At 36.4% G+C, this 60,948-nt stretch overlaps 3 protein-coding genes and 2 non-coding genes across 9 annotated transcripts in view; 1 reads left to right on the top strand and 4 right to left on the bottom strand.

Annotated features, from left to right (window-relative positions):
* Positions 1-12,573, bottom strand: part of Ttc5 (tetratricopeptide repeat domain 5) — an 18,223-nt gene extending 5,650 nt beyond the window's left edge. For 2 of the 3 annotated variants that reach the window (XM_046461687.2, XM_046461688.2), the window contains exons 1-8: positions 12,428-12,573; positions 9,413-9,545; positions 7,360-7,571; positions 6,820-6,970; positions 5,739-5,830; positions 4,148-4,204; positions 3,498-3,644; positions 3,115-3,329 (exon numbers count right to left, since the gene is read on the bottom strand). In XM_046461687.2, coding sequence (XP_046317643.1) covers positions 3,115-3,329; positions 3,498-3,644; positions 4,148-4,204; positions 5,739-5,830; positions 6,820-6,970; positions 7,360-7,571; positions 9,413-9,545; positions 12,428-12,478 — 1,058 coding nt within the window. In that variant the 5' untranslated portion in view covers positions 12,479-12,573. The remainder of the gene's footprint in view (positions 1-3,114; positions 3,330-3,497; positions 3,645-4,147; positions 4,205-5,738; positions 5,831-6,819; positions 6,971-7,359; positions 7,572-9,412; positions 9,546-12,427) is intronic. The other variant, XM_058584657.1, reaches the window with a different exon arrangement.
* Positions 12,574-14,380: 1,807 nt separating this feature from the next.
* Ccnb1ip1 (cyclin B1 interacting protein 1) lies at positions 14,381-44,786 on the bottom strand. Of its 2 annotated transcripts, none has more exons than XM_046461317.2 (7): positions 44,740-44,786; positions 40,678-40,833; positions 37,859-37,936; positions 36,735-36,835; positions 20,289-20,613; positions 17,414-17,747; positions 14,381-15,287 (listed from the first exon to the last, which is right to left on the bottom strand). In XM_046461317.2, the coding sequence occupies exons 4-7, from the start codon at positions 36,755-36,757 to the stop codon at positions 15,085-15,087; spliced, it is 885 nt and encodes a 294-aa protein (XP_046317273.1). In that variant the 5' UTR covers positions 36,758-36,835; positions 37,859-37,936; positions 40,678-40,833; positions 44,740-44,786; the 3' UTR covers positions 14,381-15,084. The 2 variants fall into 2 exon arrangements, with proteins under 2 accessions (XP_046317273.1, XP_046317274.1); XM_046461318.2 differs by lacking the exon at positions 44,740-44,786 and adding an exon at positions 44,635-44,709.
* LOC124104830 (small nucleolar RNA SNORA79) lies at positions 35,444-35,591 on the bottom strand. The gene has a single exon (XR_006855522.1). It is a non-coding gene; the product is annotated as a small nucleolar RNA SNORA79 (small nucleolar RNA).
* LOC124104834 (small nucleolar RNA SNORD126) lies at positions 37,617-37,693 on the bottom strand. The gene has a single exon (XR_006855525.1). It is a non-coding gene; the product is annotated as a small nucleolar RNA SNORD126 (small nucleolar RNA).
* Positions 44,787-48,908: 4,122 nt separating the features above from the next.
* Parp2 (poly(ADP-ribose) polymerase 2) lies at positions 48,909-58,937 on the top strand. 2 transcript variants are annotated; one of them, XM_046461886.2, is made up of 16 exons: positions 48,909-49,064; positions 50,162-50,311; positions 50,617-50,687; positions 51,285-51,335; positions 52,948-53,044; positions 53,477-53,552; positions 54,190-54,292; positions 55,152-55,314; positions 55,723-55,861; positions 56,784-56,847; positions 56,928-57,062; positions 57,319-57,446; positions 57,601-57,700; positions 58,074-58,172; positions 58,419-58,543; positions 58,659-58,937. In XM_046461886.2, the coding sequence occupies exons 1-16, from the start codon at positions 49,025-49,027 to the stop codon at positions 58,816-58,818; spliced, it is 1,701 nt and encodes a 566-aa protein (XP_046317842.1). In that variant the 5' UTR covers positions 48,909-49,024; the 3' UTR covers positions 58,819-58,937. The 2 variants fall into 2 exon arrangements, with proteins under 2 accessions (XP_046317842.1, XP_046317843.1); XM_046461887.1 differs by having other exon boundaries at positions 48,928-49,040.
* The last annotated feature ends 2,011 nt before the right edge of the window (positions 58,938-60,948 follow it).

A 60,948-nucleotide genomic window follows, 5' to 3' on the forward strand; every position in this document is an offset into this window, starting at 1 on the left:
ATAAATCAAAACTGGAAAGCAAGGAAGACTTTCTTCAGGAAAATGATTACTCTCACAGGATTAAAAAATTAGCTGGGTTAAAACAGGAAAATAGCAGGGTACGGTAGTACCTATAATTCTAGACATTCAGGAGGCTGAAGCAGAAGGATCACAAGTTCTAGACCAGCCTCAGCAACTTAACAAAGTCCTAAGCAACTTATTCAGACCCTGTCTCAAAATTAAAAAATCAAAAGGACTGGGCATGCAGCTCAGTGGTAAAGCACCTCTGGATTCAATCTCCAGTTAGAAAAGACCAAAAAAAAAAACAGGAAAATTAATCTTCAATGGAAATAAAACTTTCTGGGAGATGGGAGTAAGACTGACTTGGAAGGAGAATGAGGGAACTTCCTGGGGTAGTAGTCATGATCTCCATCTTGGGTTATAAAGATGCAAGCATTTGTCAAAACTCAGCAAATGTGCATTTAGATTTGTACATTTCATTGCAGATCTATTTCACATAAACAGAAAATAATGCAAACAAATACTGACCTCAGTTAAAGATTGTATGCTAAAGTATTTAGACAAAAGTATACTGATTCCTGTAATTTACTCTGAAATGCACCAAAAGTAAAATGGATAAATGGATAAATAGACAGATGTCATAAACTAATAGCAAAACATTAATGGTACAACATAGGTAGTTGGATACACAGATGCTTACTGTAAATTTCTTCCAACTTTGTTGTATGTTTGAAAATTTTTAGGAGGAAATTTAGCTATATTAAGAAGAAGCTGTAGGATTATTCAGAAGTATAATTGTGTATAAGGCACAGAGGTATGAAAATAGCTGTTCTTAAACTTACAAAATAGTGCTGCAGTTAGAATGAAAGGTACATGTGGGAAAGTGATAAAGATAATGAAAAAAGAAAGAGCAAATCCTAAACTAAGCTAGAGAGTTCAAATTTTATTCTGAAAGCTACAGAACACCAGTAAAAAAATTTTAATAGAAAGTGGCAATGTTCAGATTTTCATCTGGATTTTCTGGCAACTCTATGGAACACTGGAGGAAAAGTAGAGTCAGGGAAATGTGTTTGGAGAACAGGCTGAATTAAGGTAGTAGAAAGAGAGAAGTAGGAACAAAACCAGCAAATGCATAAGACCTGGTGACTACTTCAAACAGAATGGAAAAATCTAAAAATTACTTTTAGAAGTGTTAATTTTGTGACTGAGTAAAGAGATGGTACCATTCACCAACAGGGAATTCAAGGAAGAGAAGCAAGTTTAGAAATAATGATTAGAAACTGTGATAGGGCAAAGGAAGGGAGGGGAGGAAAGATGGTAGAATGAGATGGACATCATTACCCTAGATACATGTATGACTGCACATGTGGTGTGGTGCTACATCATGTACAACCAGAGAAAAGAAAACTTGTGCCACAGTGTGTACAATGAATCAAAATGCATTCTGCTGTCATACATACCTAATTAGAATAAATAAATAAATAATTTTTTTTAAAAAAAAAAAGAAAGAATAAGAATTTTGGTGGCGGGGTATTGGGGATTGAACTCAGGGCACTTGACCACTGAACCACATCACCAGCCCTATTTTTGTATTTTCTTTAGAGACAGAGTCCCACTAAGTTGCTTAGCACCTCACTTTTGCTGAGGCTGGCTTTGAACTTGCAATCCTCCTGCCTCTGCATCCTGAGCCACTAGGATTATAGGTGTGCGCCACCATGACAAGTCAGATGAGAAATTTTGAACACACTGAGTTAGAAATTTTAAATGAAGCCCAGAAGCAGTCAGATAAAGGGATGCAAAACCCAAAAATTAGGCCTTGCTGAAGATATACCTGTGAGCATGGAGGAAATAGCCATAGGCTTGGGTTCATATGACATCACCAAGCAAGATAAACTATAGATAAGATGCTGACAAATCAGTGCTCATGCCAGTACATAGCATGCTTGAATTCACAGGGAACACTGCAATCAAGCATAGTACTCTCCTGATGAATCCAGTCAAAGCCTCAGAGTCTTTCTATAGACTACGTCAGACAATCACCAATCAATATAGGCAAACATCCCATGGCATGGGAGTCCTGAAGAAGCTAACATTTAGAAGTTGGGCAAAGAGAGAAACCAAAAAGTGGCAAAACATTTATATATTCTCAAAGTTTCCTTAAAACTTACCCTTTGTCTATATCTTTTTCATTCCTCTCAGCTCTAAGGTGTGCTCTCATTAACTAAACTTTCCTCAACAATCTTCTTGCTCTTCAATTCATCAAATACACATACTTCTAGAAAATGCCAATGGAGAATGCTCAGGAATGTAATGGGAACTGTTTTTCAGATTGGATGGAACAGAAAGGATGTGAAAGACGACAGTGAAAGATAAGTCAAATGTTATAAAATCATGTAGTGAAGCCAATGAATCATGTGCTTAGAAAGACTCTGGTGATTCCAGAAAATAAACCATTTCAGTAGAAACAAAAGAGAGACAGTCAACAAAGGATTAGGAAGAGAGTGAAGGACAAAGGAGTGATGGCACTCACTAAACCCTAAGTTTTCAAGATTTAAATTTTTCTAAATGAATATTCTTAATTCATTCCTTTGCTATCATTAGCCTAAGTCCTTTATAAATTTTTTTCTCACTCCTCATAACAAATACAGTATATGCTCAATAAATATTTGTTGAATGACAAATCTGGGAAAATCTCCCTATAATCTGGCCTTAAGTTCCAACTCAAAGTTCACCTTCTGGAACTACCTAAGAAAATCTAAGTCTAAACAGAACAGAATTTGTCCTCCTTCAACTCTATAATCATCAAAACTCAAAGGAGGCAGAATTTTAAGATTTCTGTATCTTATTTTAAAAATGTCCTGTTAAATTTGTTATAAACATAGGAATTCACAAAGCACCAAACTCAGGGGGAGAAACAGGCATACAGAAACTATAAAGGCTTCTGTCAAGGATTGTTAGATGTTACCTAGACAATTTTTGCTTGTAGAACAGAAGGGAATGAGAAGTCAGTAATCTGTGACCATTAACAATGCCCTCAAACTGTCAGGGAAAGGACAAGAAGTGAGAGCAATTAGTTCAAAAGGGAGAAAAAGAGAAAAGGCAAAAGACACTCACAAGGGGACTTTCTCCTCTGTGGTTAGGCTAAACACCACCTTTCCCAGGACCACAGCACCACTATTTACACCAGGCTTCAGCTCACTCAGAGGCTTGAGCTGCAGGGTCACCTTCTGCCCAGAGGCTGATTGATAGCGACCATCACCACAGGGGCCTAGGTGGGCAGGACGCAAGTTTCCCAGCATGCTCTGTAGCTTTTTCACCTTCATCTTTCCCTGCAAAGGAAGGAGAAATAGGAAAAAGTGGAAATTATTCTTGAGTTCAGTCCTTCCCTCTCACCCACCTATTTCAATGGGGTCACTACCACCTTAGTATATTCTTTTCTTATTTTTTGACCCCTAGCAGAAAAAAAGAGTAGGCTTCAGCCCTTTATACATCTTTACCTTGCTTTCCAGGAGGATGGTTAATCTATTAAGGAATTCCAGGAGTTGTTGCTCTCGTTGCTGGGGCTCTGGCCAGGCAGGGTCTAGTGCTGCAGCCCGAGAAAAGCCCTCCAGGGCCTCCCCATAACTCTCTTCATATTTATGTAACTGTACAAAAAGTAGTCCAAAACTTTCCAATTATAAATATGTCCAAACTATGCAGAGAGAATAATGCCACAATGAGTTAGGAGCCTGGAGAAATAAACTGTTTTACTTCCCAGTTATTTTCCTGTCCTACCATGAATATCATCCTTCTTGGCCAAGGTGATAGCAATGACGAAGATGAAATTACTTCAAAGACACTAATTTACAAACTCAAAGTGGCATATATTGGGTCACTCTCCTTTTACATTTATTCTTAATACTTCAAAGTCTTCTAAACCATCTCCCCATTTTCTATGTACTCGCCTACCTCCCAGCCCCTCTCTCCCTTTAGTAATTCCATGGGATACTAAAGTCAAATTGAGCTAACTAGTTCTAGAAATAATTTGGCTTTCCTCTCACAGTTCGTACTGAACTTTGTCTATATGTATACTCAGTTATCCTCACAGGCCAAGACCTATATGTCTTTTTTATTTAACCTTCCTATGACTACTGTCCCATGGTCTTACCGTTGCCCTGTTCAGATGAAGGTCAGGATTGCTAGAAGCTTTCCTGTCAACCTTCTCCTGTAATGGGATAAAAAGATCATCGGTGGATCCTGCCTCAATCTTAAGGATAGCCATACATACCACATCCTAGACCTTTTGTCCCTAGAAAAAATTTAGTTTCTTGCCAAAATATTACCTATACCCACACTACTATACAATTGTTCCTTATATATGTTCTTCAGTCTCTCAATCTCTCAAACCTGAGGGATGTAACAGTGTTTACATACGTAAAACTTTCAAATATGGTTTTAGTTAATCCACACAGTACTATAAAGACAGAATATGAAGAAATATGTGAACACATTCTGATAAAAATAATTTTTAGTAGTAATATGCTGGATAAATGAGGAAAGCCTAGCACAATATGATATGATATTGATTTAATGCATTTCTTCTGCCCATGAGCCTGGCTCCAGACCCACCCAGAATCATGTTCCTACATCCAGAATCATGTTCCTACCCCCTTAAAGCACAAATGGAAAGTCAAATTCTGATTCTCTAAAATACATGGTCAGAAACCAAAGGACAGTGCAAATGTGCTGTGAAGAAACTGATCTGTTCATTTGTTAATTGCATTAATTGCCTGTCATACTACAAAAGCACAAACAACATGAATTAAAATTGTTTAAATGATTAGTTCAGATATGTTTCAAAATGTGGATTTAGGAGAAGAAATTAAAGAGTTAAGAGCAATTGGCAGAAGTCAAATATAAAAATGCCATATTATTCTTTAAAATGTAAACATTCACAAAATTAAGAAATTAGAGTAAAATATAAATCTCTAAGTTTCCTCACTGAAAAATGGACAGTCCTTGAACACAAACATGAATATAAGGGAACTATTTTCTTTGTTTTGCCACAAAGATCAAAACAAGTAATGATAGGTTAAAAAGCAGTTCTCTATACCAAAGAATTCATGAAAGCAAAGAAGAAGGATGAACATGACAGTCAAATAAGAAGTGCTCAGAAGGCCAATGTGAACCTCCTAAAAATGAGTAATCAGGTATCCAAAGCCTGAAGGAAAGACCCATGTAAAAATGGCCTGGAAGACTAGGCAAAGAATGAGCTCCAGTGAATTAATTCTAGGTAATGATGCAGAATAGACTATATACTATTTTCTCTTTTAGCCCACAGGAAATCCAGAGGCACACTGTCTACTAGTTAATGTGGGGGTAGTATTTAAGCGTTAAAGAGTTTTCTTCTTTCTTTAAAATAAATGTGTACAATTAATAAGCATTATTTTAATAGTCTTTTTTCCCATTAAAAAATATAAACAGATTGAGACATCTTCTGTGATTTGGTTATACATGCCTCTACAATATCTAAATAGCTCCAGGAACTATCTAGCACTAAAGCATCACGCTGCAAGTAGCTCCTAACACTCACATTATAAGAAGAAATAAGTTACTTGTGCAAACACAGTTTTACAAACATAAGAAACCAGATAATGCTTCACATGCTGCTTGCCAAAGGACCATAAGAAAGACTGAATGATGCTCTTCCTTCTGTGATTGTCTCTATTTACTTGACCTAAGTAACCACAAGTACTTACTGCTTGGGCATAGGCACTGAGGGCTTGTTGGGATATCTTAGGGTTCTGGCCAGTATTGAAGTATAGAGAAAGGTATGCATTCCCCAGAATATCTGAAAGAAAAACAGCAATGGATCATCTCAGAGCCCAAATACGGGATATGACCTATTCTGTTAACCCCTAAAAGTCTATTTCAGCTAGACACAGTGGCACATGCCTGTAATCCCAGTGGCTCCGGAGGCTGAGGCAAGGGAGTCACAAATCCAAACCCAATCTCAGCAACTTATTAAGGCCCTAAGCAACTTAGAGAGACCCTGTCTCTAAATAAAAACAACTGAGAATTTGGAGGAACTGTGATTGGGCAAAGGGGAGGGAGGAGAAAATGGGGACAGGAAAGACGGTAGAATGAGACGACATCATTACCCTAGGTACATGTATGACTGCACATATGGTGCAACGCTACATTGTGAACAACCAGAGAAATGAAAATTTGTGCTGCAATTGTGTACAATGAATAAAATGCATTCTGCTGTTATATATACCTAATTAGAATTAATTAGTTAATTTTTTTAAAAAAAGAAAAGAATAGAACGAGGATTTGGCTCAGTGGTTAAGCACCCCTGGGTTCAATTCCTAGGACCAAAAAGAAAGTTCAATTCCTAGGACCAAACCAGGATGACACTATATTTAGTATGACCAAAATTCTTGCAGGACAGATAAACATGAACACCCTACCCCGCACCCCCTTGAAGAGAAACTTGAATAAACTTTACAAAAGCCCTACTTGCTTATGTGGAAGCATTTGTCTCCTCCATTGAATCAAAAGATCCAAGAGTACAGGTGAGGGGTTCAGTGGTAGAGCACATGCCTACTATGCACGAGGTCCTGGGTTCAATCCCCAGCACCAGCACCATACAAAAAAAAAGAAAAAGAAGAAATCAAAGAACAGTGGTTCATCAAAATACCTGTTGGGCTTCTTTAAAACAAGATGCCCTAGTTTACCTTACTGTCAAGATTCAAGATAGGTTCCAGGTGATTTAGATATGTAGCCATGATTGAGAACCACTACTCTAGAAACCTAGGAGATCTCGAGAGCACTCACACCAGGAGCGGCCATCGAGGACATCCATCTGCACAGCCAACTTAGCTTGTCGAACACTGTCCATGACATGGTTAGAATGTTCATCTCCTGTGTCAGTCCGCAACTGGCGAAGCACCATTGACAGGTTTTGCAGGGAGACTTTATTCTTGCACTGCAAATAAAAAAAAAACATAACACTCAACCTTCCTAATTCTACCTTCTCTTTCTAGATCTATTCTGACTTCAATCTTCTCCTAAATCTAATTTTTCATCTTAATTCTTGCTGCCATCTGCATCTGGAATGCCAACAACAAGGATTAGCTTGGTTGCTCACTTTTCTTCACTTCTTATCTACCCCTAAATTTGATCCCATCACGTTTTCCCTTTCTCAGTTCCCTGTCCCTGATTTCCTCATCCAGGTGGCTCCTTTACCCTTCTGATTATGGTCTCCTAGTTCAAAATTAGCTCTGATTTATTATTAGAGTCCTAGAGAAATTCATAGAACCAAAGGAATTCCATCCTTCCCATCTGTGTTTTCTGAGGGGATGGTGGGCAGCTCACATGGGTGAGGGCTCCTGAGAAGCAGGTGTGGGCAGCTGCAACATCCCCTTTCTTCCAGTAGACCTCACCCAGCTGGTTCCAGGCTTCCACCAGCTCAGGTTCCAGCTTCACAGCCTTTGACAGAAGCTCCTCAGCCTTAGGGCTATAGTCAGGAGTCACATTCAGTGCCTTTCCTGTTAGCATCAGAGCCTGTGCCTTGCCCTGGACAGAACCTAGGAAGAAAAGAAAAAGATAAAGGAAAGTTGAAAAACCTGAGAAGTGGGAAGACCAGGGTACTGTCTCTCAAGAAATAACAGCATGCTAGCTCTAGGAATGGAAGGAGTTGAGGAAAATTTTTAACAGTGATCTACTTACTGAAAGCCTATTATATGGAGAATACTATGTTAGGTATTGGGTAACAAAGCAAGCAGTATTTCTACCCTAGAAGGCTTTCACAATCTGGTGAAAGAAACAAAACTGAACACATGGAAAATTAAAATAACAATGAAAAGCAGCACAGGGTACTCACTCAATGAATGGGCTTTAAAAAGTAAAGAGAAAAGAAGATAAAATGAAGGGAAGGGAGGGGGGATGTGAAAAGAATAGCGTCAAATAAATCTGATATAACTTGCCTATGTACATATTTGAATATACTACAGTGAATCTCACCATCATGTACATCCACAAGAAATTAATTTTAAAAATTAATATAGGTAAATGGCAGAAAGATCAGTAAAGGGAAGTGTTAGGTCTGCAGGCTTCCCTTCCTCCTCCCCTTTCATAGTGGCTAGGGGTAGGGACTTTCTACCTGGCTGAGGAGACCTGAAATGGCCAATCAGAAGCTGACATGGCAACGGACCCCAACCACCATGGTTCCCCAGCTGAAGAAATTGCCCTGTCATCTCACATCAGCCCTGACCAGCCTGTGATAGACATAACCCCCCTAAACTCAGCTCGGCCAATCTGCTGTCACTAGATGGCCTAGGCCCTCCTACCTCCAGATTCCCTTATTAACATTGTTCTTGTCTTTCCCACTGGTGACTTCCCCGGCCCTCACCCTTTCGCTGACCAGTGAACCTCCCGAGGAGCCCCCCACCCTATAAACCTTCTTTTGGTGCCTGATTCTTGTTCTGTGGTTCCTGATCTCGCACACACCCCTTTCTGCTTTACAGGAAGGGAACTGGATGGCGAGGGAGGTATTGGAGACTGAATTTGAACAAGATATATTCCATGCTTTTATAATTATGTCAAAATGGATTCTACTGTCATATATAAAAGAACCAATAAATTTAAAAAAAAAAAAAAAGATTCTTCCTGTTAGAAAATCATATAAACAAAAATACATGTGGTATGTTCATGCAAGCATGAGTATTCCAACCTGGATGAAACAAAAAGTTCCTTGATAAACAAGTAGTCAGAATTAAAGTTAGAAAAAAGAGTGAGATGATGGACACTTAAATATGAGGTTAAGGGGGTTAGACTTCAGACAGTCAATAGCAGGAATCTTTAGATACTTGAGCAAAAAGACAGATAAGAGGGGGCCAATATGGTGGTGCACACCTATAATCCCAACTACTTAAGAGGCTAAAGCAGGAGCATCACAAGTTCAAGGCCTGGGCAACTTAGCATCTCAAAATTTAAAGAAACAAAAAGAGTCAGGAGTCATAGCTCAGTGGTACAATGCACCTGGCTCAATTCCTAGTACTAGTGGGGGGAAAAAGCCAGCCAAAAGAATAAGATTAAATGCCATTAAATAAATGAAGTAATGAGTTAGAAAGATAACTATGGCCAAGGTCAGTATATAAGTTGATCTGGAAGTAAAATGAATTAAAGACAGAAAGATCAATTAAGGAGATTACCACAATACTTCAAGCAACAAGTTTGCTATAATCAAACCTTAGGAAAACAGCTTAGGGACTGAAAGCTTAATATCCTGCACAAGGGTCCTTAGAAGAAACAATCTGTTCTACCAACCCATAAATGCCACCAACAAGAGACCAGGCTAAATAAAGAGACAAAACTCTATCACATTTCAATGACAAGCAAGGGGCTGCAAGTTCTTTACAGCTCATACCCAATACTTCCTCCATCTGCTGCAGGGTCTTCTCCATCTCCTCCCGCACATCCTGTTGCTTCCGCCCAGCATCCTCAACACTATGTGTCTCAAAATAGCTATCTCGAAATGAATAGAGCTGATCCACCAGTTCCTAGAAGGCAGAAGAATAGTACCATTAAGTGGGGAGACAGCATCTTACAAGGAAATTTGAAAAGGACTAATCATACTAGCTCTTGGCCTAGAAATACTGATTCTCTTCTCTCACCTAGGAATGGCACAATAGGCAGATGGACAGGTCTACTGAAACGCCACAAATCATGAGGAAAGCAGCCAGTATCCAGGGCCCACTTTCAAGGTCCCAACTTGTCCCATGTCAGTCTCTATACTGTAAAGACAATTCTTTCTCCCAGCTCTAATAGGGCTTCCAATATCTAAGCACTTCCCATACCATAGTCAGGAGGAGGCAAACACTTTGCAACTTGAGAAAAACCAAAGTTAACAAGATTATTCTGTCTGGTTCTGGCCCCCAAAGACTAAAACTTTCAAATATACCCTTAAAGCTGGACTTCCTAAGCTTAGTGACAGAGTACTTACCTAGCAAGGAGAAGGCCCTACATCCGATCCCCAGCAAAGTCAAAAAAAAAAAAATTTTAAACTAGACTTCCTAACAAAAAACACTTTATCCCCAATTTTTCCTATGCTGGTATGTGAAAACAAATGACCTTTCTGAATATGATAAACATGTGAGAAGGGCATTGTTTTCCAACACAAACAGTCCAATGTGAACTTGGTAACCTTGGTATTTTTGCAGAGTTTTGTTTCTTTTGCAGCACTGGGGATTAAATCAAGGTCTTATTCATTCTAAGCAAGCAGCTCTACCACTGAGCTACATCTGCAGCCCTAAGGTTTTGTTTCTTTAAATGATTATTGTGGTTTGTTTGTTTCCCATTTCTTTATTTTTTGTCAAGTCATCTTCTGGCTGTCTGGCATTATCTGCAAGTAAATGTTCTCTTTCCTCCTTGAAATGTCTCTGAATCTTCCCCATGAAACTTTTTCACTATTTTTTTTTCCTGAAACTGAATAGCAGCAGAAACATACAGACCAACCCAATCGAGTTTTATCAACTCCCGCCACAAGACATCCTAAATTCGTCCACCTGTCTCCATCATGCTATGTCCATCCCGGACTAATTTTCAGCACTTGCCTGTACTACTGTAATAGCTTCTTACTAATCACTATGCTTCTACTCTCTTCCATTCTCTATACTGTAGTCAGAGTGACCTAATAAAAATATATATCATATCACAAACCCTAAGTTTCCAGCTGCAGATAGAATAAAATCCAACTCCTTACCATGGGTCGCAACATTGTATGATCTGACCTCCCACAACCCAACCAGCCAAAAATTCCACTTCCTACCACCCTCCCACCTATAATACTAAAGTCATATTAGCCATCATTCAGTTCTCAAAGCCATCAAGCTTGATCCCACCTTGAGATCTTTATATATGCTTTTCCCTATGCTAGGCATGCTTTCCTCAGAACTCTGCATGAGTCATTCCTCATCATTATTTAGAGTTCACCAGCTTCTTAGAACTTTCCCTAACTATCAAAATCAAACTATTAAATCACTCTTACTTTTCTTTAGAGTACCTATCATTTGAAATTATATGACCTATTCATTGTCCATTTTCTGTCTCTACTACTGGAATATAAGCTCCATAATGCAAAGGACTTTGCTTTGAGTTACACCAGAGCATTAGAACAGGGATTGGATCATGGTAGGCTCTCATTAGGTATGTTGACTAAATTGATATATCATACCTGTTTCTAACAAATACATGTGTTATATTTAATTTAAAATCCTACCCAGAATAAAAAGCATGGATCAGCTGCAAATTGGGAGTTTAAAACAAGGTCTTTCTATTTATTTTCAGTTGCTAAAGCAAACATGCAAGAACTGGTTTGGTTTGGTTTTGCTGGACTGAACGTTTTTCTCTCATGGCAATATCAATACCTATAATTTGTTAAAATTCAAATAGGTGTATGCAAAAACAGAAGGTAAAAAACTTATAATCGCTCCAAATAGCCTCAGATAGCCTCAGGGATAACCTGTGTTTAGTATACTTTTTCAGAAATACATATATATGATGTTTCTAATATGGAGCCAGGATTGGGAATTTCTGACTTCAGGAATCACAGGAGGGAATAAAATGAAGTTAATCCGAATCAGCTGGAAGTGACTTAAATCCACACTCTAAAAGTGCTATTATGTTACCTGCCCAGAAAACAAATCTCATCAATGCTTAAAACTTTTGGGTTTGACGCCTTGAAGCAAGTTACAAGCCTATCATAAACTCTTAATGTTCACATTTCAGTCTGTTTCTGAGGTTTAAAGAAATTCCTAGGCCATTAAATGAAAGGTAGAATCAAGAAACTACATAACTCCTACCTACCAAGTACAATAGTCAAAAGAACAAGTACCTGTGGACTAGGTAAAGCCTGAACCCGTCTGCAATGAATTCCAAACTGGGACTACAGAGGTCAAAAAAATATCCAAACCGTGAAGTCCTAAGGAAAGGAACCAGGATATTTGCAGTGCAGGCCATTACTGCGATTGCTGACAATCTCAAAGCAGAAAGGTATTAAAAGAAATGGCCTTTCTAGGGATAAAACAACACATGATAATGGTTCATGCAGACCTTCCACACACATAAATACGCTTTCACGGAGGAATCTAGAGGGGCGGGGGAGTTCCTCTCTAAGAATGTACAGGAGTACAGTCAGGAGCAACAATTCCCCTTCCGCATTCACAGCGGCAGCACCGGGTGCTAGCACACGGGCTGCGTTCCTCTCCTGGACGGGAAGCTTCCCTGGCCGCTGCCAGCTGCACCTCGGGAGTTGTTATAGTAACCGCACAGACGCGTGCAGCACCGAATATGAGCCATGGAATTCGCAAGCACTGCATAAAATGGGCTCCCTGCTTCTTCCCGAGTAACAAAAGCACACACAGATTTGAATCTGTGGCCTCACCTGTAATTTCTGCAAGATGTGCTTAGCTTCTTCCTCTTCCTCAGCCATCATTCCCGAGCCGCACTCGGCTTCTCTGCCCTCGGCTTCTCAGCCCTCAAGTTTGTAATCACAGAGACGCACACACACGCCCATCGCGGAGCCACAGCGACATCTAGGGCTCTGGAGGCTAACCTGCACATAAAGGGCATTGATCCAAACCGACTTGAACTAACGCCTAAAATAGCTGAAGACCTCTTTAATCACCTTTGAAATCAAAAATTTCTTTCCCAAATTCTGGGTAACAAAATGTCCTAAAATTAATCACGTGTGTATTTTTGTTTGATATCTTCCTACTTATTTATATCAAGATTATAATACTCCTATAAAAGAAGATAGTTTAAGACAGTGGAATGCCTGTGCCCTTTGAAATTTTGAAGATAATGTAGAACAATGGTAACGTCTGACTCTTTTACAAACTTTGCAGATTTTCAAACATATGAGTAATTTCATCATTTGGAATGCACTATCTTAATAAATCTACTACACTTGGTATGGCGTTATAAAACTATCATGCTGTACACTGATAATGTTTACATATTCATCGTCTATTTCCAGAAGGATACTCAAGAAACAATGTCTCCAGAAAGTGAACGGGGACTGGGCAGAGAATTCTTTTCACTGTGTACTTTTTGAATTTTTTGCCACATAAATGTACTTATTCAAAACTAAATAATTTTTAAATTAAAAAAAAAATGCTTCCACATAGACTTTCTCTGAAAAGAGAAGACACTGCCAACAGTAACTTGCTTCCAAACAGAGAAACAGAGTGGCTGGGAGACAGAGGTAGAAGTGAGAATTTCGCTCTGCTTTTTTTGGGTACCTTTTTAATTTGTACCATGTGAATGTATTAAACTCTTGAATAAAGTTTTTTAAAGTAATATGTAGTATTTCTAACAGTTTCTCTTTACCCTTTTTAATTATAGCTTACTTGATTTCAGAATCAAATTCTGTGAGCCTAACAAAGGATGAAGCTAAGTGTTCTCAGCAAAAATCATGAAGCTACATAAATAAAATCATTTCCTCAAACCACTTTCCAACAAAATTTAAAATTATATAGGGAACAAAAATACATTGTAATCTATTAAATCTCATTACCTACAAAATAGGCACATTTTAAAACTTTTAAGTCAAGATATTCCTTCAGATACCATCTTAATTCTGGAGTAAAAGAAAAAAGAAAAAAATTTATACTCTGTACGCCCAATGAAGAAAATATTACTTGCTTGGTATTCAATTATGTAAAGAAGAGTATTTATTTGCATTACCTATAATGACTAAATCCAAAAAATTTCAAATGATTTCAGTATGACTCTTATTATCTAAAGAAAAATGGTTATTTGGCATTAGTATAAGCTCAGTGTAATTCATCCTAAACCAGTAAAAATCAATTTAAGGATAATGTAATTCAAATCCTCATTCTACAGATATATAAACTAAAGCCTAAAAATGTTAACTTAATCTTGTACAACATATATGTGGAAAGAACCATCATTCGAACCCCAATGTTCTGCCCCTTCAACAAGAATGCTTTGGAGACTTGCCTCTAACAGGACATAAAGTTACTAAGATTGTCCTTCTTGGTTCTGTTTTAAATAATTAAATACAATAATTAAACATCATTGAATTTCTTAACAGTAAACTGAAATGTTCACGATTTAATAAAGGGAAACAAGGAATAAATCTTAAAATTATTTTAATTAACATAATCTCTTACTACCAATAACATTAGTAATTTCTCTGCATCAGAAGTAGATTCTTTTTAATATTTGCTTTTAGCTATAGTTGGACACAACACCTTTATTTATTTATTTTTATGTGATGCTGAACCCAGTGCCTTCCATGTGCTAGACGAACACTCTACCCCTGAGCCACAACCCCAGTCCCAGAAGTGCATTATTAAAATAGTTAACAGGCTATAGTTAATAAAAAGCTTTATTTTTAAACAAATCCTAAAAAAATCAACTTTATAAATTTATCAAATAATTTTTAAATATAAGGGGGGACTGGAAATACATACATAAAATTGTTCTTTCATTAACATTAACATACCTCTGTGAACAAGTTAATATGTGTACAAATACATAAATACATACAAATAAATACACACACACCCAAATAACAAGCCACAGATCACCCACCATTATCCAAAACCAAAATATTCATTAAATATACTGACAAATACAGTAAAATATCAATGGACATAATTACATACATATATATGCATAAATACCAAGACCCAAAGTAACATGTAAACATATAACACTGGTGCTTATATACATATAATGCATAAACACATAGCTCAGTCAGAAAGTCAGAGTGATCTACAGAACATATAATAATGTTGTGGCCTTTTCACCAGGAATGAAAACTCAACAGTATACAAAGAAATTGAGATTAATGAAATTTTCACGCTTTAAATATTAGAAACAAAGGAACACACACAAAAAAAATCAAGACATTAATGCCAATCCCCTACTGCCACTGAATTTTTTATAAGTTGAAATGTGAAGTGAACTTCAAAGACTTAACAGCACAGGGAGGTTGACAACTCTTACCTAGAATAAAGATTCTATGATAAATGAAATCACTGAATGCAAACAAACATTCTATAAAATAAGCTAAATTCTTTTTACTTTGAAGGCTCTGCTAGAGACTTGTTGCTGCTCTAATTCATGGCCTTGAGAGGCAAAACTAAAAAAGCTGTTGCTGGCTTCAGGTGCTGTTGGAGAACCCACAAAAAATGGTCTAAACTGAAAATCTCCATCTCCGCCACCCTGATTTCGAACTGGTGTATTGTCCAAAGGAAACTTGGAGCTGTTACCTAGAAAAAAATTTAGAGAGATAATAAGCATCTATTTCCTCATAGATCCTTAGGAACAAAAAACCAAAATCCATTCAATAAATACTGTAACAAAACTCACCCAAGATGGATAAAATACAAACATAACACTAGATTTAAAAAAGGACCCTAATGTCCACACCTCTCCCTCCCCATGACTAAAGTATCTACAATACCTTCTGTGATGCAGTTTCCATTGATAGCCATAATTTCATTGCCAAAGTTATCTGACACAATGAAACATTTTTAGTAGTACTAGAATTCACAACATCATAATTTTATTAATTTGTTATCCATTTCAGAGGAATCATCAAAAATACATATATGCACATGATCCTTTGAGTCATGTTTTTCAATAATTTTCTATTTAGAACTGGGGATTGAACCCAGGGCTTCATACATACTAGGCAAGCACTCCACCACTGAGCTATATCCCCAGCCCTATTTTATTTTATGTTATTTTATTTTGAGACAGGGTCTCATTAAGTTGCCCAGGATGGCCTCAAACATGGAATATTCCTGCCTCGGTCTCCATCGTACCTGGGATTACAGGTGTGTGTCACCATACCAGAAGGAAAAAAAAAAAAAATATATATATATATATATAGTAATACACACTCCAGAAATATACGACAACCATGAAATACTGCCATATACCCATGACTCAATAACAATTAGCATAACTTTATGGAAAATCAGGTAATAGATGTGATCAAATGAACATTTAACTACTTCTGCTGGGCACTTCCTTAGTTTTTTTAGTTTTCTTAGACTATAAAAAGGAAAATGCTGACTGTATGTAAAAAGCTAAAAAAGAAAGAGGTAAAAAGGTAAGTACATACAATGAGAAGAATAGAAAGAACAGATAAATATGAAAGAAATCAAAATATATGTGGACAGTGACAGGAAAATAATACCTACAATATCCACTTACAGAAATACTTTGGTTGACTAAACTACAATATAAGTAAGTGAAAGTTAGGAACTTGTTAGGCAGGGTACCTAACAAAAAGTTGGTATCATCCTAGATTGTGAAGGCAGTATTACTATCTGGACAATCTTTATATCTCATTGTTTAGAGAGATATAAAGATGCATAACACAATGGCACATGAAACTCTGGATAAACATCTGATGAGCGGATAAAAAGGTAAATTTTAAAAAGAACCAAACAACAGACAATAATTTGAGAACTGTGCGACCAGTATTGGCATGTGAAAGAAACTAAAACAAGGTCTTCCTGAGGATGCAAACAGTTAAGAGTATAGGCTATGTGATCTTGACCAAGTTAATTAACTTTCTGTTCCTTAGCTTTCTCCTTTCTCACTTACAAAACAGGGATAAAAAACAGTATTTATTTCACATAGGTTTGTAAATTATATGAATACATGTAAGACACTTAAAAAGGTACTTAGCACTTAGTAAGAAATCAATAAGTGGCAGCTATTATTTATTACTGTAACTAAGTAATTTTTAATTTACATTGTAATCTGCAAACTTATATCTTGAAATATATTAAAGGCATACTATGAACGTAAGCAAATATAATAGGTAAAAGAATTATGTGAGGTTGAGATACAGATGAAAGATTCATAACCTATCATGGCTCTAGACCCTTGGAGCCTTCACTCACAGCTTGGAACTACACAGAGTACAGTGAGAAAAATCCTTGATTTGAAAAACAAATATTGGATAGTTTTCTTAGACTACGAAGAGGAAAATGCTGACTGTATGTAAAAAGCTAAATAAGATAGAAAGAGTAAAAGGGTAAGTACGTACAATGAGAAGAACAGAAAGAACAGATAAATATGAAAGAAATCAAAATATATGTGGACAGTGACAGGCATATGCCTATAATCCCAGCTACTTGGGAGGCTGAGCCAGAAGAACCACAAATTCAAGGCCAGCCTGGGCAATTTAGTAAAACCATCTCTCAAAATAAAATAGATGTAGCTTGGTGGTAGCAACTTAGAAACTTGCCTAGCATGTGAGGCCATAGGTTCAATCCCCAATACTACAAATACACACACACACACACACACACATATATATATATATATATATATATATATATATACATATATATATAAAAAACATGTCTTTTCTTACCTAATGGGAAGCCAAAAACACCAGACTGTGCTACCAAAGATGGTTCAAGAGTACTTTCTTGGTTAGCAATAGTGATATTCCGTAGCCTAAGGCTATCATAGAGACCTTGGAGCTTTTGATACTGACGATTGCGCTCCATAAGTTTCTCTGAGATGTCACTGAACTTTTTCTTGTATTCTTCTAGCACTTTCTTCATAGAGGTGACCTCCCCTTTCATAGAGGTCAATTCTACATCTTTGCTCTGTATTTGCTGAGTATATATTTTCTCCATCTGTTTCAGATGACCCTCAGCCTTGCTAAAATTATATTCTTGATAGAGACGTTCCTGATGTACCTGTCCCAAGAAAGAAAATATTTTTAAAGTAAGGAACACAAAGTTATATAATGTAAAACTTCATACAAATACAAAAAGAAAACACAAGGATGTTATAACTTGAACATTTAGAACCATGTTAACTGAGGAGCCAGGCATAGTAGCTCATACTTGTAATCCCAGCAACTCAGGAGGCTGAGACAGGAGAATATCCAATTTGAGACCAGCCTGGGCAACTTAGTGAAACCTGAAGCAAAATAAAATATAAAAAGGATAAAGATATAGCTCAGTGATAGAGTGTTCCTGAGTTCAATGCCCCATACCAAAACAAAAAGAAATTAGGGATATAGGATGTAGCTCAGTGGTAAGAGTGTTTGCCTAACACACACGAGGCTCTGGGTTTCATTCCCAGTACCACAAAGAAAAAGCAATTAGTTGAGCATGGTGATGCACACTTGTAATCCCAGAAGCTCTGGAGGGTAAGGCAAGAGGGATTTCAAGTTCAAAGCCAGCCTCAGCAACTTATCAAGGCCCTAAGCAATTGAGCAAAACCGTCTCAAAATAAAAAACAAAATAAGTAACTAGCTAAATTATAGAATCAACCCAGATGCTTGTAAATAAATGATGGATTAATAAATTGTGGAAAATATATACACACAATAGAGTACTATTCAGCCATGAAAAAGCATGAAATTTTGGCATTTGTCAATAAATGGATGGAAATGGAAAATATCATGCTTAAGTAAAATAAGCCAAACTCCAAAACTCAAAGTTCAAATGTTTTCTCTCATATAGGGAAGCTGGAGTAAAATAAAGGAAAAGGGGAGGGAAGATAAAATAAAGAATCAATCAAATATAAATTAATAGACAAGTAAAAGAAAGTCTAATACAGTAGAGGAAGGGGAATGGAAGAGGAGAGGGGTGATGGGAAGGGAAAGAGAAGGATGATGAGCTGAAATCAATTTCCAGGTATGTATAAGTTTGTGAGGATGAACCCAGCTACTATATATAATTATAAAGCTCTAATAATAATATCAATAAATAAATGTGTAAGATATAATAATATATTCAAGAATATAATTAAAAGTTCTCCACAGGAAAGTCTCTAAGAAGGCAGCAAAGGCCAAAATCACAAACAGAAAGAGTTAAAGACATGAATTTGATGACAAGAATGCTCATCACAGCCTATTTTGTAATTTGGAAACAAATTATACAATGCAATCATTAAAATTATGATTACATCAAATACAAAATATTTCAGGGTCTATGTAAAATATCAATAAAGACAAATGATAAATTTTAAAAAAATGTTATAGGGGCTGGAGTTGTAGCTCAGTGGTAGAGTGCTTGCCTAGCATGCCTGAAGCACTCGGTTTGATCCTCAGCACCACATAAAACAATACACAAACAAAATAAAGGTACTGTGTCCATCTATAATGTAAAAAAAAAATTAAAAGATATTGCCTAAGTTATAAGAATACTAGAAAATAAATATTTTTTTAAATAAATAGATAAGTAAATAAATAAATAAATGTTATAGTATTTGAATTAGAGAACTACAGAGAATTCTAACAAATCAGTCGGAGCAACCAAATCAGTCAAACAACCAAACTGAAACGGGCAATACGTTAAAAAAAAAATGAAAAAATTCAAGAAAATATGTTCATCTAAAAGTTATCCAAGAAATGCATATTTAAAGAGCATTGAGATTCTATTTCACCTGTATCTAACTTGGGAGTAGAAGACGTGGAAAACTAAGCACCCACATACATTTCTTGAGAGCAAACGAATGGATATACCATACTGAAAGACAATTTTAAAAAATCTTCAAACCTGGGGATGTGGCTCTGTGGTAGAGTGTTTATATATAATATGTGCAAGGCCCTGGTTTGATCCCCCACACAATAAATAAAACCTTCAAAATATATATAGCCACTTTCAGGAATTTGATCCTAGCATATAATAATGGATATGAATCTGATAAGAATGCTCCCCACAGCATTTTATTAATAACTTGGAAACAAACCATAATACAATCTTCAGAATTATAATTATAGAATACTAAACTGAAAAATATTTAACAAAATATTCATAAGAGACATAACATATTGTCCACCTTGTTTATTTGTGTTTACTTTTTATATTTTTGTGGTACTAGGGATCAAACCCAGGACCTCACACATACTAGACAAGCACTCTACTGAGCATATAATATCCCTAGCCCTGTCAACTTTAATTGGCCATAAAACCAGTATGTGTGGTTTTATCCTATTTATATAGAAAAAAATGTATGTATAAAACATATACTTACGCACAAACAGAACTATTAATAACGAAATCTCTGAGTAATGGAATTATGGGGTTTTTTATTTTTCTCCTTTAAGATTTTCAACAATAAGCATTATTTTTGAAAAATGAACACTTATTATTAAAAAGAATGTTTTCTATACTTTCATTAAAAATAAAATAAAAAATAAATACAAAACAGTGAAGAAAAATTTCAGAAACTCCCATACGTGCCTCAGATTATACTCTCAAAGAACAACTAGTCTAAGTACTAACCTGATATGTCCAGAAAGCCAGTGCTCGGGAGCTAATGTCTAACACAATCTCTGGTCGCAGCCCTGCCAACACCATAGCTTTATATTCTTCTGAAGGACTGAGTTCAGTGCGGACAATATCCAGCTTTCCAGAAAGGGTACTGTTGCAGGCAGGGCAGATAGCTGGTGAACGACTAAATTCACCACTACCATGCTGATCACAGAAGATATGAGAACAGGCAGTGACCCAGGCATAACCGGAGAGTTTGATGCGACACTTTCGATAATTACAAAGCAACATGTCTTCACACAAAGACATGTTAATGAGATCTCCAGATGTTGAAGTCCTGATAAATGAAAAGGTAAATAAGGCACAATGAAAATAAAATTGATTAATTACTTAATAACAAGTAAAAGATAAATACGTTTTCGACTTTGTTTTGATAAAATGTACATGTTATTGGTTTTTATTTATTATAATCGATATGATATATTGACTTGAGTCTCCCAATAATACTGTGCTCCTTCTTTTTACAAAGGCCATGAAAAAAAATGTAAGGAAAAATTAAATGCACAAGTGATTCTAAATCTTACTAAGATCAAAAATAATATGTATATGGAAAAAACTTTAGAAACATAAACACTTAGCCAAAATACAAACAAGTAAAATTTACATCAGTGCTTTTTGTCATTCTTCAATACCTAAACCAAAATTCAAATTTATTATCTACTCATACTTTGGCAAAATATGTTAGTACCACATCCCACACTTCACAAACATAAAAATCCAGGCACAATTTCAGATATTTTGCAGTGCAAAGTATTTGAAGCTACATTTTTAGGTTTTTTCATACATGCTGATTTCTCAACCAGATTCCTTACCTGTGTTACTTTGATTACAAACACTAACTGGAAAAGCAAAAAAAAAAACACTAGCTACCTGTTTGCATAAAATAGAAACTAACCTAATTTATCCTAGTAATTGACCCTTATAAAGCCTGAAAATTTATATTAAAGCTGCTTTTGAGTGAACTTTTTATCAGTTAAACAACCCATCTATTAATGAAAATACTGTTCAATGCTATGCTTTGATTTCAAACATTTGTAAGAATAAATCAATTCTCTAGGTTAATCTACTTTTCAATAAAGGAAAATTCTCTCTGGAACTTGACTAACCCAAAAATGGACACCAATATTTTAAGCACACCAAAACAAATGCCATATTACATAAAATAACTCTGGCACATCAATTACACCTAGGAAAAGTGTACACATTATCAACTGACAATTCTGCAAAGAATGTTTCCTTGGTCAGAGACATTCCAACACTTCCATCCCAAAAGTCCTCAATGAGGACAATGATGTCATTTAGCAGCCAATAAGGACTATTTTACCCTCCACCTGGGTAACCAGCAAAGGGGAAGCAGAGTATATGGGAAGTTTTGAAGCTGAGACCTTTTCCAGGCAAAGCCAGAGATTCAGCTAATTCCAAATTTTCCACAAGATGGGGAGTAGAGAGCTATTACTATGGGCTTGTACAAGTTGAGGGCCAAATTTTTGAGAATTAGACCTATGGAAATTTCACTCTGGAATTTTCAGCCTCCTCTCTGCACTCGACAGAGAAAAGAGTAATGATAATAAAAACAACAACGAGAACACAAATAAAATATCTGACCTGAGAGGCAATGAAAAAGAGCGGGAAAAAAAACACCACCTGTGAAGCTCCAGCTGAGGCCAGGATTCGCAGCGCGTCTCTGCTGTAGAGTGCGCATGCGCGGAATCGCCCGAGGCCTGCTGGGTGGCGAGCTTGGAGATGGAGCCGCTCAGAATCATGGGATCCGCAGGCCCTACCTATCAGTCCAACGCCAGGGGATGTGCTGCAAGAGCGCAAGTCCAACTAACCCCATAGGTTTCCCACTTCCGAAGCAGGTGGCTGTCAACACTTGGTGCGACTCCTATTGAGGGGAAAGTGTCCTGAAGCTAAAGTGGGCGGGTAGAAGAGCCAGTTGGAGCCCCTGACTCTGGTACAGGGAGGTGTTTGTCCTAGATAATGGGAGTTGAGGGCAAGCAGCACAAAGTATGTTTGTGGAATTCTCAAAAATTGTTATGCTCATGCCCGTAATTGGACCACTATCACTTTTATGCGGAAGATTCTGCCATTTTATTTTTGTTGTCCTTCTTTGAATATAAATTTTCCCAGCTGTTACACACACACACACACACACACAAGTATGTATCTATATGTGTGTGTGTGTGCATATATATACTTTTTTTTAAGAAATTATAATTTTTTCCTTGATTCTACATTACAATCATTTATATAGTGCTTAAAATTAAGTGTCAGGATTGGCAGTGTCATGAATTTTGAGGTAATCTTATATGCACTCCTGGAACTGCTGGTATCTGTTTTTACTTTAATGTCTCTCCTGTCAATTTTCTTGGCTCTTTTATAACAATGTAATTTTCTGCTTAATCTACATGAGCCGGTTACAATTGAGATTTAAAATTAGACTGGAGGCTGAGACAAGAGGATCCCGAGTTCAAAGCCAGCCTCAGCAAAAGCAAGGCTGCTTAGCAACTCAGTGAGAGTTGCTAAATAAAATACAAAATACAGCTGCGGATGTGGATCAGTGGCCCAGTGCTCCTGAGTTCAATCCCCATTAGCCAAAAAATAAAAATAAAATTGGATTGAAGAGAAGGGCTAGAAGGGTGCTCAAGATGCAAACTCTAATGCTGTCTTTTGTAGCCACCTTTTCAGACTACATGACCCAATTATGAATTAGTAACAGATATAGTACACCACACAATGGACACGAAACTCTGCAAACCCCTTTCTGACTTGCAAATCCATAATACTGAACCTCTCCTTCAAACAAAAACCTGTCCTAAGTAAGCAACTTTCTGCTAGGAATTTAATGTTACTGGCACAAATTGGAGTCAGAGAAAATTGGAGGTTCATGTGTAAACCATGTATTCCTTAATTTTTTTGCTAATTAAGCAGTTTGTGCTTTTTTAAGTTTTAACTGTACCGAATGCAGAATGATTAAAGTACAAAAATGGTATATGATTTCATTTGAAGTTCAAAAAGACAAAGCATTGAGATTTCAACCAGTGACTAACTTTGTGATCCTAAACAAGTTACCTTCATAATATAATCTCTTCCTGCATATGTATCCCAATTAATACATACTTTGTGTTAATTCATTTTAATAGTCACATACTACAAATATACCAATTTATATATTCTTCTAATGGACATTCGTTCCAGGTTACAATTAAAACCAGCACTACACTGAACCTTCTGAACATTTCTCCTTGAGTGCACATGCCAAAAATTTTTATAGAATATAATACCCAGGGACTAGGTTAACATATAAGCATCTTTGAATAAATCAGATGTTACCAAATCACTGTCCAAAGCAATAATATAGATTTCACTGCCACCAGCAAAATATATAAGAACCCACTGCTCCAGAATCAGCAACATACAGAATTGTCACGATTCTTTCTTGTTTTGTTTTGTCTTTTCATGTTTGTCCATCTGATAACAGGGAAATAGTAATTAAATGTTGTTTGAATGAACAATTCTTTGATTACTTATGAGGTTGAACATATTTTCATATAAGTGACTACATAAAGATCCTCATCTGTAAATTTCATGTTCATATTCTTTGATAATTTTTTAAATATTTTTAATATCTTTATTTTATTTATTTTATGTGGTGCTAAGGATCAAACCAGTGCCTCACATGTGTAAGGCAAGCGCTCTGCCACTGAGCACAACCCCAGCCCAATATTTTTCTTGATTTATATGAAGACAGTTATGTGGCATGCAAACATGTTTGAATTTTAGTGTACATAAATTCATCAACTTTTCCTTTTATGTTTGTCTTATTCTATACTTTCAGTAGTTGTCTTGTTTTTCATATGTAAACCTTTAATTCATCCTTCCTACCATAAGTATTCAATGTTTTCAATAGTTTAAGGTTTTACTTTTCATATATACATCTTTAATACATACTTTCTAACATAGGAAGTCTGAATAACAGTAAGAGGTGTAAAAGGAAAAGTGGCCACAACATTCAAGAAAACAAACATTCCAACCTTGGTCTTTGATAGAAATGGTAGCCTAGTTAAATTTCAAGGTTATTTTTAACATGCAAGTCATACAATACACAACAAAATATTGGAAATGATGTATTTCATTTGCTTTTAGAATGAGATTTCATAGTTAATACTGACTACACAAAACAAAACCAACTCAGAATAAAGCAGGAGATGTATTCTAGTGGTAGAACATGTTTAGCATGCAAAAGTTCTGGGTTCAATCCCCAGTGCATGTGTGCTCACACGCGCAAACTACTCATAATAAAATTATAGGTAAGAAAAAATTTGTGTGAGACTCTATTTACCAAAGCATCTAGAGATACTACTAAGAAGGAAAAAAACAATAGGTTTCAAGTGGTAGCTGTGCTCAACTTGATCAGAGAAGTAAATGATTATTTTGATACCTTTTTTATAGCCAAAACCTTAGAATTTCAACAGAAAAGTTTGAACACCTTGAAAACATGTTTCTTGGTGGGTTTTTGTTTGTTTGTTTGTTTTGTTTTTGGTGGGAGGAGTTGTTTTGTTTGGGTTTGGTTCTTTACTTGTTGGTTGGTTTTTGCTTTTGAGACAGGGTCTCACTATGTTGTTGAGGCTGGCCTTGAACTCCTGGGCTCAAATGATCCTCCTGCCTTGACCTCCCAAAGTAACTAGGATGTAGCACCACCACATCCAGCTTTTTCTTTTATTTCTCTCTTTAGTGATTTAAGTCAATTGTTTTCTGTTTTTATATAAACTAGTGAGTGCTCATGAGTCCTATATTATTCATGAAGTAATTTCAAGAGCATTGATTTCTAAGCTCTGACAGCACAATTTGTGCTTACACATCATTTACATAATTTAATTGCCTGTTACTTTTCACATTTCAAAAATGTTATTTTGGAAATTAATTGATGTGAAAATAAACTTAGGATCCCCGACGGAAGCCAGAGGGACGCAGCATTCTGTGTTGCTCCGTGACCTGGGATTCAAGCAGTGACAATACTGCTTCTCTGCTAGCGATATTCCTGCTCCCGTGCAGGAATCATTGTACTGGTCCGGAGCTCCAGGACTCCTTGTCAGAGTAGGTCTCCAACTACTCGCCCACGCAGGACTACCAGGTACCGCAGCGAGATCATCCATAGCAGCAGCACCCCTGAAGAACTTTCCGCCACCCACCTGAGCAGAAATCACAGACGCCACTCCCATGCAGGACACTGGCAGCTTCACAAGAGTAGGAACTCCAGCTGTCGCCCCTGGGTGGACCCCCATCTACCAACATAAGGCTACCCAGTCGCCACCATCTTGGAATTCTGCAACAGCAGAGTGCACACCCGAGAACCTTACCCAAGCTCTGAACTCAGCCAACAGCCTCACACTGCAGCCACAGAGCCCGTGTCTGAACTCACATCAGCTGCCCCCACCCGATCACACACCCCATCGTTGAAAGCAGGCACCTCCATCTTGGGCCACCTTCATCAGTGGGGACAACTCCCAGTTTGGAACTCCAGCTGGCCAGGTACCCAATTTCTAGCCCCGCCCCCCCACTCCCCAGCAGCCAAAAACCCCAGCACAGTGATACCCTGGTTACCTTTACCATCCTGAAATCAAAGATACCAGCTAACAACAGATGACCCTACCTATTAGAAGCAGAAAAGATACTGATCTCCAACCAAAACAATATCTGTTTCTTCCTTCAAGATTTTTTTTTCCCTCTCCTTCTGTATTCTCCTGACCTCACATCACCAACATATGTGAAATCAAGTACTTTACATGAATCAGGATTTTGAGAACTGGGATGTCTGAATACTCTATTACAGTTGTATTATACATTTTTCTCTTTTTTCCCACCAATTTCTACTATTTTAACATTTTTTTAAATTTTTCTTAATATATATGTGTGTTTGTTTTATGTACTCTACTATCTTCCCACTTATGTGTCTACCCAAAATTACTTCCTCTCCCTTCTCCTGCTACTAATCTTCTTCTTTAGATTTCTCTTTCACACTTCCTAAGATAATAACTCTGTATCCTCACCTCCTACCTCCTCAGCATATCATTCTACTCCTCACCCAAATTCTTTGTCCACCATCAGAAACTGTAAACTGTTTATAATGTAGATAATAGTTGAATTCACCATTTCTGTACATTGAGACCAAACTGTAAACATCTTAATAGCAAACATTTATTTTTAGGTATATATTATTTATATTGGGAACTGTTAACATTGTCCTTCACCTCAAAGGAGGTATTGGATCCCTACAGGAGCACTATAAACCTATATGGTAAAAATGGTAATGCCTCGGATCCACAGTGCTAGAAGGGAAGACACACAAGCAATATGAAAAGACAAGTGAAGAAAGTACCTCCAAACAAATCAAGATACCACATTAGAATCCATGGCCAGCACAACACAAGAAATGAAGAGAACGAGTTCAGGATGTACATAATTAAAATGTCCTGCAAATTAAAGGATGATATAAGAGAGCAAATACAGGCAGCAAAAGATCATTTTGACAAAAAGCTACATAAACAAATACAGGAAGCAAAAGATTACTTCAATAGGGAGATAGAGGTTTTAAAAAAAAAAAAAGAAATCCTTGAAATGAAAGAAACAATAGACCAAATTAAAAGTTCAATTGAAAGCATCACCAAAAGATGAGACCACTTAGAAGACAGGACCTCAGACAATGAAGACAAAATATATAATCTTGAAAAGAATGTAGCCCACGCAGTAAAAATGGTAAGAAACCATGAGTAGAACATTAAAGAAATATGGGATAGTATGAAAAGACCAAATTTAAGAGTTATTAGGATAGAGGAAGGCACAGAATTCCAAACAAAAAGAATGAGCAATCTATTCAATGAAATAATATCAGAATATTTTCCAAACATAAAGAATGAATTGGAAAACCAAATTCAAGAGGCTTACATGATGCCAAATGTACAAAATCACAACAGACCCACACCAAGGCACATTATAATGAAATGCCTAACATGCAGAATAAGGAGAGAATATTAAAAGCCACGAGAGAAAGGAATCAGATTACATATAGGGGAAAAGCAATTAGATTATGTGCAGATTTTTCAACCCAGCCCCAGAAAGCTAGAAGATCCTGGAACAACATATATCAAGCTCTGAAAGAAAATGGATGACAACCAAGAATCTTATATCCAGCAAAATTAAGCTTTAGATTTAATGATGAAATAAAAACCTTCCATAATAGACAAAAATTAAAAGAATTTACAACTAGAAAGCCTGCACTACAGAACATCCTTGGCAAAATATTCCATGAAGAGGAATTGAAAAACAACAATGAAAATCAGCAAAGGGAGGTATTACACTAAAGGAAAAACTAATCAAAGGAGAAACCAAGTGTTAGAGTCTGTAAACAAGTCAAAATAACACCTGGCATTTTGCCAGGGGAATGTTAAAGTTCGTTAACAAGTCTGGATGGTGCCTGGCAAAATGCCAGAGGGAGTGGTTTGAGAAGTAACAAAAGCAAGCCATTAAGTGTGGAGATTCCTGATTGGTTGACTGATGTATCTAGTTTATGCTAATTAGATAAGCTCTGTGGAATGTATAAATACTGCTCCTGTCCTGCAATAAACGGCTCCCTCTCCTGCTGTATCAACGTGCACAAGTTATTCGTCACCCCCCCCCCCCCCCGATTATTCTGCTGCAGCCGGACTGCAGCAGATGGTGGCCCGTACTGGGAGCCCCGGGACACTTGGGGGTAAGTGACAAAAAAAAGCTGCCCGTCCATAGATAGGACGGGAGCAAATCTGCTCGTCCCTAGACAGATAGGGCGAGAGGAAAAATGACCATTTCGAGAAAATGGAAAAGATTGATACAGTATGTTTGTGTCTTGTTTTGTCTCAGTGTATTGTATTGTATTTGTGACAAAAATATGGAAGGGGTGAGAAGTAAATTACTAAGGGAAGAAGGCACCCCAGTGGAACCAAGAATAGTTAGGGCATGTGTTGATAAGAGCCCAGGAACTCTAGTCAGAAAGAAAAAGAAAGTTCAGAAGAAGAAGGATTATCAGGAAAAAAGTTGCAGCAAAAGGCTATTACTAAATACTTTTCGTTATCGGAGGGTGCATGGAGCCGCATGGAGGCTGCCGCGTGTAGGAGCCGATCATGGCGCAGCAAGGAATTTCCAAGCTGCGGCAGCCGGCTCTTCCCTGCCCCCCACCCGGGAAGCAGAACGACTGTGAGAGCCCAAATCTAGACCTGACCTAGAGGCTGATAAATAATGAGCACTATTAATGCTTATTTCAAATGCAAAAAAACCTTGAGATAATGTACTAAATTGTTCAGAAGGTTGTTTTCTTAGTGAAATGCTACAGGATTTTCTTTAGCCATCCGGAGTTCCTGCCTTCGTCCCAGTGCCGGTAAAGACCAAGGTGGAAGAATTCCCAGTGTTGCTGAGAACCGGACTAAGATTTCAGCTGAGAACCGGACGAGACTTCGGATTAAGCTAGCTGCCTGCAGAACTTACCTAGACTGTGATTTAAGCTAGCTGCCTGCAGAACTTACCTGGACTGTGATTTAAGCTAGCTGCCTGCAGAACTTACCTGGACTGTGATTTACCTGGACTGTGAGTTAATCTATTGAGACACTGCTTTACCTGGATTGAGACAACAAACTGTAATCTATAACAAATTGTAACTCGGTATCTTTACTAACAGTGTCATTGCTGGTATAATTTTTCCAAGGGCTTCTTGCATGGAGCCATCAATTGGCTTGGTATTGTGGCATTTTGTATCCTCCCTTTCTGTTTGCAGCAGGTTATTTATGGTGTTTCTGTAAAAACCACTATGGTTGTTATTTAAATTAAACAAAAGGGGGAAATGTTAGAGTCTGTAAACAAGTCAAAATAACACCTGGCATTTTGCCAGGGGAATGTTAAAGTTCGTTAACAAGTCTGGATGGTGCCTGGCAAAATGCCAGAGGGAGTGGTTTGAGAAGTAACAAAAGCAAGCCATTAAGTGTGGAGATTCCTGATTGGTTGACTGATGTATCTAGTTTATGCTAATTAGATAAGCTCTGTGGAATGTATAAATACTGCTCCTGTCCTGCAATAAACAGCTCCCTCTCCTGCTGTATCAACGTGCACAAGTTATTCGTCACCCCCCCGATTATTCTGCTGCAGCCGGACTGCGGCAACCAAGTCAAGTTAAATACCAAAAATAAACAAAAATGGCTGGGATTACAAATCATGTCTCCAATAATAACCTTGAATGTTAATGGCCTAAACTTACTAATCAAAAGACATAAACTGGCAGATTGGATAAAAAAAAAAAAAAAAAACCAATAATATGCTGTCTCCAAAAGATTCATAAGAAAAGACATCCACAGACTAAGGTAAAATGTTGGGAAAAATCACACCACTCACATGGACTGCAGAAGCAAGTAGGGGTTTCCATCCTCATATCAAATAAAGTAGACTTCAAGCCAAAATTAATTAAAAGGGATAAAGAAGGATATTTCATACTGCTTAAGGGAACTATTCATTAACAAGACATAACAATAATATATTTATATGCCCCAAACAATAGAGCATCTACATTCACCAAACTCTTCTGAAGTTCAAGTGTCAAATAGACCACAACACAATAATTCTGGGAGATTTTAACACACCTCATTCACCACGGGATAGATCATCCAACAAAAGCTGAACAAAGAAATTTAGAACTCATTAATACTATCATAACTTAGCCTTAACTGACATATACAGAATATTTCATCCTTCAATGAACGAATTCACTTTCTTCTCAGCAGCACATGGATCCTTCTCTAAAATGGACCATATATTATTCCACAAAGCAACTCTTAGCAAATACAAAAAAGTAGAGATACTACCCTTTATTCTATCAGATAATAATGTAATGAATTAGAAATCATGTAAAATAAAAAAATAAAAGCTTCATCAACACCTGGAGACTAACTAATATGCTACTGAATGAACAATGGGTTGCAAAAGACATCACGGAGGAGATTTAAAATTTCTTAGAGGTGAATAAGAACACAGATACAACATATCAAAATCTCTAGGACACTATGAAGGCCTTACTAAGAGGAAAGTTCATGCCATGGAGTTCATTCCTCAAAAGAAGAAAAAGTCAACAAATAAAAGCCCTAGAAAAAGAACAAATCAACACCAAAAGCAGTAGAATACAGGAAATAATTAAAATCAGAGCTGAAATCAATGAAACAAAAGAAACAGTTAAAAAAAATTGACAAAACAAGAAGTTGGTTCTTTGAAAAAATAAAATTGACAGACACTTAGCAATGCTAACGAAGAGAAAGAGAGAGAAAACTCATATTACTAACATATGTGATGACAAAGGAAATATCACAACAGACAATACAGAATATAATTAGAAATTATTTGAAAACTTATACTCCAATAAAATAGAAAATATCAAAGGCATTGACAAATTTCTGGAGTCATATGATTTGCCCAAATTGAATCAGGATGATATACACAATTTAAACAGGTCAATTTCAAGTGATGAAATAGAAGATACCATCAGAAGCCTACCAACCAAGAAAAGCCCAGGACCAGATGGATACACAGCTAAGTTCTATAAGACTTTTAAAGAAGAATTAATACCAATACTCTTCAATTTATTTCAGGAAACAGAAAAAGAGGGAACACTCCTAAACTCATTCTATGAGGCCAATATCACTCTGATTCCAAAACCAGGCAAAAACACGTCAAAGAAAGAAAACTTCAGACCAATGTCTCTAATGAACATAGATCAAAAGTTCTCAATAAAATTGCAAATCAAATACAAATCATATCAAAAAGATAGTGCACCATGATCAAGTGGGGTTCATTCCAGGGATGCAAGGTTGGTTCAACATACGGAAATCAATAAATATAGTTCATCACATCAATAGACATAAAGATAAGAATCAGATGATCATCTCAATAGATGCAGAAAAAGCATTCAACAAAATACAACACCCCTTCATGTTCAAAACACTAGAAAAACTAGGGATAACAGGAACATATCTCAACATCATAAAGGCTATCTATCTAAGCCCCAGGCCAACATCATTCTAAATGGAGAAAAATTGAAAGCATTCCCTCTAAAAACTGGAACAAGACAGGGATGTCCTCTTTCACCACTTCTATTTAACATAATTCTTGAAACACTGGACAGAGTAATTAGAGGAAAGAAATTAAAGTGATATGGACAGGTAAAGAAGAACTCAAATTACCTCTATTTGCTGATTCTATACCTAGAAGACCCAAAAAATTCCACCAGAAAACTTCTAGAACTAGTAAATGAATTCAGCAAAGTAGCAGGATATAAAATCAACACCCATAAATCAAAGGCATTTCTGTATATCAGTGACAATTCCTCTGAAAGGGAAATGAGGAAAACTACTCCATTTACAATACAATAGCCTCAAAAAAATATAATACTTGGGAATCAACCTAACAAAATAGGTGAAAGACCTCTACAATGAAAACTACAGAATGCTAAAGACAGAAATTAAAGAAGACCTTAGAAGATGGAAAGATCTACCTTGTTCTGGATAGGCAGAATTAATATTGTCAAAATGACTACACTACCAAAAGCATTATACAGATTTAATGCAATTCCAATCAAAATCCCAATGACATTCTTCATAGAAACAGAAAAAGCAGTCATGAAATTCATCTGGAAAAATAAGAGACCCAGAGTAGCTAAAGCAATCCTTAGCAAGACGAGTGAAGCAGGTGGAATCACTATATCAGACCTTAAACAAAACAATAGTAACAAAAACAGCCTGATATGGGCACCAAAATAGACTGGTAGACCAATGTACAGAATAGAGGACACAGCGACTAACCTACATAGTTACAGTTATCTTATATTAGACAAAGGTACCAAAAACATATATTGGATAAAAGATAGCCTCTTCAACAAATGGTGCTGGGAAAACTGAAAATTCATATACAACAAATTTAAATTAAACCCCTATCTCTTACCATGCACAAAACTCAACTCAAAGTGGATCAAGGACCTAGGAATTAAACCTGAGACTCTGCATCTAACAGAAGAAAAAGTAGTCCCAAACCTCCATCACATCGGATTAGGCCCCAACTTCCTTAATAAGGCTCCTATAAGCACAAGAATTAATAGCAAGAATTAATAAATGGTATGGATTCAAACAAAAAAGCTTCTTCTCAGCAAAAGAAATAATCAGTGAGGTGAATAGAGAGCCTACAGATTAGGAGCAAATTTTTAACACTTGCACATCAGATAGAGCAGTAATCTCTGGGATACATAAAGAACTCAAAAATCTTAACACCAAAAAAAAAAAAAATAAAATAACCCAATCAAAAACTGGGCCAAGGAACAGAACAGACACTTCTCAGAAGAGTATATACAATCAACAAATATATGAAAATGTTCATCATCTCTAGCAATTAGAAAAATGCAAATCAAAACTACTCTAAGATTCATTCCACTCTAGTCAGAATAGCAGCTATTAAGAACAAAAGCAACAGTAAGAGCTGGCGAAGATGTGGGAGAAAAGGCACACTCATACATTGCTGGTAGGACTGCAAAATGGTACAGCCAATATGGAAAGCAGTTTGGAGACTCCTTGGAAAACTGGGAATGGAAGCACCTTTTGACCCAGCTATCCCACTCCTCGGTGTATCCTTAAAGGACTTAAAAACAGCATACTACAGGAACACAGCCACATCAATGTTTATAGCAGCATAATTCACATAAACTGTGGGACCAAACTAGATGCTCTTCAGTAGATGAATGGATAAAGAAAATGTGGTATATATACACAATGGAATATTACTCAGCAATAAAAAGAGATTAAAATCATGGCATTTGCAGGTAAATGGATGGAGTTGGAGAATATAATGTTAAGTGAAGTTAGCCAATCCCAAAAAACCAAATGCCAAAAAGTTTTCTCTGATATAAGGAGGCTGGGTCATAGTGGGGTTGGGAGAGGGGGCAAGGGAGGATTAGAGGAACACTAGATATGATAAAGGGGTGGGAGGGGAAGGGAGAGAGCATTGGGGGGTAGAAAAGACAGTGGAATGAGATGGACATCATTACCCTAAGTACATGTATGAAAACACAAATACTGTCAATATACCTTGTATACAACCAGAGATATGAAAAAATGTGCTCTATATGTGTACTATGAACTATAATGCATACTACCATATATATATCAAATGAGAATGAAAATTTTTTTAAATGTTATTTTGCTGGACGCAGTAGCTCATGCCTATAATCCCAGTAACTTGGGAGGCTGAGGCAAAAGGATCACAAGTTCAAAGCCAATCTCAAAAACAGCAAGATCCTATTTCAAAATAAAAAGAGCTAGGGATGTACTCAGTGATAAAGCACCCCCAAGTTCAATACCCACAAAAAAAAAAAGATATTTTGGGGGCTGGGTATATACTCAGTGGTAGAATACTTGCATAGCATATGCAAGACTATGGGTTCAATTCCCACCACCACGACAAAAATAAAGTATTTTTTACAATGAAGAATAATTTTTTTATCTGGTATAGATATTCTAAGTACCTATCTGCTTATATTATGAGTATTTATATACCATATATCTCTAACAGCCTCAAAGGTACTAATTTTCTTTCCTATATCTTTGAATCTCAAACTGTTAACATCATTTACTCTAAAACCCATGACACTTGTGTATTTGTTTTAATAGAAGAATCTTAATGTAAAGAACAGGTTTCTTTCATATTATAGTCAACAGAAGTTATTATAGTTTCATACCGTCTGTTGTTCTAGTATAAGCATGAGTACTAAGTCTGATTTCAAAAACACACTGTGTTCACTAAGCATACCAGACTTCCACATTAAGATGTGTTATTTTTGTACCCCTTGCATATTAAATATATGCTCATAGATGTAACACAGCATAGAAGAGTATAATTTAGCCAAAACAACTAAGTTTATTTTCAATATTAAATATATGCAGAAATAATGACTTTTTAACCAACCCTTAATGGTATGTAAAATTTCAGTCAATGATAAATATCCAGTAAGGCTATATATAAAATACTTATAATAAGAGATTTCCTATTAAATACTGGGGCCTAACTTGTTGAGAGTGGCCTCAAACTTACAATCTTCATTTCCTCAGTCTCCTAAATCACTGGGATTACAGGCATGTACCACCATGCCTACCATATATATTAAGAATTTTAAGTAGAATCATGGGTACTCAGTTTAATGTATTTATATATTCATTCTACATCAGTCTAAATCCCAGTTATTCCATGTAAATGCCTTGCTGAAATGCTACTAAAATGGTTGCCATTTCTAGGGATAAAAAAAAAAAAAAACCCAATGGAGACTTCAGTTCATTTCACTTCAAATATTTTTTGAGTATCTATTCTGAGCCAGATCCAGGGGATAAAGAAACTAACAATCTAGTAAATGATATAAGAATGCTATAAGAAAATAAAATAACTCCTGTAATCCCAGCATCTTGGGAGGCTGAGGTAGGAAGATCACAAATCCAATGCCAGCCTTAGCAATTTAGCGAGGTCCTAAGCAACTCAGCAAGACCCTGTCTCTAAATAAAATACAAAAATAAAGGGCTATGGATGTCGCTCAGTGGTTAAGCGCCCCTGGGTTCAATTCCTGGTACCAAAAAAAAAATGAAAAGAAAGAATGAAAAAAGAAAAGAATATTTTACTCTTTGCTGTGCTACTGCTTATGTTTTAGCAAGTTGATTCTAGAAAATTTTCTGGTGAGGAGTCAGCTTTCATCTTTAATTTTTAAGAATCATTTGCTTCATGCTATAAAGGTATTTTTTTAACTGCCTTGAAATGTGTGAACATCTACTTTAGAAAATCTAGTGAATCACTTAAAATTTAAACATGAATAACTTGAGTGTGTAATGATCCCATAACTCCCAGAATAAGTTGACTACAGCTCTTTCTTTCATAGCCTTAGATCAGAGCTATTCAAATACTATCACATCCAAAGCGTTTTCTATAAACCACATCCCTATATTCAAAATTACATCTCCTCTCTTTTTTTAATCAGGTACATTTTTAAAATCTAAAATCACCACCCACTTTGTAATTGTTTGACTCCGCAAAAATCAGAAGGCACTAATGGACAGCCAACCTATCCTCATAGTGCCCTGAGTGAAGATAAGCCAGCTTTGATATATGATGGACCAAAATCCCACTGCCAAAGGCTCCAGGCAGGGAGAGGAACAGCCATCAAAGTTTATCTCTAACCACATTATTTTAAGAAACATTAATAAAAAATAAAGACATCAAGAGACTCAGAAGTTATTACATCTAAATAAGAAGAAACCATTGAGAATTAACTGATTTAGCTAGACAAAATGATGAAAAAATTAGTGCCAAAACTAAAATCAACTAAAGAAAATATTATTGCAACAATTACATAAGGATATACACTATAGTACCATTTCCATACTATGCCCAATTTTAGAACTAAATTAGTCTTTGGGTACTAATGAGGGATAAGCCAATTGGCAGTAAGATACATAAGCAATTAAAGCAAAGAATCTCTGATAATCTATTATGCAAATATCAGAAATTGCCACGCAGCACAAAATATAAGATAAATATATACATGGACTTTGATGACAAAATTGCTAATATTCTTTCCAATGTTCTAAGCCCACACATTTATCTAATTTAATCTTCAGAGTAACCATCCTTTGAGTCAGATACTATTATTATCATCTTATATAAAGAAATCAAGATACTGATAAGTTAGCAAATTTGCCAAGGTTGGTTAGGTGACAGAGCATTAATTAAACCTAATCTAACTCCAGAACGCATGTGTAGGGGCTGGGGTTGTTGCTCAGTGGTAGAGTGTTGGCCTAGCCTATATGAGGCACTGGGTTTGATCCTCAGCACTACATAAAAATATAAATAAATAAAAATATCGTGTCCTCTACAACTAAAAAAAATTTTTAAAGAACCCATGTATAACTACTATGCTACATCTCAACATCTTTAATTGACTTTTTAAAAAAATAAAATGTATACAGCACCACAAAAAAATTTATTTTCTTTTTTTTTTTTTTTTTTTGGGGGGGGGGGGTACTAAGAACCCAGAGGTTCTAGTATCACAAAGCTACATTCTCAACCCTTTTTATTTTTACTTTGAAACATGGTCTTACTAAGCTGCTGAGACTGGCCTTGAACTTGCAATTCTCTGGCCTCAGCCTCTCAAGTCACTGGGATTATAAACATGTGTCACCATGCCCAGCTAAAAACATTATTTTCAAAAAATAAAATTCATAGGACTTTACCAGCTAGACATGAAGTTATAAGGCAGAATTTTAAAAAATTCACGTGTATGTCAAAGCTTCTCAACCTCAAGCTTACCACAAAAAAAATAGAATCATCATCTATTGTACATCCACGATTTACAGCACTGAAGAGATCCACAGTGGGAATGTAAGACTCATATCTGGTTCTGGTCTGTTCTGCAAAAGATAACCAAAAACTAAAAAGTCATTTCAAATGCTAACGTTAGTTTGAATTATTTATATTTCTTGTATTTTACCCTGACGTCTACTGCATCTTTACTGAAAATGCAGGCACAAGAAAGCAAGCCTATCCTGTCTATGTTGCTTAAAATAACCTTAAATTATATAATATGTAAACATAATAAAGTTAGAAAACAGGTTTACAAAAATAATAAAGTCACCATAGAACCCAATATTAGAAACAAAAATCCCTAGTATTTGAGTGTATTTGTGTGTGTATGTGTGTGTGTGTATCTCCTTTCAGATATTTCTCAAGCAAACATATGCATATAAAATGTTTAAACAGAAATACATTGCTCAATATATTGTTTTTAACTTAATGTGCCATAAAAACCCTGGCATTTAAATAAACATAAACCTACATCATAATTTTAAAGTGAATGTGGAGTGTTACATTATATAATTCACAAAATTGATTTCTCCAACTCTAGGATTCCCTGAACCTTATATATAGACTAATAAAATATTGATTAGTTTAAAACTCACAGTTTACATGATATAATTATACCCATTATCAGGGCTTTTTCTACAGTGTTTGAATTTTTAGAGTAAGGTTCCTGACCCTAATTCTATCTCAAAAAGATTATCACAAAAGACTGAAACAACAAAATATCAAATTCATAATTCAAAGATTTAAGAATTACCTGAGATCCTGGGCTAAATCCCAGTAATAATCCCAAGAAGCAAAATTCAATTCTAGGTGTTTGCCCCTAGCTTTAGTCTGCTCAGAGCATGTGTTTAATCAGAGTGATCAGCTGAAACACGGACTTAACATGCATTTCATCATGGCAAACTATTAAATAACTGGTGAAGGGCAAACGATCACTGGCTCCCCATCCCTTCCAGGAAACCCTCTTGAGGTTGGAACTTGGGCTCTTTCAACTACCATATTTCATCCACTAATTACACGAAGCCTCAAATCTTTCAAGGTAAAAATTCATATTTTTCTCTTACATTTACCTCTGCTATTAGATGAATCCAGCTTCTATCTAGGAATGAAGTTGACTTTTAGGATCTATCAATTACGTAGCATCAAGTCTGGAAAATAAAAAAATAAACAAAGGTTATGTGTACATAATGACTCAGACCAGCATATTCCACACCAAGTCACAAGAAAAATTAGAGTCATGTTCATTCTGTACTTGAATCTCCAGGAATATGAATTATTGATATTTAGAGAATATTAGCAAACCCCCAACATCCAATTCAAATTAAGACAGGATCTCTACACAAATTCAACTTAAACTTTGGCTAAAACTACACAGTGAGTTTTAAAACTGCACAACCAAACTCTGAAAGTCCATAAAAGTCAGCAGCCTCAGAATAACAGAGCAGGTATGCAAAAGGAAGGAGCCAAGAACTCATGAGATTAAGATAAATAAGGTAATATTTTTTAAGGCATAATTTAATTTCAGTGGAGCCAATGTTGACTATATTTAACCTTTACTCTTAGTAATCCTATCACAATTAAAAAAAAAAAAAACTTCCCTTAACAGAGGAGTGTATTCAACTAACATTTGGAACCCAAGACTGCCACAAGATGGCAATATAAGAAAGAGGCTTTAATTTCCTCTTCCATAGATTCTGAGTATAACGTGAACTTTGAGGTAAAAAAGACTGGAAGAACAGAGCTGTTCACTACTACAAGCAACCTTCCCTGATTCTTCACCTAATTAATAGCTAGAAAAATGTCTGTATTGTACATAATGATCATTTAAAACTCATTAGCTAGGGGTTGAGGATATAGCTCAGTGGTAGAATGCTTGCCTGGCATATATGAGACCCTAGGTTCTATCCCCAGCACTACAAAAGAAAAAGGAAAAACAAAACTCATTAGCTAAAAAAAAAGAGGAAAAAGAACACATATAACCACTCACAACATATGACCCCTTAATTAAAACTAAAAATTAAACTGCTCAGTCATACTAGTCACATTTTAATTGCTCGATTAATATAGATGGCCCTGGCAGACAATAAAAAATATAGAATATTTCAATCATCACAGAAAATTCTATCAAATATCAGTACCATTAAGGAGTAGCATGACTAAAATAAGGAAACTGTAGTCATCATTTTTTTTTTCTTTTTAGTTGTAGTTGAACACAATACCTCTATTTTATTTATTTATTATTATGTGGTGCTGAGGATCAAACCCAGGGCCTTGCACATGCTAGGTGAGCGCTCTACTGCTGGGCCACAACCCCAGCCCCAGAAACAGTACTCATCATTCTTAGAAATTCCTTAAAAATTCCTACTATCTTGACAGCACTATAGAAATTTTTTCATTCAAACTTCAAAATCCCATTGTTACAGAGAAAATTGAGCCTGAGAGAAATTACATAAATTTCCTAAATTCACCTAAGTAATAAGAGCTGGGATTTAAATCCAGTTCTGTCAAAACTTCACACTCTTCAATGTAATTCCTACATGAAATAAGAAACAGAGCTAAAGAGGATGGTTTGCTTTAGAATTTAGTGAGAGTGATAACTGGGGATACAGCTCAATAATAGAGAGCTGGCACTGAGACCCTGGGTTCATTCCTAGCACTTCAGCACTGCAAGAAAAAGAAAAGAAGGGCTGATTTCCTTTAGTTTACTGGGAGTGGTAGCACACTTCTGTAATCCCAAAACTCAGGAGGCCGAAGAGGATCACAAGTTTGAGGCTAGTCTCAGAAACTTAGGGAGACCCTGTCTCAAAATAAAAATGAAAAAGAACTGGGGATGTAGCTCAGTGGTAGAGCATCCCTGGGCTCAATCCCCCATATCAAAAAAAAAAAAAAAAAATTTTTAATGAGAATGACCTGCTGGTTCAGTGGCTTAGGAGGTTAGAATTAAAATGAGGTGGTTTTAAGTATCTCAGAAAGATATAATTGAAGGGTTATTTTACTTCTTCCTTATCCTGTACTTGAATAATTCTTAATAAGTATTTTATAAATTATAAAATATTTTATAAGTATTTTAAGTATTATATTTTATTTTATAAAATATTTTATAAGTATTATAAAATATTTTATATTTATTTTATAAATATAAAATATTTTATAAATATTTTATAAATATAAATATTTATTTTATAAAATATTTTATAAGTATTATAAGTATTTTATAAATACTCCATAAATAAACAATGACCCACTCATTTTGTTGATTGTGGGCAGTAAGTGCTTCAAAGTACTGCTTTCATGACCAAAAAAAGTATATTTTAAATGTATAAACAAGTGCTTAATAAAAGCTTGATACAAACTACAAACTGATAATATTAAATCCACAGATGATACTTTTTTTGTTTGTTTTACAAAGGGCAATGCATCTGCCAATAAATGGGCACATGTAAAAGCAGAACCACCAGCACTGTCTGTCCCCAAAACTGTGATTCTGGCCCAGGTCACCCTAAACCCAACTTCAGAGAGTGACCTAAAGCCACACGTAGACAGAGAAACCAGTCCCATTAGCAGGGCAAGCACTCAGCAAAGGGAAGGGCATTACAAAAAAAAAGAAAAGAAACAAAACCAGACCTTGAGAGGAAAAACATTATAAAAGGGTAATGACCTTCAGTAAAACCAAAGTGTCACATATGCTTTACATAGATGCTCCATATTAAAATTGTATTACCACCCAATTTTGCTCATTTCCACTCCAATTCACTCAGTCCTCACTAAGAACCTAGCATTATGAGAATCAATAGTAACTCTAACCACCTTTGGTCTTTTTAAATAAAAGATACATGTATAGTGCAGAGATTGTAATTAAGGCAGCATATCTTGGTCAAAAGTCAAGTACCTGCCTCAATCAGCCTTTAACCCTTTCTATTAGGAATGTCCAAATCCAAGCTCACTATTTTTAGGGAAAATATACATATTACGAAGACTTTCAGGGGCCACTTCTGGGATGGCACACAAGGTACTAAAGACCTCTTCAGTAGATTTCATCTTCAACCTGAAATAAAAGGAAAACAGGAAATAAATTCTAACTGATCATATGGCAGTTTTCTTTGGAGATAGTTCCATAAGGCACTGCTATCAGAAAGACTCCAGGTTTTTTATTTCCTGCTCACTGCCAGCTGTTTTGGCTCCAGAATACATATTGTTTTAATCTCTAAGTGTAAGAAAAATCCACTCCAAGCATATATGAAATAAAATCAGTGAAGTCAGAAACAGCTCATCCCAAGTTTACCCCACTGTTTTACTCAGTCCCAGTCACAAGGCTGATAAAATAAATAAAATTAAAATATAGTGTCTGAGAACTTTGGTCAAGACAGCAGTAAAGAACAACTTAAAGTCAGGATGCAAGAGGCAATAAGACCTTCCCTACTCTATTAACTTGCTACTTCATCTATTTTATAATATTTTGCCCATCTTACAATTTACAAATCACTTTCCATAATTACCTCATTTTCCAAGTACACTGTGTCATCTCTATTGTAGAAGTACACATGCTTTAGATTCTAAATGGCAGGGCTGGGGATGTAGCTAGGTGATAAAATGCCTGTCTAGTATATGAGAGGCCCTAGGTTGGATCCCCATTGGCAAAATAAATAAATAAATAAACAACAACAACAACAAAGAAAAAAAACACAAAGGAAATCAATGGCAGGAAACTTAGTGTTAAGATGGGGGGGCAGGGGATTTTATCCTTTCCTCAATTTTTGGTCAATAATTTTTATTGACAAAATTATATATACTCACGGTGTACAATATGTTTTGATATAAGTATACATAAGATATCTATCACTTCACTTATCATATGTGTGTATATGTGTTAAGAACACTTAATTTCCAAATTTACAAAATATATCCTTGACTGTAGTCACCAGGCTATCCTGTAGATCTCCATAATCTAGTCTTCCCCACTAACCAAAACTTTGTACTCTTTGATCATATCTTCCCAAATCCATCCCTCCCCACTCCCAGTAACTGGCAACCACCATTCTACTCTCCGCTTCTACAAGTTTAGCTCTCTTAAGATTCCACAAATAAGGTAGATCATGCAGTACTGTCTTTCCATGCTTAGCTTATTTCACTTAGCAAAATGTTCTCCAGGGTCATCCATGTTATCACCAATCACAGAATTTCCTTCTGTTTTGAGACTGAGTAGTAAGTATTCCACTGTGTTTACCACATTTTCTTTTGCCATTCGTCTGTTAATGGAAACTTAGGTTGATTTTATATCTTGGCCTTTGTTAATCAAGTTGCAATAAACATGTGAATAAAGACACCTCTACCACATACTGATATTATTTCCTGTGGATACACACCCAGAAGTGGCATTGGTAGATCATATAATTTTTCAAGAAACTTTCATCCAGTTTTCCATAATGGCTGCACTAATTTATGTTCCGATAACAGATTTTGAAGATAGATATGGATTTGAATCTTGGTTCTAACAGGTATTTGCTGTGACCTTGGGCAAGTTCTCTAAACCTCAACTATAACTGCTCCCTCTGTAAAATGAAAACAAATTCCACCTACCTCTTAGAACTTCTTTAAAGATTAAGTAAGGTAATAAATATACTTAACAGAGAAGCTGGGATGGAATTAAGTGTTTAATATGTTGTTTCTATTAATTTACTGAAGCACAACAAGCTAGTGACTAGAAATGCAGATAGTCTGTGTACAGACTTCACATTTTTCAAAATAACTCTGAAGCCAGAAAGGTCATTCATAGGACACTATTAACTCCAAGATACTGTCTTCTATGAAAAAAAAGGCACAAGCTTGCTTTCTTATTCCTCTCCTTCCCTACTCAATAATCGAGACCCCAAAGTATTCTATGTAAAGTTCCTTCTTAACAACAAAAAAGAAGCTTCCATTAGGGAGAATCTTTTTTTTCCCAACTAGCAAAACCTCCTAGCTGAAAAAACTAGATGTCTCACAAGATACAGTAAGTTTTTTAAGATTTAAAATAAACAGCTTTAGAGAAATATTCAAAGGTCTTATTTTGTAGGCTTACATTCTAAAAAACATTCAGCTCTTCCTAACCTAATGCTAAAATATGAGCTTAATCAACACCATAATTTCAGGGAGCTATCCAGGACACATTTTTCTCAGCAAACACTAAAAGCATGCCCCTTCTGCCCTTGTGAATACAAGGAGCACATGGTTTTTCTAGGTCATGCCTGTCATTTCTTTCCAATATTAAATATGTGCTCAGAACAAGATAAACCATCCCCTAACCATGCCAAAGTAGACAGATATATTCATATAAAGACCATAAACATTATTTTGCCTCTGGCAGAAAATCCTTTACTGCTAGTCAAGATATTTAGGATGTTGATTGGATTCTAATCAACACTATGTATACAAATTAAATATACATAACAGGAAGCCTGCTAAATATCTAGAGTCCTTTTAAAGAAGAACTATACAGCAAAATCCAAAGTGTCACAGTGACAAACGACATATATACAAGCTAATTCATTTGGTGGGAATATCAAGATCATAAGCTTAAATGTCCACCAATAAAGGCTAAAAAAAAAAATGGTATGTTTTAGGGAACAGACAGATGAGGAAGGTGGGAACATGAGGTTAAGAGAATAATTATGTGACAATTATAAAGGATGTGGATGCTCTTTATACATATACAGTTATTAAGTAGAAAAAGATACATGGTATATGTACAGGAGAAGGGAAAGGTAAGTACACAAATTTACTTATATGTACATAATATATCTTAAGAAGAATACACAAGTAACTGTTAATACTGTTACTGAGGAAGGGAAATGAGTGGCTTAGGACAAAAATGAGAGACTTTCCATGGTACATATTTGATCCTATTGTTATACCTATTCAAAAACTAAAATTAACAACAAGGCTTGAGAATTATTAGGCTTATGGAAGGACTATAAACACCTATTGTTATATTCAATTAGCTAGTTTAGAATGTCTTTTTCTCATTTTCTACCTATAAGAATAACCAACACATACATTATATCCAAACTAATATATATATCAGAGAAAAATAGGAATATGGTGAAGTTACACTCAAGGTCACTAGACAAAACTTTTTACAAGAAAAAAGATATTCAAAATATTTATTGCAAATATATATTGTTTACTTCTAGAAGATGCTTAATATTTATTGTGCACCAACTAGGTCCTGGCTTTCACATATTTTTATTTGATCTTCCCAAGGTGAGCCCAGAGGGCTCCATGGCTCTTCCAAGGTCACTGGACCAGTAAACTGTGGCACGAGAATTTGAATATAGGTTTGCAGTAAACTGGGGTCCCTTTTTCAACATACCTTAAACTTTTGGGAGCACAGCACAGTATGTGTCCTAGGAGCTCACTAGGCTCACTAATATCATTTGCCTTAAGAGTTTGCTGCCTGGTCTCATCAAGAAAGCAGTAATGTTCTGAGCACAGATCAGGGTAAAGTCACTATCCACAGAAATGTCCATAGACCCAGTTAAGAGCATGGGCCCTACAGATAGTCACCAGAGAATTAAAATGTACTGAGCTGAACACCTCTCAAAAATCTCCCCTCACCCAGGGAACTATAAAACAAAACAGCATTGGGATAATAACGGTATCTTCCCTGCAAGCAAAATGAAGGTAGACATTTTCAAAGAATACATGCACTCTGCACATGAAATAGAATCTATTATTTCTGAGTCACCAGTCTTGAGGAAGGCAGGAAAGCCCAGTACTGCAGAGGCCCACGTGGAAACAAGCCAGGCAGAGCCTTTCACTACCTTCCCCCGACCTCCCTATAGACGAAATGAATCGCCTTGCAACTCACCCACACTCTAGTGCTGGCTTGGAATAAAGGCCTGCCACCTGGTTATATGGCTCAAATAATGAGAAATCCAAAACAACTAGAGAGCAAAATTCAGTGCATACTCACCAGCCCACCAAAACGGAGAGGGAGAGACAGGAAGTGGGCTTGTGAAGTGGCCTCCGAACCTGATTGGCTAATGAGTTCAAGGAGGATTCCCTCCTCCTTTACCTTAAAAGGTACTGACAAGATGCAACCCCTCCTTCACCCACTTGTCTCTATAGACCACTGATGCTTCCTGCACCTGTTTTTAAATTGAACTTCTTAAACCCTGTGCCCTTCTGGATTAATGTACTTAGCACAAGCAAAACAGGCTGTTTTGAGCTATTCATACATCTTCTTATTTAGATGGGCCCATTGTATTCTAACTATAATACATCCTAATTATAATACCTTTATAACTTCCTATCCTTTGCAATCTCATCATGGTTAATTTACACAAGATAACAGGTCCCAGTATAAACAGTCTTCATCAATCCAGTTAAAAGTTATTTGCAGGTTTACCTTTAAGCTAACAGCCTCAGTGCAAAAGATGGGTGGCTAATTGTTTAGCCTTTAAACTTAGCTGATTTTGATTCCAAGCTTTGGTCATTTACTTGCACACATCTAAGCTTCGGTTTCCCCAACTATAAAAAGAGAATGGCATCTTCCTTCCAGGATCATTTTGAGGAATATGTTAAATAACTCATATAGTGTACCCAGTACAATGCTTGCTGCAAGGGACTGAACAATATTAGCTATTATTATTGTTATTACATAATTTCTCCTTAGATTTATCTCCCCAAGTAGACTATAAACAATCAGAGGGTGATGTGTGTATGCGATGAGTGTATGGGTTATAAATCCCTAAGGTCATAATTGATTAAGAGGTTGTTTTGACTGTTCACAGTCCCCTCCAGTTAAACTGTACGTCCTTCTTCTATTAGGACTGCCTCTTAAGCCATAATTAGAGGACTCACCGGCACAACTTTCATCATAATTCTTAACAAATACTACAGAATATATATAAATATGTGCGTATATTAGAAGTATGAAGATTATATTTTATGTTGAATTATAAAAGGAAAAGATGCAACTCTAACTCATAGTAACTCTTCCTTTTTAATAATTTCATCCTAACCAGCTAGAAATTACTATCCATTTCAATCCACTTCAGTTTGAAAGTCCCAAATATTCCAATATTCAGCATCAAATGCTAGTTTGTTGATTCATAATTTATTCGTTTAATTGTAATTCAAAGAGTCAAAATTATTTCATTTATCAAATATTTACTTTAAACTGGAAATGGTAATAAGCACTTCATATTAGTTACTTTATTTAATCTCCACATTAACACTTTTGTTACAACTATTTACAGAAAAGGTAACAAAGCTACAGAGTTTAAGGAAATTATCCATATCAGTTTGATTTCCTCAGCTGTAAAACGGAGAGAGCAACCTGCCCCACAGGCATAATTGTAAAAAAATATATATGTAAAGCTCATATCATATTAAGGACTAAATATATTCTATTTTCATTATGAACATTAAATGAGATTATGAATGTTGAAGCTCAGGGTCTACTACACAAAGAAAATTCTACTAGCTATTCTCAATATTTATTACATTTTTTCATATTTTTAAATTATCACCTTTTATATGTTCTCTACTTTATTTGGATCATAATTGTCAGGTGCTTTTGACCTGCTATGGAACCAAGTTAACCAACCCAATCCAGTATATATATTCAGTAACTAAATTTTTTCAGATTTATTTTCAAGTATTTGATATGCTTTGATGTTTCCATAAATGGTAGCTTTTTTGAAATTTTGTTTCTAGTTGCTTCAAGTTCTTTTATAAATATACAGTTTATTTTTACATGTTGTTTTTTATCAGCCTTGCTGAGCTTTCATATTAAGTTTCCTATTAAGCTTTCATATTGAAACTACCCTGTAGTCTCTTCTGGGTTTTTTTTAATAATCATAATAAGACCACATACAAATAATTAGAATTTTTTTTCTTCCTGAACTTTAAATTCTCCCCAACACCACACACAATTGGGGATTTAGCCCAGGGCCTCGCCCAAGCTAAGCAAGCACCCACCGCTTAGCAACAAGACCTTTTCAAATTTTATTTTGAGGCAGAGTCTTACTAAATTGCCCAATCTGGCAGCAAATTTGGGCTCTTCCTGCCACAACCTCCTAAGTAGCTAGTATTATAGGTGTACACCACTGAACCAGAACAAAATTTACATCTTTTGATGAGCAAAAATTCTTTTTTTTTAATTTATTTTTTAGTTGTAGTTGAACACAACTACAACTTTATTTATTTATTTATATTTATTTTATTTATCTATTTTTATGTGGTGCTGAGGATCAAACCCAGGGCCCTTGCACATGAGAGGTGAGCGTTATACTGCTGAGCCACAACCCCAGCCCCCAAAAATTCTTAATATAATCAAATGTCTAGATTTTATTTATTTGTTTGTTTGTTTTTAGTATTTGGGATTGAGCCCAGGGATGCTTTACCACTGAGCTACCTTCCCAACTTTTTTTTTTCTTTTTTTTTTTTTTTTTGAGACAGGGTCTTGCTAAATTGCTTAGGGCCTCAATAAATTGCTGAGGCTGGTTATGTTATCCTCCTGCCTCAAGCTCCCAAATCCTTGAGTTTATAGGAGCTTGCCACCATGTCCAACAATATCAATAATTCTTAATATCAATAATCAAATTCACCAATATTTTGTCTTATATTCAATGACTTATGTCTTAAGAAGCCATTACCGATCTCAAGGTTTAAAAGATATGTCCATTTTCTGTTTAAGAGTTTTCATGTTTTGTTTTATTTTTTAATATTAGCATTTAGTCCATTTGTTAATACACACACACACACACACACACACACACACACACACACTAAACCAAGGCATCAACTTTCTGGCTTTGATAGGGAAAGCCTGGCTTGCTGTGGGCACTGACTTCCTCTCCAGTTTCACTCCAGAGTCATACTAAATGAGAAGCACTTTTTTCCGTGGTTCTCATTTCTCTAGCCACAGGTCTCTCCCCTCCTCCCTTAATGATTCTTTTCGTACAATTCAACTCATGTCGTTTCCTTAATGACGAGTTCCCCAGTCTGCTCCCCATTAGTATTTCCCTTAGTACTGTACATGTTGCAGTTATACTTTCACATTTGCTTGTGCAATTACTTGATTAATATCGGTATCAACTACAAGTTCTATGAAGACATGAACTATGTCTCTTTTGGCTAGGCTTTTTTATCCCAAGAATCCACCAAGGTGTCCAATAAATATTTGTTGAAAGAATGAAGTGCCTCATTGTGAACCATCTTTTTGTCCTGGAGTAAAATGCACTTGAGTTACATTATTTTAATATACTGTTGAATTTTTTAAAATATTTATTGTTCATTTTTCGGCAGACACAACATCTTTATTTTATGTGGGACTGAGGATTGAACCCAGCGCCCTGCGTATGCCAGGCAAGCACGTTACCGCTTGAGCCACAACCCCAGCCCCTATACTGTTGAATTTGACTTGCTAAAATTTTATCTAGCATTCCTGAATGTATGTGTGTATGTTTATATATATATGAAGTTCTCATGTCTTCTTACTGGGGGCCATTTTAGCATAAAACTATGTTTCTATATTTCAGTGTCCAAATCAGAATTGCCTAACGTCCTGGCTCCCCACTGCGTTTGACTCAGATGAAGCCTGGAAAAAACCATGCAGACAGACCTTTTATTCCTTTTGGGAACCCGTGACCAAAAAGTTACATACATTTTTCCCCTCTTTAAAAGAGGACGGGGGAGAGTAGTCTGAATTGGGTTATGAGGTCCCCGCTTGAGGGGGGGTACCTCACCTCAGCCATTGAACTCACTTCGCTGGCCGTGAGTCTGTTCCAAGCTCCGGCTAAGGAGGCATCCGCCGGGCCCCACCCCGAGGGCGGAGTCCACGGCATCTCCTGCCCAGTCTGCCCTCGCGCGGAGCCCCGTTCTCTGGGAACTCACCTCCCCGCGGTTCAGGGAGGGCCCTGTTAGGGCCGCTATTTGGCCCTAGTCTCAGACCTTCCCAAGGGACATGGGGTAGAGTGACGCAACGCACTCAGTTCGTAGCCCCACTGATGAGCTTCCCTCCGCCCTATGAAAAGAACTCATCACAAGCAGAGTTTATAAGGCTCCCATGTGAAGAGCCATTTCTCGGTCATGGTAACTACCCACAACACACAGCGATATGCAAATATAGCAGAGAGTGTCTTCCCGCGCGCGCCTGGTCGTCTTCGCGCCGGCGCGCTGCGTGGAGCGGAACTATGACAGAGACCCTGCGATTCCTGGGAGCTGGCTGATGACGTCAGTGTCTAACCTCCATGGCGCGGCAACAGGGTACTAGCGGCCGCCGACGGCAAGGTTCGGGGCGCGTTGTCTGGGGCGCGGGTGCTTTGTCCTAGGGCGTGGAATGCTTGAGTCCCCGCAGTTGGAAAGGGAACGTGTTGCCCTGATTCTTCACTATTCCTCTTCCCCATGAACAGCAATTGACTCCCAAAACTAGTTTTAGTCCTAACCTTTTTAAATTGTTGTTTTCATATTACAGCTCTTAAGTCCAAAAGCTTGCGGACCTAACAGCTAATGTAGTGCCAGTACTGTTAAAACCGAAAGCCATACAATTAAAATATTGTGAGGTGCAGCATTATTTCATGAATCACTAAGTAAGAATAAGTGCTTCAATTAAATCTTGATTCGATATTTATTATGGTAAGAAGTGTCACAGTTTTCAGAGTGAAACTCCCAAGAATTGTTGAGATATAGCTCTTCATGTAATGCTCCTTTCTATAAATTAGATACTGTTTTCTGGTTTAAGAGTAGGTATTTTCAGGGAAGTGCTTTAGGGCATAAGATTAAAGCAAGCTTGGACACTCGTGCCTCCAGCAATGAATTTAGAAGAGCCCTGTGATTCCACTTTATTTTATGTTATTTGGTTACAATAGCAATTTAGCAAAGATAAGACCTTTTTAAGAATGATGGTGTAGCAGTTGTTATTGTTTCTTTGTAAGTTTCCAAACCATCTCTTATAAAAATTTTTTTCTTGGTACTGGGGTTTGAACCCAGGAGCACTTTACCTCTGAGCTACATTCCCAGTCCTTTTTATTTTTAATTTTTTTCTTAGTTGTTGATAGATCTTTATTTTGTTTATTTATACATGGTGCTGAGAATCGAACCCAGTCCCCCCACACATGCCAAGCGAGTGCACTACCGCTGAGCCACAGTCCCAGGCCTTTATTTTTTTATTTTGAGACAGTGTCACAAATTGTTGAGCATTTCACTAAGTGTTGAGACTGGCCTGAAACTTTTGATCCTCCTGCCTGGAATCAGTGGGATTATAGGCAGGCACTACTACAGCTGGCCCAAATCATATTAATTTTTTTTTAACTTTTTTGGACAAAGGATCTTCACTGTGTATTCATTCCTCCTTATTTTCTCATTGTTCTTGCTCTTGACTTTTTTAGCATCAAATGAAACCAAGAAAGTTAACAATGGCAACTCAACAACAGAAGACTCTCCTCTTGTCAAGAAAGCTCGAACATGTGAGAGAAAAGGAGTGAAAAAGGATCATGCAGCTGGAGAAGAAGCTAAGAACAGGACAGAAGACAGGCAAGGTAGTGGGCCAAGGAGGACATGTGCCAGCTAGATAGTCTGTGGGAGGGGCGAGGGTAATATATTGTTCTTTCAATTCATTTCTTCCTTCCTTGACAGTATAATTGATTTCTCTATCCTTTGAGCATACCACATTATTAATCTACTTTGTTGATTCTTCATTTTCTTGTATTTGAGGTGGATTGAGACCTAGGCAGAAGACCAGGATTATTTGTAAATGGCAAATTAGTTATAATTGATTTCTAATCATGACAGCTACTGTTGATTCCCATATAAGTAATGGTAGTACATGTTTCTCTTTCCTCAGAAACCGTGAAAGCCTTGTTGTTAAAGGGGAAAGCCCCTGTGGACCCAGAGTGTACAGCCAAGGTGGGAAAGGTGAGAGACTGTGGAACGGTCATTCCATAATTTGTCTTGAGAGCAATGTTCTTTTGTTATTAGGATTCCTGTTTGGGATGTTGCCAATATTCATTTTTAGAAACTATCTCTAAAATTTCACTAATGATTTATTTTCTCCAAGGATGAGAGGAATAGTAAGGTTTGGGATTAATATTTAAGATGTTATCATGGTTACCTTTTGGTTCACCATCACCCTTCTATACTTTATTCTCTTGGAATCAGGAAATGCTGTGATTATTAAAGTCAAACTGTCTTGGTCTAATGAGACACTTCCCTGGAATGGCATGGGTGAATGTTGAATAGAAAAGGATTTGAAAAATATAGAAGAAAGGCTGCTTTTGGAGCCGTTTCTTTTGAGTTGTAATCTTTTGTGTTTCTGTAATTAGAAAAAGACAGCATGTTTTCATTATAGAAATGACAGGCAATGTATAGAAAATGCATTTGCATTTCTTTCCCTGAAAGATAGATGGTGATGATACTGGGGAATGAACCTTGAGGCATAAGAAAATTTAGAGCCTCACTTTGGATCTCAGAGCTGAGAATATACCAATGTCATTTTTTTTTTCATCTCTCTAGGCTCATGTGTATTGTGAAGGAAATGATGTCTATGATGTCATGCTAAATCAAGTAAGACCATCCATTCTATTTATGAGAATTTCTTCTTGATAATTATTAATGATAGCATCCCAATACCCAGATCTTTAATTCTGAAGTCCCTTCTTTTAGCTACTTGTGGTTAGATTCCTGAGTACTCAGCCCTAACACACTCTGCCAGAGAGTGAAGTCCTCTATGAGATTGTTTTGCAAACTTTAGATCTTTTATTGAACCTATAAACTCTCTTCATATTTTCTCGTGTGTTATCTGCTGAGTTGTTGGTTGGGTTTTTGTTTCATTTTGTTTTTTAACTGGCTTTAGGGAATACTTGTACATATGTGGAGAATAGTTTTTTATTTGTAATATAAATTGCTCATGTTTTCCAAGTTTGTCATTTGCCTTTTGATTTTCCTTGTGGTATATACACTTTGGCCTATATTGAAGATGTAAATTTGTTTGTAGTTAAATTTATTATTTTTTATTTTTAATTAAACTTTTCTATTTACTCATTTTTGTGGTTTTGAATAGATGATATATTTGCTTGGTTACTATATTTCCTAGTTATCACTTCATGTTTGAATTTATTGATTCAACATAAATATTTAGCAGGTGACTAGTATACCTTTGTTACTGTTTCTTCCATCTTAAGTATTATGAACAAACAGAAAATATCTTAATATCCCTTTCTGCTCTCAAGATTTTATGTCAGCAGGCAGGAGGTAGAGATAGGAAAGGGCAGTGTCTTGATAACCAGGGTTCAGTCTTCGAGTACTGGCTGCTGTGCCTTATCACAGACCACTCTTCACTCTTAGTGAGTTAACTTACAAATACCTCTTTTTAGATACTACTCATATTCTCTTTAAATGTCTCCAAGGCAAATCAGGTTAGGAATAAGACAGATGTGACAGTGGATATCCTTTGTCCCCTTGCAACATTGTCCTACTCTGAGGTTCACTGTCAAATTTCTGCCCCTGACAAACCAAAGCTCTAAGAACTATCAGAGTAAGAAGTAATCTAAACAAACAAGCATAGTGATTGTACACCTATGGAGCATCAAAATTGTTTTCATTTGGGCTAGGTACAGTGGTGCACATTTGTAATCCCAGAGACTTAGGAGGGTGATGCAGGAGAATCGGAAGTTTGAGACAAGTCTTAGCAACTTATTGAGGCTCTGAGCAACTTAGTGAGACCTTGTCTCAAAATAAAAAGTAGAAAGGACTGGGGTTATATCTCAGTGGTTAAGTTTTCCTAAGTTCAATCCCCAATACCAAAAAAAGGAAAAAAGAAAAGAAAATGTTTTCATTTGGGAAATAATTATAAGGAATGGATTAGGATTTGGAAAACACAGTACTGTTCATAGGTCAACTGAAGCAGGAGCAGTCAATAATGTAAGATATTGAGGTTAGGTGGAGGGTTTTAGGAAGCTTCCAGACCCCCACTTTAATTGCTGAAAATCCAAAGTTTAATATATAAACCTTATTCTTTCTTTATATCCTTATTCTTACAGGAATCTAATTTTTTGCCCCATGCTGTCCTTTTCTTTATGGAAATTACTAGCACCTGTGACCAAGAATCATTAGTTAATGTGACTTACATTTGAAAAACTTTCTTTTTTTATGTTCACTATTCTCTCACTCATCATAGACCAATCTTCAGTTCAACAACAACAAGTACTATCATATTCAGTTGTTAGAAGATGATGCCCAGAGAAACTTCAGTGTTTGGATGAGATGGGGCCGAGGTAATGACCTTTATTATAGATTTTATGCATTGTCATTCAGAAAGCCAGAGGCCATATAGTGAGTAGCTGGGTTTAAATTGGAAAAGTAGAGGGTCTGAAGTTTGGAAGAGGCTTAGGAATCAAGTTAGGCTTTTTGAAGTTGGATAATGGCTGGCATCTTTATGAGGAAGTTCCCATTGGATAGAATAAGCATTCTGTGAGGCTGAAAGCTCTCCTGTGATTAGACAGCTAGTACTGCTCATAGGCTATGGTAGTTAGCAGGTAACTTGTGTCAACACAATCAGTTCCCTAGTGCTTTCATCTTTCTCTTCTTTTCCTGCTCATTTGCCAGATAATAAACAGAGAAGTCTGATAACTGGTTTGTTATTGTTAGGAAACTCTTCTTGGAGTACAGAACAAAACATATTATTATATGTGCCATTTACTTTGCAGTTGGGAAAACTGGGCAGCACAGTTTGGTGGCTTGTTCAAGCAACCTCCATAAGGCCAAGGAAATCTTTCAGAAAAAGTGAGTAGAAGAAAATGAGTACAAAAAATACCCTTCTTAGACTGATCTTCTTCAAAAAAAATTTTATAATGAATGTGATTTGGCCTGAATGTGAATTTTTTCCCACTTTAACAATCTGTGATTAGAAGATTAAATTGCATTCTTAGTGACTAAATTAATGTAGAGCCTTGAAATTAACTAAAACTAGAAGAATCTAATATATTAAATTGACAATAAACAAAAGAAATTTGGGGAAAGTAGAGATCATCATTTGGGTGGAGAAAATCAAGCGAGAATTTTGAGAACTTTCCCTATGATATGAAAGTAGAACTTTTAGGATTCTCTGGGAATATGTTTCATTGGTATTGAATAGATATCTTTTGCTTTAAATCTCATGGTTTCTGTGGTGTTTGGGGACCTTTGGGATGCCTAGGGATTCTCTCCTCACCCCTACCACCACTTATTTTGTTTCGTTTTATTTAAGTCCTTTGTTCCAGAGTTTTTTTTCTCTTTGATTCATATTTTTGGAAAGCTGAGATGTAAAGGAGCTGAGGGAGAGGGTTAATAAATTTTTGGAGACTTTTGCCTAAGGAAGTAGTTGTAAATCCATTCCTAAACTTTTATTTGTAAGGTCTTCTTACCACCTTGCACTCTACAGATTCCTTGACAAAACCAAAAATAATTGGGAGGATCGTGAGAAGTTTGAGAAGGTGCCTGGAAAATATGATATGCTACAGATGGACTATTCCACCAGTACTCAGGTAAATGCTGACTACTTTTGGGGGAAAGCTGTCTCCTCTTACTCAGGGTAAAGTCTAATAGGAAGATTTATATAAGTCCAAGACCAATCAGGCCAGAATATCGTGAATCATTGCTGTTTCCCACCTCAGGGGTAACTGTCACTTGTCTCTATAATCTCAAAGGGGCAGAAAGAGTGAGGCTAGAATGTGCCTTTTAAAATATTTGCTCTATTATTTACTAAAATTATTTAAAAATCTGAAGCCCTGTTTCCAGAATTCTAACGTTATGGACCAAGAAAGCAGTAATATATAACCAAACTGAAAGAACTACATTTAAAATTGTCTTCATTTTCAGTTCTGTACCATTGTAAAGAAATTCACAAACTGAGATGCAGTAGAAAACTGAAAACTATCACATATATGAAAAACAGAAATTTTAGAAAGCCAGGCCTTGTGGCACACACACGTATAATACCAGCTCCTCTGGATGCTGAGGCAGGAGGTAGGGATAGTTGAGACCAGCCTGAGCAGGTTAGCACGATCCTATCTCAAAAAAGGATTGGACATATTCAGTGATAGAGTGCTTGCCTAGCAGGCATGAGGCCTTGGGTTCAATCCCCAGGGGGAAAAAAAAAATCAGAAGATTTAAGATACAGTAATATCTTTATATGCTTAATGACCATCAAGAGGGCCTTATTAACTGTGGGAGGCTATGGTAGTTAGCAGGTAACTAACTACAGTGGGTATTCCAGTTGGGTTAAGAATGGAATGTTCCTGTGTTAAAGCAGAGACTGATTGAAGATCACTCTGTAGAACACCTCTTTCAGGGTCTTACAATAGAGCCTTTCAAATTTTGTGGACTTTGTTTGTTTTTCTGTAGGATGAAGATGAAACAAAACAAGAGGAATCTATTAAAGCCCCCTTGAAGCCAAAGTCACAGCTAGATCTTCGAGTACAGGAGCTGGTAAAGTTGATCTGTAATGTCCAGACCATGGAAGAGATGATGATTGAAATGAAGTATGATACAAAGAAAGCCCCGCTTGGTAGGATTTCACATTCTGTCATACATTCACTCTTCATACATCTTAGCTTCTTTTGTTGTTGTTGTTTTTGTTGTAGATGGACACATATCTTTATTTTTATTTGTTTATTTTTTATATGGTGCTCGGGACTGAACCCAGGGCCTCCCGCATGCGAGGCAAGCACTCTACCACTGAGCTACAACCCCAGCCCCATCCTAGCTTCTTTAATGGAATATTTCATTACTATGATGATTTAAAGTTTGCTGATAGGACTGAATGGAGAAAACAAAATTTGAGATAAAAGGTTGTGAGGTGAGGGGAGGAACTATTTTCAAAGTTGAAAGGTGAGAACCTTTGCTGGGCACGGATGTAAGTATTGTTTACAGGATGAGACCTAATTCAGAGTCTTGTCTGTGATTGGGCCTACAGGGAAGCTGACAGTAGCACAAATCAAGGCAGGTTACCAGTCTCTCAAAAAGATTGAGGATTGTATTCGGGCTGGCGGGTGTGGACGAGCTCTCCTGGAAGCATGCAATGAATTCTATACCAGGATCCCACATGACTTTGGGTAAGGACTGTGCTATTCATTTACTTCGTTCTTCTCCCTATCCATACTCCCTGAATCAAATCAGCAGTAGCTATAATCCTTTAATCTTTTATTCCTAAGGAAATTATCATCTTAAATAGTGTCAAAATGATTTATAGATCACATATTTAATCAGTTTTGTGATTCTGCAACCTGTACACTCAGAATAATGAGAAATTATATCCCATCTGATTCAAATGTATGATATATCAAGGTCATTGTACTGTCATGTGTAACTAATTAAAACAAATAAAAAATTAAAAAATAAATAAATAAAATAAAAGTAAAAAAATATATATATGGGATGGAATCTCCTGGCCTGACTACAACCATAATCTCTGACCAAGCAGAAGTTACCAACTCAAGAGAGAATGGGTTTAGCTATCCAACCAAGTAAAACACTATCAAGACATATCACCCCTTTTCTTTAAGGTGACTATAACTACACTAACATTTCTGTGACTCAAATGATACTAGATACATAAAATACATGTTTATCTTTTGTGTGTGTGTGTTTTTTTGTTTTTTTTTTTTTTTTTTTTTTTTAGTTTGAGAAAGGATCTCACTAAATTGCTGAAACTGATGTTGCCTCAGCATCCTGAGTCACTGGAGTTATAAGCCTGTATCATTGTGCCGGACTAGAGCTTATTTTTAAAAGGATCCCATAAAAAAGAAATTCAACTGCAGTCCCAAATGTGAAAATCTATGTAGTTTACTTTATTCTACTCAGAGTATATATTTAATATCCCTTTATATATCTGGACCTCTTTATAGGTCTCTTTCAAGTGGGAAATCCCAGTTCCTAAGATCTGTTTTGTAAAGGATTGATTTTTAGCCTGCTGTTTTCAGTCATGTTCCTTTTAGCCACAAATAAGATAGCTCATTATTGATTCTTTGTCCTTAGACTCCGCACTCCTCCATTAATCCAGACAGAGAAGGAACTGTCAGACAAAATACAGCTGCTAGAGGTGAGGTATATATGGATTGGGAAATATTAAATCTCTTATTCCAGGTTTCCTCGCATTGATTCTATATCTCTTCTTCTTAGGCTTTGAGAGACATTGAAATTGCCATTAAACTGGTGAAGACAGAACTGCAAAGCCCAGAACACCCATTGGACCAACACTACAGAAACCTGCACTGTGCCTTGCACCCTCTAGACCATGAAAGTTATGAGTTCAAAGTAAGAAAAATGGTTTTATTTGCAAAGACCAGCCTTCCCTCATCTATTATTCTCTACTTCTGATAAAAAGCAAACTGTCAAAGAAGGCAGGATTTCTCTTTACAAGGAATTTGTGAAGTTAGAGCTCTTTCTAAGTGCCTTATAGACCATTTAGGAGCAAAAAGTTCTGCCAAGTTATACCAGAAGCCACCAGTTCTTCAGTTCAGCCCTGTCTCTTCAAGAGTCCACAGCAGCCATATTTTCCACTTTTCCACAGGTGATTTCCCAATACCTACAGTCTACCCATGCTCCCACACACAATGACTATACCATGACCTTGCTGGATGTTTTTGAAGTAGAGAAGGAAGGTGAAAGAGAAGCCTTCAGAGAGGACCTTCATAACAGGTGAGTCCAGCTTTGGGCTTCAGAAGACATTTCCTTTTCTGAAGTAACAGTTAAGGAACTTCAAGGGGTGGCAGAGGCAGCTCTTGGCTTTTTTTTACATTTATGACCTATGTTTACAGAAGAGCTCCAGAGTATAATAATGGCTTTTTCTTAGGATGCTGCTATGGCATGGTTCCAGGCTAAGTAACTGGGTAGGAATTCTGAGCCATGGGCTTCGAATTGCCCCACCTGAGGCTCCCATCACAGGTTACATGGTAAGTAGAAATTAAACTCTGGAATGAAACATAAGGGGAAAAGCATACTAGGATACAGTAGTCCTTTTTTGTTTGTTTTTCTAGATTGGGTTTAGGTGGTACTCCTTCCCAAGAATTAAACCAAAGCTCGCTGATAATCCTGTTATCTCTTACTTTATCCCTATTTCTTTAAACTTCAAAAAATAGATTTCCTGTTCTCCATAAAATAGAGATTTACAAATCTTTCTATCCTCTCTGGAACAGAATTGTGAAGGGTAATAGAGAAGGGTCTGTATTGTGTTTAAGAGAATGGAAAACAGTCAGTGGTATGAGCCATCCTTCTAACGTAATGAGTTAATAAGCAGCTGACCTTGGTTTTGTTTATATATTTCAGTTTGGAAAAGGAATCTACTTTGCTGACATGTCTTCCAAGAGTGCCAATTACTGCTTTGCCTCTCGCCTAAAGAACACAGGACTGCTACTTTTATCAGAGGTAAGGCAGGAACAAATCTGTGATGTCTAGTTTGTTATTAATTCCTGTGTTTTTCTAGTGACAAGTTTGACCCAAGAACAAAGATATTTACCTGGGATGACTTGAGGAGAACCAACTGAAATTTTCATTGCATTAGATTCCTTTACTAGAGTAAAGGAAAAAAATACACATGGGGTTATCTGGTTGGCTTAAGAGCCACCTAATTCTTAGTAGAATGTAGGTATTCAGAGATCTTTTGCTTTGCAGGTAGCTCTAGGTCAGTGTAATGAGCTACTAGAAGCCAATCCTGAGGCAGAGGGATTACTTCAGGACAAACACAGCACAAAAGGACTGGGCAAGATGGCTCCCAGTCCTGCCCACTTTGTCACCCTGTAAGTATTCAAAGCCAAGAGGGCTAGAAGACTTCTTATAAACAAATAAGACTCTATTTTCTGCATTCCAATTTCTGAACCAAGGCTGATGTTGACATTTTCTTCCATTTGGCAGGAATGGGAGTACAGTGCCCTTAGGACCACCAAGCGATACAGGAATTGTGAATCCAGAGGGTTATACCCTCAATTACAATGAGTTTATTGTCTATAACCCCAACCAGGTTCGTATGCGATACCTTTTAAAGGTTCAATTTAATTTCCTGCAGCTATGGTGAATGTTGATATTAGGTAAACCAGAGAAGATATAAATAACCTTTAGACAAGAAAATAAGTGACATTGTACTTTTGAACTTTTTGATATTTTGTGTAATAAAATAAAAAGAGCATAAATCTACTGCTGGCTTCTGTGGACTTGACCCCTCTAAGCACTTATCCTGACATTAGTATATCTTCATTTCCAGGGTAGAAAATACCCATTGCTCTGTGTCTCCCACAGCTAGTTGCAGATTACTCAGGTTCTTATTACCCTGAAGGACACTAATGGGAGCAAATGCTTTTCTCTATTGAATTCAATTTTTCTGCAATCTGGAGTTTGTTTAGAATTAGTGAAAGAAGAGTAGAGGTCTGAAAGGTTGAATTGTTCTTTTTCCCATCCATTTCTTCTTGATTACCTTTTTCTGTTCAGCAACTGCAGAACAGGCCTCCTATCATTTAACATCATAATCCATATCAGACGTCCAGATATTTGAGAAGCCCTGGGAGGACTGTCACTAAGCCATACATCTTGGGGAGAAAAGAGAGAATTAGGATGAGTTTACATAAACTGTTCCATCAAAGAAGTCCTGACAATCAGGTCAGACCAAGAACTTTCTGACAATTTTTAAACACATGCAACAGACATCTTAAATAATAATGAAGATTTTTTATTTTTATTTCTTTGGTGCAAGAGATTGAACCCAAAGCCTTGAATTACACCCTCACTCTCTAATAAGGATTTAAATGAAGTCAATAACCTATAACTTTTTAGAAACTAGATTACCAGTATTGATCAAAATGTTAAGTTTTATTCTAAAACTTAACAGATGTTTTGTATAGATGATGTTACTGCAACATTTATGTACATGAAAAGATCCATAGTTAAGGAAGTAGTTAAATATATCCATTCATCGAACTATTATGCCACTACTAAAACTGAAGTGAACTTTAGTTCGATGGTTAAGCACCCCTGGGTTCCATCCTTGGTATCAAAAAAAATCAACATCTTTTCATGAACATCAAACAAACTAGGAATGAGAGTTCCCTCAGCCTGATAAAGGGACATCTCTTGAGAAACTCACAGCTAACAAACATCGTACTTAATGGTGAAAGAAAGGAATAAGACTAGGATGTCTACTCTTACCACTTCCATTCAGCATTTTACTGGAGGTACTAGCCATGGTAGTTAGTCAAAGAAAAAAAATTTTTTTAAAGGTATACAGATTGAAAAGGAGGTAAGACTATAACTGAAATATACATGACCTTATATATAGAAATTTCTCAAGAATTTACACAAAATATTAGAGCAAAGTTCAACAACACTACAAGAGACAAGATCAACATATGAAATCACTTACATTTCTATATACTAATAATAATCTGAAAAGAAAATTAAGAATTCCATTAAACATCAAAAAAATAATATGGGGGCCAGGCATGTAGCTTATTGGTAGTATGCTTGCCTAACATAGCAAGGCCTTGGTTTGATCCTCAGCTCCACAAAACAACAACAACAAAATTTTAATATACATAGGAATAGATTTAATGAAGAAAACACAAATCTTGTATACTGGATACTATAAAACATTTTTATAATATTTCAATGCAATAGTTTTTGTTTTCTGTTTTGGTACCAGGCATTGAACCTAGGGGCACTTAACCACTGAGCCACATGCCTAGTCCTTTTTTTATTTATTTTTTATTTCAAGACAGGGTCTCACTAAGCTGCTAAGGCTGGCCTTGAATTTACAATCCTGCCTCAGCCTCCTGAGTCGCTGGGATTACAGGCATGCACCACCAGGCCTGGCGCAAAACTTTGTTGAAAGAAACTCAGACCTACACATAAATGGGAAGTCATCCTGTGTCCATCGATTGAAAGATTAATATTTTTTGTACAACAGACAAGAAAACTTTACATATAAATGGAATTGCAAAAGGATCCTGAATGGCCAAAACAGTCTTGAAGAGTAAATATAGAGGGCTTACACATTCTGATTTCAAAATTTATTGCGAAGCTATATAATAATCAAGACAATGTGGTGTTGGCATAGGGAAGACGTAGATCAATGGAACAGAACTGAGAATCCCAAAATAAATCCACTTGGTTTTCAATAATGGTGCCAAGACCATTCAATGAGAAAATAATACTA

The sequence above is a fragment of the Marmota monax genome, unplaced genomic scaffold (assembly GCF_021218885.2).
Source record: "Marmota monax isolate L192 unplaced genomic scaffold, Marmota_monax_Labrador192_F-V1.1 WCK01_AAM20220418_F8-fsc00001, whole genome shotgun sequence".
Classification (NCBI taxonomy): Eukaryota; Metazoa; Chordata; class Mammalia; order Rodentia; family Sciuridae; genus Marmota; species Marmota monax.

Bases quoted from the DNA above. Each gene is read 5' to 3' on its own strand.
- Ccnb1ip1 (XM_046461317.2), bottom strand. From the start codon at position 36,757: ATGATGATTCTATTTTTTTTGTG. The intron at 20,614-36,734 runs GTAAGCTTGAGG...TTCATTTATCAG, and splicing joins ATGATTCTATTTTTTTTGTG to GACTTCAACATCTGGAGATC. The intron at 17,748-20,288 runs GTTAGTACTTAG...TTCTTGGGACAG, and splicing joins TGGCTTTCTGGACATATCAG to GTACATCAGGAACGTCTCTA.
- Parp2 (XM_046461886.2), top strand. From the start codon at position 49,025: ATGGCGCGGCAACAGGGTACTAGCGGCCGCCGACGGCAAG. The intron at 50,688-51,284 runs GTGAGAGACTGT...TCATCTCTCTAG, and splicing joins GTACAGCCAAGGTGGGAAAG to GCTCATGTGTATTGTGAAGG. The intron at 53,553-54,189 runs GTGAGTAGAAGA...TGCACTCTACAG, and splicing joins AAGGAAATCTTTCAGAAAAA to ATTCCTTGACAAAACCAAAA.